Here is a 64,982-nt window from a genome sequence, read left to right as displayed (position 1 = left end):
TCAACAATGATTGACAGCTCCGCAGGTCACCCAGGGGGCAAGGACTGGGTGAGCCTTGGAAATTTCCACTCACAGCTTCAAACTGCGCATGTCAGTTTAACCTCTTCTGTACTGGCAGCACATACTCAAAAAATTTCCATGACAGTTCCAAATGACACTTTAAAGGCCCCAGATATGGATTGAATGTTATTAAACTACTGGTAAAACATAAATGCAATGTGGAGTAAAGGAAAGTTCTTTTTAGCCATGCATATCAACTATTACAATTCATGTCAGTTTAAATGCAAAGAAGAATAAGCTTAAAAAATTTCAAAAGGCAAGATAGCAGCCTCAATCCCATTTACAGAATTGACTTAGGACCAAATTTTGGAAGTACTTTGCTGCTTAATGCGTGCATCTACACAAGGCATTTACTGTGGAGCTGCCTAATTAAATGTACAGTAAAGTCTCTGCATCTATACATGTGGCCCTACTAGGCCACAGTAAACTAATGAACACTGCTGTAGGGTAGTACTTTTAAATACAAATACTAATGCTGTGGAGGCATTATTTACTGTGCAGCACCACATATATAGATGCTGATGGGGCTGGATGGGGCATGAGAGTGCTTCAGTGCAGAGGCTGCCTTCAGGCTAGCCCTGCACTGAAGTACCTTCATATCCCAGCTAGCCCCTCCACAGTACGTTGAGCTGGGTTGGAGCAGCCCAGGACTGGCAGGCAGATCCTCCAGCCCCCTGCCAGCCAGGGCTGCTCCAACTCACCTCAATGTGCTGTAGTTCCAGGCATACATGTAAACATGGGTCCTGGGAGCAATAAACTATGGTGAGGAATGTGCCAGAACTTATTGCTTCACATTAATTACATGTGTAGATGCACCCAATGTCCACAGAATTCAGTGGAAGCTAGATGCCCAAAAGCCTTTGAAAATTTTATCTTTAGGCACTTAGGAATGCAATTTTCTTTTAAAAGCAATGGGACTTAAGAACTCAAGAAACTGATGCATTCTTGAAAATGCATTTTAGGACTCTAAGGCTTTCCTGCGCTCCTCTGTGCTGTGCCCAGGATTGCCCTTGTGAAGTATGTGCAGGCTGCTTTGTGTGCACCAAACCCCAGGAATGAGGTAGAATAGTTGATTAAATACAACCTTGAATGCAATCCCTAGTGCTCTCTCTCTTGGGCATGCTTCTTGGCACACTTGCAACATTCCTCTAAATTGGCTACCCTGCCTAATTTCTGGGATTTGGCATACACTGAGTGGGAGTCAATATGCAAGGTATGTTCTTCAGCAGCAGTGCTGGGCACAGCACACCAGGGCTGTATAATAAATCACTGAGGTACTTCTTAAAATTTCACTCCAAACCCTAGTTTTTCCTCTGATAAAACACTAAAGCCAGTAGGAGCTTTGCTATAATAAATATAATTTGTCCAATTTTCTTTATACATTTTCCATATAATAGGATTCAGTATAACAATAGCTTCAGTTGTGCCTTGCAAAAGAAAGCAGGAACTTAATGTAGCTTGGGGAAAGACAACTAGACTACATATATTCCAAGATATTCAGACAGCAGAAAAATCACTTACATTTCATGGAGTCATTACTTATGTATAAACTTGCATCATGCTTTAAATTTAATGTTGAATTAACTATACCTTTACCTTGCAGAATTGTATACTCGACATTCACGATACGTTTCAAGTTACATTATCCAGACTAGTTGTGTTACTGTGGTTTGTTCTGTCCAGTGCACAAGAAACACTTTATTTCCATGTTAGCTGTACATTTTTTAAACTGAGATTTTAAAGGAGGCAGACCAATCTGTGCTGCCCTTTGAGAATTTCAAAACGTGACCATCTCTTCTTTACTCATATAAAAACCACTTACTAACTCACAGCTGGGCTCTGTGCAGTTATTCTGTACCAGCAGTCACTGTTTCTCTTTGAATTCCCCTTCCACATAAAAAGATGTGAAACATCTTGTCCCAGCAGCAGAACAGCAATGTAGGAGTTCTTTGTTGTCACCACTGTCCAACATCTGCATATGTGGTTTGGTTCAATTCTTTTTTTCTTCAAAAATAAACCTAAGTTAATTTCTATAAAAATGTGCCTGGATCATTCAAACAAGAGGAATAAAAATAAGGAAATGATATGAGTCTAGTAGGAGCACAACATCTCTCAGGATCACACTTGATATCTCTCAGTGATGCAAAAATTGGCAGTTTATACTACACTGCAACAAGTTGTGTTTCTTTAGGTACACAGATTCACAGAGGGCATGCATGGTCCATGTGATGCACAGAGGTTGCTAGAGTAATATTAATGACTGCTTGTTAAAGAATAGCAAGAAATTCTAATGCCCACAGCCTTTCAGATCACATCTCCTTTTTCTTTGTTTAAAAAAAATAGAATATAGTAATTTTGTTTTCCTGAATTTAAATAGGGTTTACCTCTTTTCTTATTCAGCTCCCTCTCATTTGTTTATTCTTTTTTTGTTCACTCTTTAGGTACACACCAGAGCATAACTCATGCAAACAGTGAGATGCCCTTTGTCAACAGAATTATTCAGAATAAATGTCTCTGCTTTAAATTGATCTGTGCACCCTGGATAGTAATTTCTACATCTAAACTCAAAGCCCCTCTAGAATTAATTTAGTTTAAGACTAATGTTGCTATATAATACATGTATACTTTTATAAGATAAACATCATATAAAAATACATAGAGTGCCTTATAGTAAGAATCAGTCAGAGAGCTAGAGGGAGAGGAGAGGGGAAACAAGATTTAAAGAAAAGAAATGATTCAGTGGTTTGAAGGAAAGTTGGAAAGGGGAAGAGAGCTTCTGAAACATTGCATAAAAGACAGGGCCATTTGGGCCTATGATTTTTATATGCAAAAAATAGCCAGTAGATGTTAAATGTAATGCTGATCCTTGATTTATTCCTCTTTGTTTCATATGAAGGATATTGTAATTTACTAGGTAAGTTCAGAGCATAAAATCACGTATTTTCATATCACCACTCTGGGGGCACTAAATTTCATTTGGGTATTTCCACCTCCCAAAATTAATTGGTAGTTTATGAGAGTAAACTGATGACCAGGCCATGGGATGGCTTTTTTCTTCAACTCATCAGGGATCTATCTAGGATTGTTAATCAAATTGGTGGCCAGCACACACACTCCTTCTCAATTTTTGCTTTAAGTTGCAAGCATCAGAAGATAGAGAATTTATGTCTAGTCTCAGATTTCCTATGGATTCTTAGCTACTGAACTCAGAATATGTGGACTGAAATTATTTGCCTATAGAAAATCATAAATGTATCACAGGAATGTTGCAAAAAAGGGTCATTTTAACAAGATAAGTCTTTGGCTATTGAATAATTAATGCAAATAACACATGCGGAGATGTCTGAAACTTGGAATTTTCATTTCACAGGAAAGTTGACTGGACCATCTCCCAGTTCCCAAGTGCCACCATATCTGGCAAATAAGGGAGTGCCTCCAAACTAAAACTTCTATCACTACATCTTTCCTCTTAACAATAAGTATAAAAATAAATTAACATCCAGTATACTTGAATGAAAAGAAATAAAAAGCATATTTGAATTGTGAAGCAGTTGGCAAGGCTCTGCAGTCCTTTAGTCCCTTTGACCTGAGGGACCATCTCCCAGCTCCAACCTCTGTTGTCTTCCAAGTAAAGGATTGACTCCAAATTACAGCTTCTATCACTACAAGCCAAACTGGGAAATTATTTCTCATCACAAATAGAAGACCTATGGATCTAGAGCATAATAGCCATCCAGGTTTTTAAAGAAATATAATAAGTATAGAAATAAAATAAACAGAAGATTTTGAGTATTATATGATATCATAATACATAATCTTATGACATGACAACATTTGAAAAGTCACCTTATGTACTACTACAACTATTACTTTGCTAATATTAATCGGAGGAGAAGGAACAGAGATGGCCAATCCATATACAGAAAGATCACTTTGGTCTCACTGTGAAAGATTTAGGTCTCACCATATCAAAACAATGGCAAGAACAATTACCATATGGAGAATTGATTTTCTTGTCTTGGAAACAGGTAGTTTGGTGTTTCCAGAACATCTGTGTGGAGAAATTAGCTTCTTTCAGTTTGATGGGCTCTTATTCTTAATTAGAAAGCTCAGCCTTGGAGGGCTGAATAATATAAATGGAAAACAGGATCTGCCCAACAAGACACTGTTGTTAAAATATGTGACACTTCAAGGTCCACAAATCTCATTTCCATGTACTCTTGGTTGTGGTCCAAATGCTCACAAATAATTGAAGGTATGTATTTGCTCCCAAATGTTTAAAAATAGAAATATCAAACTGTCTCTCTTAGACTGCAGGCACACATCTGCACTGCACTTCTGTGAAGGCTGCTCTTACAATTGCCCTGCCCACCTGGCCTAAACCTGGAAACGTATGAATAGCCTCCACTCACCTGCTGCCAAGTTTCCCAACCTGTCAGAAGCCCTGCAGGCTGGATACCATAGCTCTGTGGGCCGCATTTATCCCACAGGCCAAAGGTTGAGCACCGCTCATCTATACTGAATGAGAATCAGTGAGTGGGGCAGTACACTGTGGGAGCACTGGGATGCCAGATGCACTGTAAGAGAAATAGCTTGATTAGTTTATAATTTTAAAAGATTACACATGCAGGTCACATGAGACCCTATTGAGAGAAACCTGCATCAAAAGATGAGCAAAACAAACTCAATTTGGGGCCTGGCTTCACTGAAGCGAACCATTTTTTTTTGTACAGTAGGAATGACTTTTTAAAGTTTTCAATCCACAAGAAAGAGGACAAACGAATGAGGACATTTTTGTAAAAATATATGAACATAATCATTTCTGTTTGTGATATGTGGCCTTTCAAGGGGATGTTGGTTTACGACTCAATATTGTTATTCCTGAACACTGAATCAAGATCATTTAAAGGGAAAATTCCACCTTCTGTCGAAATCTATTTAGAGTAGTCAGTCATGACTCAGCCACATCACAGCCTAGTAGGTCCATCAGGCTAGCACAGTTAAATAATGCCTGCTTCTGCAGTCAACAGCACAGAAGGAAGAGATGTGCCTAAGTCTCCTGCTACACATTACATATATTATGCAATTAACTGGTTAATCACACAATAAATTTAAACTGGCCACATGTGCAAAGTAAGAAGGGCCACAAGTGCCAAGTAATTGTCACACAATTAACTGGTTAATTGCACATTAAAGTTAGACCAGTCACACATGCAAAGTAATTATCACATGATAAAAAAGACTAATCAATTATAAAAAGGGCTAACCAGCTATAAAGTTAGTGCTTGAAAATGTGTAACAACTCTATAGCTGGTATCTATCCAGCTTTAATCTGAAAGTGTAGCAGGGCCCTAACATTCCTGCTTGGTCACTTCTGATTCCCCTGCCTGACCAAACAGGCACCCCCATTTATGGCTGCATTGACTGGGGGCCAGTGGTGTAACTAGAGTGGTGTGACTGGGGCAGACATTCCAGGTGCCAGCATCTGGGCGGAAAAAAAATGTCGCAGTTGCACAATCACACTGGTGATGGGGCCGTAACCAGAAGCTCCTCCTCCCCTTGCATGTGGCAGCTGCCCAGGCACCCAGCCATATCTTTACACCTCTGCTGTGGGCATCTGGTAGCAAGAGCTGTGGCAAAATCCCTCAACTGTTCTGCCAGTCTAACTCTTCACTTTGGGGAGTATGTAAATTTATTTATTTTACAAAGCAGCTGTTTGAATGCAGCTCAAAGGTTCAATATCCTGGACTTAGTCCCTGTAGAGTTGAATGGATGGAATGCAGGTGGAAAGGTCAGTTGGACAAAACAGATTGTTTAATGACAGCTTCACAGTTTTACCACACTCACCGAGTAGAGGGAAAAATAACACAGAGACATCACTGTGTACTTTGTGCATCATAAATGTACAGTATCTTTACACAGTCATTAGAGAGAGGCATTTTATGTCCTCTAACTGCAGTATGTAGCCTTCTTTGCTGCAATGAAAATACCAAAATGAACAATTCCCCACACCAGCACCCCGCCGACCCTTAAGTCTCCCTATGTTTTGGTTCTGAACACATCAACAAAGATTTAAATAATTTACTGAAGGTCAGTAGAGTTTGTTCACTGTCAGGCTGACTTAGGAGAAAAACACCAACAACAATATAATTCATCCTATTTTAAATGACTTTGTATGCCTTGTGTATGTTTGAGTATCTGCTTCCAAAACCAATGTGCCGTAGAAAAGAATATAGAGCAGAAAAGAATCATAATACTGCCTTACTTTTTTTTGCACTTCAGATAGTATATTACAATAAAAGTTGTGTTCAATTTTTTTTTAGGTGGGTAGGTGATACGCAGCCTTAAATATCAGCAGCATGATTTGTGAACACTGCAGGGATGCAACTTCACACGTATATTTGCAGGCCTTCTTTGAAGACACAATTACCATGAGTTCCTGCACAGTTACCATGCACGCATACACAACAAACATGCAAATCACCAACTGGTGTTTGTATGCATGGTTGCAACAGTGTGTATGCAAATGATCTAAGCAATAGAGGCTGCTTACAGACATGAAAAAACCCCAAACCAGAGCTTTACTTTCAGCTTGGTGTGCTCCCATGCCAAGTGCAGTGCATGGCCAGAAGAGGCATTGCGTTAGTTTGACCGGGCTCACACAACGTCTGTATAGACCTCACGCTTCAGCAGGGCTTTTTGGTGTTTTTATGTAATAGCTGATTGAATCAACTTTAGATAAAAGCGCCCAAAAGTCCTGCTGAAGCACTCAACTTATACAAGCCCTGGGGAGCTGGATCCACGCTTCATTTTCCAGTAAAGCACTCTTTTGTTTTGTTTTTTTCACATCTGTCAGCACCCAGAGTGCTTAAAATGTCAGAATATTGAGTCCTTTATCACAGTGGAAGCTGACAGAATCTGGGAGTGAATTGGCATTTCTGGCAATTTTCAATGGGCATAATCATCTGGGAATCTGTCTAGGAGCATTACTTGAAATGTTACTGCATTTTGTCTGTGTTTATACAGCTTTAAACCACATTTGCCTGTGCTTTACTCGGACTATGGCAAGGCTATACAGTATGCTGTTGCCATCTAGAGTTGGCTCATCAAACCACAGATCCTGCAAAGCCTACTTACTTTGCTATTAAATGAAAACAACCACTTTAACTCTTCAACATTTCCTCTCTCAAATATAACCTTGCTAAAAGTCAAGGCCTGTTCTGCAGATCTTAATCAGAAAGATGCCTTTGGCTTCTATTTTGCCTGAGTGTGAATTGTAAGGATTAGGTGATAATGGAATTTAGAGTAGTTTAGGAAAACTGGGAAGCATATATTACTTTGCACCAGGTGCAATTCTCACTACGGCCCACTCTTTGTTAGGAAAGAAAAAGACATTTTGAGATTAATTAACTAATTTGAGGTGAAAATCCTAGTGACCACAAGAAAATTTGCATGTTTTGCAAGAGATAAGGAATAGGTTATGGCTACACTATCAAAGAGATGTTTTTATAATGAAATACCTACCACATTAGAGCTAAAATGCCCCAAACATACAGCTGACAGTGGGAGTCTGCAGACTATATTTAAGGGGTCCACAAAAGATCACTATGATCAAAAGTATGTGAATACCCACATTTACAATTCAAAGTGGTTTGCACCTTCATTTGATATTTTTTAGGGGCCTGCAAATGAAAAAAGGTAAACAACTATAGAGCCTTGTTTCCACTATGTAGAAACACACATTAGTTATCTGGCTATAAAAAACACACCTCTTTTCTGGCTGTGAAGACATATAGCATGGATTATAACATCAGTTATCATGGACCGAATAACACAGATTATAATATCCAAGGCTCTTTCACTTGCAACTCCACCAATCATTGCCAACCTTAGGGAAAATGGTGCCTTGGACGAGCTTGTATTGTGGGTCCCCTATCCCCCACCCCTACACCCACTCTGGCACCCACCCTTACAAGCCAATGGAGCTGCTGCAGGTAAAGGCAGGCAGGCAGGGATGTGGGGTGCAGTCCGGGAGGGAGGTGGAGTGGTGTGGTGCCCCTTTACTGTCTATATTGGACTATTCCTATATTATGCAATGAACGAACACCACTCTGACATTAGCTGCAAAAAGACACACAAGCTTGTGGCAGAACACTTTAACTTCCCTGAACATTCCTCCATTGCCAACCTGAGAGTTGCTGTTCTCAGACAGCAAAATTTTTTAAACAGATTTGAGCAGGAAACAGCAGAACAAGAAATCTTGCAGACTGGTCTGTGTTAAGTATGGCTTAAATAGAGACTGTGGATTCTTGTCCCATTACCTGGGTTAGCTTTGGTGATGCCTTTACTTCTATGGGTATAATGTTTGCTTGTTTGTCTCTCCCAGTTCTGTTCCCACTCCCCTCAACTTGTCTATTCTATTCTAATTTCTCCCTCCTTCTACTTACCTTTTTCCTTTGGTTAGTCTATAAGGTACAAATCTACCCTGCCTTATATATGAAGACATTAGGTTCCTCCATAGTCTGTGACTGGACCTGCCAACTCCTATGAAAACTAAAAACTGTCTCATCTTCACTACCCTTTTACCTTGTGTAACCCAGGTGGTATGTGGCTAGTACCCCATCCTGAATTGAAGAGATGTCAGTGAGTGCATGTATGCTGAGGAAGTGTGATGGCCTAGCTGCAGGCCAGCTCACCTTCTTTCCCTGCAGAGCAGACCAGAGACCAGGACACTGAGTGATACTTAACTATTTACAGGTTTAATTATACAACATTATATAAAACTTATAAACATATACTTATACACACCCACACACACACACACACATATTACTATACTATTTACAAATATAGGTTTACAAAGCCAATAACTTTTGTCAACCCTGAACTCAGGCACAGGTCTCGATCCTCTGTGGCCTTCTGGCTAGTATACATGCTTTGCCCTCAACAGGGCCCTCCAGGCAGCAAGCATGGGAACACTCAGTGATAAAACATAGGTTATACAACAAATCAACAAAGGAAAATCTGTCAGTGATGGAACAATAACAGAACATGGACAATGATATTACATCAAATGGGATACCAATACATAATGATAAGCAATACAATGAATTCAGGTATAGAGTCAGGGTTGCTGCTAGGAAGCTAAATAATCCAACATTAAAGACGCAAGTTTACAATGAAAATGAAAATCCCAACATGAGGAACCAGAACACAACAATCACACAGCGGCTGTGCCCAAAGAAGAAATGGGAGCAGAGGGAAGGAACCTGCTACCTTAAAGGAACAACACCATCACCTTCCTGAGGCTACGGCCAGGAGGGGCCCTGTAACCCCTTCCCGGGTAACTCATGACTCTCAGCAGCTTTGAAGAATTAGGCTTGTCTCTATCTGTGGGTTGGATGTGGGGGGTGCCGGGATGGTTGTCACTTGGTGCAAGAAGGCCCAAGTTGCCTCTTGCAGCTGCTGAGGCCTAGCAGCCCTCTCTCAGGCCCCCGTGCACTGCCCTGTGCACTAAAGGGGTGCCTGCCTCATGCAGGGATGGGGACGTGTCTGCTCCCAGGCCCTCTCCAGCCCTGTGCACTGGTCCATGCGCTGAGGGCTCCTGCCTTGTGCAGGGTTGGGGACCCACACTGCCTCATGCAGCCACCAAGCTCCAATCCACTGTGCACTGGACCATCTGTGCACTGATTGGTATAGCAACACCACAGTTCCCTCCACGATGGGGCTGGGATGCAGCCGCTTGCTGCTTCCCACTTGGCGGAGGCATCTTCTGAGAGCTTCTAGGGCAACTGCTCCGCCTCACTGGTCAGCTCCACCAGCTCTTCTGCAGCCCTCTTCATCATCCCTCATCAAAGCCACGCGTGTGCTGGGCATGCAGGCTTGTATCTCCTCTGGGGTCTCTGCCCCCAGATTGTGGAAACAGACCAGTGAGAAAGCCTGAGGGGTTGCAGAGGGAAGGAACCTCTGGCCCTATTAGATTAATAGATTTTAAGGGTCTGGAAGGGACCTTTCAAGGGCATCATGTCCATCCCCCCTGCACTAGGCAAGAAAGACAACTGGGGTCAGGTGACCCCAGCAAGGTGACCATCCAGTCTTCTCTTGAAGGTTTCCAGGGTAGTCTTCAAGAGGAGACTGGACAGTTAGCTTGCTGGGATCACATCTTCTTTACCTCGCCCCTAGGTTAGGGCAGGGCAAGCCTTCCTCCTGCCTTCTTCTGATTGGTGGGGAAGGGAAATGGTCCCATGAATTGGCCTGAGTCATTCAGCTCAAGTTATCAAGCCAGGCTGCCACACTTGCGTTAGCTAATAGGCATTAGAAAAAACTTTTTTCCCCTGGTGAAGATTCCAGCCTAACAGAAAACAAATGCATTAAACGCTCTTTAGACTAAATCTAATGTACTCTCACAGCTCTCTTTCACAGTTTGTGAAAAATATAAGGGTATACCTATACTGTTCAACAATGGCACCTGGCATGCTGCGTTTGTTCCACATGTATTGCTTCCTGAACTGGAATTAGTATAGCTGAGCCAGCAGAGTGCTGTGCATGTGCCAATAAACCCCGCTTCTTGGCTTTATATAAGGCTAGGTACAGAAATAAGACATGAATCGGTATAAGTGATCGGAAACCAGTCTAAACCTGTAACAGAACAGAAGTTCAGTGCACATAGACTCATCTAAAAATGGCAGAACCCAGTCTAAGATAGACTTGGATGGATGTAGTATTGGATTTAATCAGTTTATGTTAAACCAGTCTATCAAACTTCTGTTCTAGATCCCCTCCTGACTTAAGTTACTGAACTCTGGCATCCTAGGATTCTTTGCAGGTCCCCGCTAATCTCTACTCACAGGGTGAGCGGGCTAGCCTCCATCCATGCTCATCTCTTCTGACTGAGTGGCAGGCCAGCCCTGGCCCTGGGCTGTCACATGGCTGAGGGAGCAAACACTCTGCTTCCCCAGCCTTGCACGTACACACTGCGTTAGTTTATAAAGTGCAAATCTACCCTGCCTTGTACTTGATGTCAGATGAACACAGCTAACTATATCTTGTCCAACATCTAAGGCAGCTACACTGTTTCTAGTAGTATGCATGGTGCAGACACAATGGACATCTTTACATGTGCTCCAGAGTTGGGGGTAGGGGGGCAGTTTAATTAGAGCGGCTCTCCGAAGCATCATGTATTCAGCATCCTGCACTTCAGAATGGTGGCGGGGCCACTTTAACTAAAGCTCGTTCTTTAATTAAGATGCCCCTACTGCCATTTTGAAATGCGCGGATGCGCGTGTTGGAGCAGACATTGGGCACATGTATAGGGACCCATTAGGTCTCAGCCTGGCACTGACTGGTGCTGCAATTGAGTAGTATGGACATTTAGAACAACAGTGTCTGCTGTAGGATTCTGGGATAGATACTCTTGCTAAAATCCTGAGGAAAATCATCCCCACAGATTTTGAAGTTCAGTCATTCCCAAGGCACAGAGATGACAGGTCATGTCTACAGCGAACTTACTATGGCAGGGGGTGGTGCCTTTGCACATGCTGCACTGGTCTGTGCTGCCTGCTGAATCTGAAATGGTGGAGCTGTCTTTGAGCAGTGCGGCAGGTGAGCTAATTATTGTTGCTAATTACCGCAACTGCAGTGCCACGTTAATGCAGTTACACACCTACCACTTTGATGTGCTTGAGGGGGCTTTTGTCTGGTACAGTAATTTTATCATGCCAGAAATACTTACGTATAAATCTCCATAAGTTAAAGGTTCCTTTTAATCACTGTCTTGTTCTCCCCTTGTTGCCCTACTGGACTGAGAGCTTGACTCAAGCATTTTTAGAGATGGACTTTCTATACAGGTGGCATCTTTCACTTGAAACTTCAGTTAAAATATAAAGTATTTGTGTGGCTGTATAACCAAAGTAATGCAGTAGCTGAAGTGGGCAGAAAAATAATATGAATAGAAAACTGGGTCAGCCACTAAGGCCCTACTAAGCCTCCAGCCCCAGAAACTGGCACAAGAAGCAAAGGGGAGTTCCCACTTCTTACAGAAAATCATAGGCGTTAGGGTCACAAGCCAATGGGCTAAAGACGGGGAACAGGTAAAAGGTAAAGAAACGTCAGCACTGTGGTAACATACACTCAGCACCTTAACTCCCCCCGCCCCCACACACATCTCTGGAGCCTTTAAACCAACAAGCTTTTAGTCCCTAGGTTTCAGGTAGGACTGTGCGAAGCTTTAGGTGGTGATTCAATTTGGACGAGGTTCAGCCCGATTCAGTGGCCGAATCTCCAAATCCGAATTGAATCAGGGAACCAATTAAAAGGTCTGAATCGATTCAAAGCTCTCTGAATCATTTGGAAAAGATTCAGAGAGCTTCAATGATTCAGGAAGTCCCCGTTTGCCACCGCCGGGAGCTGCAGCTGGACTCAGAACTGGAAAGCAGGGGGAAGGAGAGGGGACCATGGGGGGACCCTTGCCAGCCCCCATCCCCTGCCTGCTCCCCCAGGCCCCCCAACTCCCTCCACTCCCCTAGCTTCCCCATGGCTGCCCTGCCTGCCCCAGCTCCCTGTGCTTTAAAAAAAGCCCCACTGCTCACGGGTGCTGCTGGGTGTGGCAGGGGGTGATCCCCGCTGCCCCCCACTGCCTGCCTCATGGGGGGCTGTTCATGAGCCCCTCAGCTGCCCCAAACGCTGTCCCAGCCCCTCCCCATGGCTGCCCTGCCCACTGCAGCTCTGGCCCACAGTAAATATTGGACCCATGGTAAATATTTTTTAAGAAAAAAAAAAAAAACGGAGAAAAGCCCCAGGACTCACCAGCTTCTGCAGTGGCCTTGGGGTTTCAGGGGGCTTGTGCTGAGCTCCCCGCATGGTGTGGGGCAGTGGGGGGCAGTGGGGAATCCCCCCCACCACAGGAACTGTGAGTTTGGGGTTTTTCTAACTTTTTTTTCTTAAAGAGCCGGAGCTGTGGTGGGTAGTGCAGCCATGGGGGAACTGGGAGGGATGGGCCTGTGTGATTCAGAGATTTGGCAGCAGCTGAATCAATTCAGGACAGTGATTTGAATCACCAAATCCAATCACTGTCCTACAAATAGGCCAAATCCGAATTCGAAGCAAACAGTAGCTGCTTTGCACAGACCTAGTTTCACGGGTGTAGGTTGTAGCTGTGTTGGTCTAAGGACATAGGCTGACAAGGTTCTTTGGGTAAATCTGATATTTTATTAGACCAACTCAAATTGCCTTTAGTCCCTAGGGACATTTCTTCATGTGCTCCAGGAGCATGTCTGTGTGCGTTGGGGGGCGGGGGGAAGCACTTTAAGCAGCACCAAGGGGAACGCTTTATAGCAGCACCAAGAGCTCCTTTAATCTGCATCTCCATGCTTGAAAATTGAATGAGCTTCAGTTAAAGCACCCTGCCACCATTTTTAAGTGCAGGGGCACAGATACAAGAGACACTGGAGCCAGCTAGAGTGCAGTATTACCACACTCCAATAGACTTGATTAATCAATTAATTGAGTCTGCTCCTATGCATTGTACTTATGCATCGGAGCAGCCCTGCTGCTCATGTATAGGTGCCCTAGAGTGCTCAAACACCAGCCTGCAGCTACCCGCAAGGCTGAGTCCATCTCCTTCAGTTCACAGTCCTGTCTGATCAAGCCAGTGAGCTCTCCGGCTCCACTGTGCACTCCTCTGAGTACGGCTGAGCAGGTTCCACATGCACCCTGCTCTCTCTTCGCTCTACTTCAACCCCAGCTTCCTCTCCCTTTTCCCTTGCCCCACAGCTCATGGGGGTTTCTGGGACTTGCAGTCCAAATTAACAAACATCACAGCTCTGCAGACTGCCCCCTAGTTCTACTTGCTGTTACATACAGTACATTCACATTACAATATGCATGGCATTTGTAACTATGTGCTAAAAATATTATGCTTTTGTTCTCTGCCATTTGTAGAGATAAATGCCACCTTGTGAAGCAGAGCTGATAAAGCATGCTACAGACGTCCCCTTGATTTTGGTTCTTTTTTGATTTGTTTCCCTTCAGATTGACAGCCTCGGGTTGTTCTTTGTAGGGGGAAACACCACCACAGTGAACGTGGCATTCAGGGAAAAAAGCTTACTTTTCTTCTTTCAACCTTCAACAACATATCTTAGCCTTTTTCTTATGGTGACCAAAAACAGAGTTTTAAACTCTGAGCTAGAGCTGGCTCCTTGGGGGATCCATAGAATAATCTATATATATACAGTACTGCCTTAAAGCATTCTAAACAAATGACAACCTCTGGGTATTTTGACATTTTAACACCATCACTCTACATCTCATGTGATACTGGTTTCTCTTCTGCTTTGGGTTCACGTGGGCTAAACTACATGGCAGCATGCATAGGGATTTCTACAGGGGATTTCTAATTCAACAAAACCACTGTGGCTCCTACTCCCTAACCACAAATCAGAAGGAAAGGTCACAGCCTTTTTTTGGCCCTCCGTGATCTTTCTTCCTGGAGTCATCCTGGCTGATTTGAGGCAGGCTAGGGAAATAATACAGCTGAAACTCAACTGACTCAAAAATGTGCACTTCAGGTCACATAGCCTCCTATTGAAGAATGGAATAATTGTGTTGTATGCCATCCATGACACTGCCACTTATGAAAGTGGGCACACTACAGTACATCCTATAGTGGCCCTGATATGTATATGCAACAATTGCAGAATTTAATTTGAAAGATGAAAGTCTAAATCACACATGAAATACAATTTTCAGAAAGGCAGAACTGCTACTGGTGATGGGGAACCACTCAGATAGTAATTCTATGGTAAAGGCTACCCAAAGGGTTTATTGGAAAGACTAGGGAATTTTCCAAATTAATTTTAAACGCTACTGTATATAGGAATCCAGCTGTTATCCTTTGCATGCCATTGAAGCAAATCATTTCAAAATGACCATTTAAATATTTTGTAAAAGTTTAAATACAAAAATCAGAAACTATTTCTCAATAATCTAGCTCATAGACCTTCATTACAAAGTTAAGAGAGTTAGAAAAGCCACAAAGCAATTTATAGCTAGCTGATTTGCCCAGAGAGAGTGACCTCTGGATCAAGTATGCTCTCCAGAGTATACTTATTCCATCTCATATGAAATGTGCAAGCAGCATCTGTTCTTTTTCAAATATACACGAACAACTAAACCAAGTCCAAAATCAATATCAAATGCAGATCTTGTTGTATTTTAAATACAACTGAAGAGAGACTCATGAGGAATCCATTATAAGTCACAAAAGTTTCTATCCAATATTTACTGTGGGTCAAATATCTTCAAAAAGTAATAAAATAGAGCAAAATGCAGCCAGTCAAATGGCCAGATTTAGTAACAAAGCACCAACTCACAGGAACTCTGGCCCCTTCCACTCAAACTAGCAATGCAAGAAGCATGCTAGCAGGGTAGAGGTGAAAGCTGAGTTTGGAAAGGGACAGTCAGCAGGTTTTACTGGTACTTTATAGAATGGGGGCAGTAGCTATGGTTTGGAGAGAGATAAAACAAACCCAGCAAAGAAAGGTCTTCAACTGTGTAAGGTATTTATATGGCACTTGTATAAGATTTCTCCAGCTGCTTCCACTACCTGGAGCTTCCCCCTCTTAAGAAAAGTATTAAGGAGTTATGTGTAAAACTGTTCCATGAATATTGGCCATTACTATCCTGGCTTGTTTAGTTATGGAGCCATTAGAATGGTCAGGGTTGCCCAGGACAAATCTATGCTGAAGATGAGTAATAAAATCTTCTTTTTACACCTCCAGCCACACAGCTGTTACTTTGATTATCTCTTGCTGCACTATCACAGCTGGCTTTACTGAAAGGGCATTAACAAAGGTGAGCTTTGCAACCTAAAATCCAAGAATCAAAGGAGACAGGGCCAAAAGAAACTTTTGGGGTTTGTTTACACAGGGGTAATAGTGGGTACCAGTGAGGACAGGCTGAACAACAGGCCCTTACTTACATAGTTTATACTTGTTGACGTGCTTCAAGCCTGGAAGTACATTAGTGAGCTCAAAGCTCATCCACAGCAACCTCTTTCAGGCCTGCTGGAGACTAGGGATTTGAGAGTGGAAACAGAGGAACAAGTCCAGAGTGCTGCAGATATGGGTACCCAGGGTATAGATGGGGCCCCATCCTCTACAAGACCTGCCACTACTATATTGTTGATAGTCCCTTAAAGCAACATTTTTCAACCCATGTTGAATTCCAGACTGCAAGGGGCTGCTTGGCGCTGTGGGGAGCATGAGGAGGGTGATCAGGCAAGGGACACTACGTGCATGGGCATGCACACACATGCATGTGGCAGCCAGGTAGCATGGACAGCAGCTCCTGCAACTCCCTGCAGGTAAATCTATGGGATGGGGGGGCACAGACAACATGTGGGAGGGCACAGGTGATATGACAGGGGGACATGGGGGGCACATGCCCCCCCAGATTTGTGTGCCCACAGTGGGCATGGGGCTGCAGCCTGGCTGGACTGGCATGAGCAGGAGCTGCCTCCACAGCCTGGCAGGTAGGACCCAGCATGGGAGGACAGAGCAGGGCAGAGAGATTCATTGCGAGACTCATTGCTGCTGCCACCACTGTGACCCCTGCACTAGCTGTGCCACCAGCAACAAGAGAAGTAATGGATGGGGTGGGGGCCACACTGCCCTCACCTCTTCCCACCATCAGCTGCTCACTCTGTACCCCGGTGCCATGGCCCAGCTGCTGCCACGGCTCCCCTCAGGCTGCAGCTCTAGCCCAGAGGGGATGTGCAGGTGGCTTGAGGGGAGCAGCGGTCATGGCTGGGCCATGGTGGTGGGGTAGAAGGTGAGTGGCTGGCAGTGGGAGGAGGTAATAGCAGTGCGGCCCCCACTGTGCTTTACTCCTTGTGCTGCTGGTGGGGCAGCTGGTGCTGGAGTCCCAAGAGGTGGTGGCAACGAGTCTTGTTGCCCCGCTCTGTCCTCCCATTCTGGGTTCTGCCAGCTGGGCAGCGGAAATGGCTCCTGCCCATGCTGGTCCAACCAGGCTGTAGCCCCATGGTCACTGTGGGTGAACAAATATGGGGGAGCTCATGCCCCCCCGCCACACCTCCCCCTACACACACCCACTCCTGCCCCCACACACTGGGAGGTTGGGGACAGTGGGTAAGGAGTGAGGGGCACCAGCAGAGCTGGAGGGGTGGGGAACTGTGGGTTGAGAGTGAGGGGCACTGGCAGGGCCAGGGGACTGTTTTCTACTTAAACTATTTAATGGGCTGGGACGACCATCAATGTTTACAGATAGCTCCTGGTACAAAAAAGGGTTGAGAACTACTACCTTAGGGGTCATCTAAGCATACTTTTTGTCCCAAGATAGGATGAATTGAAACCATTTCTGATAGAGGTGCATTTCATCTGTTCTTATTAACCTCCAAGATTATCTATTCCTGTGGTCAACAATCCTCATGGTTGGAAAGTTGTTTTCCTAAAGTCTAACGTACATCTCCCTTGTTGCAATTTAGTGAACATGGAAATCAATGTATTACCTTCCTCTTCACAGCAATCTTTTACATATTTGGACACTGTTATTACAAGCCCCCTTCATCCTATCTTCCCTAAACCAATACAGTTCTTTTAATCTTTCCTCATATGCCATTTTTCTAAACCTCTGGTCATTTGTGTTGCTGTCCTCTAGTCTTTCTCAAGGTGTGATGCCCAAAACTGGACACAGTACTTCAACTGAGACCTTCCCAGCACTGGGTGGAATAGAAGTCTTACAATAATACTCCTGTTTATGCACCCCAGCACAAAGTTTATTTTTTCTGCAACACATTGACATTGTTAGCTCACATGTGGTTTGTGACATTTGAATCATTATAAATGTCAGTGCTTCCTTTTTTAGTTAGAAACTCTACTGTTCCAGTATCTGCTTGAATAGCTATTATATGGGTAGCACACAGTTGATATGAGACTGGTACATGCAGTCTGACATTAGCACCAATATCTGCCTTGAATTGGTTGAATGCCTGTTGAAGGTTATCTGAGGATGCAACTAAGGTCATGATAATGAATTGAGATAACAGTGGCTTCAACCAAGGCATACCATCTGCTTGTTGGCTGGAGAAGATTTTTCCATGATGCATCTGTAAAACCAAGTAGGCAATCAAAAGTACCAATGTTGGTCTTCGGTATGCAACAAAATAAACTGTGCTTCACCAAAATATGGCACAGGTACATTAAGTTCTCTCTATAGTACTGGATTCATGATTTAAACATTCTATGGCTGTTTCCTCCACGGGGCTAAAGACTACACAACCAAAAGAATATAAATACATGGGGCAATACAGTCCCCTCCTGAAAGTGCTTGTAATCTGAAGGGGCAAAAAACAGCTGCAAGATAAAGAAAAAAATGGTCCACTGTATAAGCAAACTGGCTAAAAAGATATCAAGGCACAGGTTTAGTATCATAACTTATTATTTTTATTTTATTTTTTATTTTTAAAATAATGTGATATTGTATCTGCACATGGTATAATGCAGCCCCATCATACTTAGATTACTATATTTCTCAGTAACCCTAGCAAAAGTTGTCCATTTCTCATTTCTCCATTTCTCATGTCTGATCCGCCTACCATGCATCGGCTATTTCCTCAACCTCCCACTCAAAAGCAGTGCTTCCTCTTTTCAGCTTTCATTTGCATCAGCACAGATGAGCATTTTTTTTGTCTGGACACTACAAAAGGACAAAAGCATCTCATTCTGTGATCCAAGGGTGTGAGGGGAGACTGGGGAGATGAAGTCTGGTGAAGGCCATAGATTTGGGGCTGGGGATCTAAAGGGATCTTGGGGCCCAGGTGGGGGCTTTCTTGCCCTGCCCTCTCCTCTCTTTCTAGAAAAATTGGGCCTCATCAGAGGATACTCAAATTGAGGTGGGGGCTTCAGCCTTCATAGAGGCTGGGAAGGCCAGTTATGGGGGCCTTGTTCCTCATAACCCTTGTGGGTTCTTGTTGCTTCTTGGGATGCATTTACCTCCTTGGGGTAGGTACTGCCTTGTGACATGCCCTGTTTGGAGTAAGGGGTTTGCATCCCATTTTTATATAGCATTAAAGCGTTGTAGAAAGGTCATCATTATATTTAAATAGTGAAAAAAAATATAAACCTCAACAGCCCTTTGAGAGAAGAGATTTCTGAGTTTTAACTTCCATAGAAGTTGTGTGCTTAGTGTACCAGAAAGACAACTTTTCATAAAATATTCTTGTGCACTGAAAAGAATAATCCAAAACAAACACAGGGAGGAAATAGAGCTTCCTCACTCTTGCAGGGCAGAATATGGGCTGCAAATTATCATTTCTTTCAGCATTACTTCTGCTGTCTTTTTTCCCCACTTCAGAAAGTGAATAGGCACCTTAATAGGGAATAAAAAAGATAAACAAAAGAATAGGCTCACAGCAGAAGGTTTCAATAGGAAACAGCAGAAATGGACCCTGCACTTACACCTAGAATCACAGAATCATAGAAAGTGAGGTTTGGTAGGGACCTCGAGAGGTCATATAATTCAGCCCCCTGCTCAAAGCATGTTCCCATTCAAGCTAAGGAGTAGGCTCTTGGGCTAATATTTTAAAAAACTGGCCTGTAATTTTGGGGTAGCACCTTATTTCAGGTATTTTAGAGGTTCTGATTACAAATAAGGCCAACCACAATTGAACAGCATTATAAAAATCAGCCTGATATGTCACAAAACAGGCACCCCAAAATCTGGGCAGCTCAAACCAGTAGGTCATTTTTTTTAATGTGGGGTTATTGACTGAAATAGGAATAGAAGCCAAAACTCACAGCAAAGTCCTCTTATCCACACATTAAATCTGAATTCCAGTCATTTGTTCCCACAAGCTGAGAGTATTCCTAACCTTATGGTGGCTGGCAGCTGGGAGGATAAAGCAGGGGCTGGGCTGGATCACTCTACACATGCCCCGTTTCTTAGAATCATCCTAAGATTTCCTTCCTTTCCTGTGAAAGACAGGATACTGGCTAGATTTTGTCTGACCCAGTATAGCAGTTCTTAGGTTTAACATGTAAAATTCCCACTGATTTGACAGATCTATCCAGATGGTAAAAGCAGAACACAAACGAACATCTGCAATGCACGATGGAAGAGGGGAAGTTGTACGTAAAAACTTGTACCAACCTCAGGTTCCAAGTAATCTACATACATGAGAGTAGTTACAGCCCTTGACTCATGGATTGCTGGTGTGGTGAGCCTCAAGGCTGATCTTTCTGTTCTGGTAAGCCCCAGAAAATACAGACAAAAAGTTTAGCTGATACAGATTTCCCTAGTGGTTTGAAAAAATAATTCTAAGAAGCACTGATATTTTACAATGTAAGACAAAACCTTCCTGCTTTTATTAGTAACAACAACTCTGCTTGTCCTTTTATCAGCTGAAAGCTTTTCATTCCTGCTTAAGGGTTTTAAGATTATCCAGAATTAGGTACAGCTGATACAGACACTACGGACAAACCTACTTTTTATCTAGTCTTTGCCCCCAATAGATCAAAGAGTAAGCATGACTTCTCTTCCAACAGCTTGATGTGCAAACCCTAACCTTCCCACTGACTACAAATAAAAACTGGAGTTTCTTTATTAGCCCTAATGCATGACTGTAAAGCACTGAGATGCTACGGCAACATAGGAACCTATTAATTCTAAATTATTCATCAATTCTGTCCTACATACACACACACTCTCTCTCTGTCTCTCTCTCTCTCTTTTCAACTGGCTATGTTATACCATTTCTCTGATGTTTCTTTGTAGTGAACTCTGCTTTTTAAACCCATGAAAGTCAAGAATCTGTAACTTTGAGAAAGCATGTGTTGTGCTATCCTTTTATACAAATGTTGGGACACAGTCAAATTTATGTACTATGTGAAAAGATGCACTAAGTATATTTATATGCTGGCAACTAATATCTGGTTAGGAGAAAGAAGACTGATGTTACTATTTATTGAAAACTAACAGTGTGCTGAGGTCTGTATAAACATTGAAAATGGCACAATTCTGAAGTTTCCAGCTTTCTCTAAGATACCTAGCATTCTCACATGCTTTTAATTTTTAATGGCAAACTACATCCTTGGCTGAAACCATGAAGCTCCTGAAATTACTTATAGCTCTGCAAAAATGTGGATGCATCCCTTCTGAAAACTAATAAAAGTTATATTCTTTTCCCTCTTACTACTCACTCTCACATTTTTGAAAGCTTCTTATGCACATACATGAATGAAAACCCAAAAATGAAACCCAAAAGCTGCCATAATTGCAGAGATAAGGACAGGTTTGTGTTACAAAGGCAGTAGATAGGTATATATGAGGGGACACTGAAAGCCCAGACTGGAAAGTACAGTCAAAGTTTCCCCAAAGGAAAATCCCAGCCAGGGAAAGTTTAGAAACCAAATGATCTCACCCACCAGAAGCAAATGAAGTTTCAGTTTCCTTTTCCATATTTTGCTTTGTTGCTTTTTGTTTGTTTTGTTTTGAGAAAGCAAGCTTACATAAGTCCATGGGCCAGATTGGTCTGCTTGCTCCCATCAGTGCCAGATCCAGTGCCCATTCTGGGGTTCATACTGTGTGCGGTGCACATCCCAGAAAGGCTGGGGCAGACATCATGTGCATTCTGGATCCTGGAGTGGCCAGGGTGGGCACCACGTATGGTATGGATCGGGGAGAGACTGGAATGGGCGCCACACTACATACTGGTCTGAGACTATACCACATGTGGAAACTACTTCAATCAGTTTGGATGGGGTGCCTTTGGACGTGTGTCCTGGGCCCTGCCCATGAGGTCGTTCCAGGTCAATTCAGAACCAGGGGCAGCACCAGGGGCTGGTATCTGGGCTCCACAGGCTAGATCTGGTCCATGGGCCTTATGTTTGATACTCCCATTTTAAGTCATGCTGGCTAATATTTTTCGTAACTATTTTGTTGGTCAAAATGTGTTAGTTAACACAGTTTATAAAAGTTTTTTTTCCCTTATGTAGCCATGGGCTGAGTGGGAAGATTCTTCTCCCCAGGAATAAGCAACAGGAAAGGATCTCAGACTAGATTCTAGCTCTTCTCCTTTTAATAACTACATACTATGATTGACAACAAAAAGCCTTTTGAGAAGAGACACAAAAATCATTAGGCATTATGATCCTCTAGGTTACCCTGTAGGTCACCTTCTCCTACATGTTCTTCATCTAGGAAGGTAATTAAGGTGGGACATAATAGTTAGCAGTCTTCAAATATCAGAAAGCCTGCCATAATGAAGACAGAGACTGATTTCTCCCTCACTGCAGCAGGCAGGACATGTAACAAAATGGTTTGGGTGAAAAATGGCTGCCTGATTGTACTCAATGATTCCTTACTTGATTTCTTCTCCTGAAAATTAATTGCAGAACAGTACAGATGTTCCTGAGATCTGATCTACAACCATGCAGTGTGATTGCAGATCAAGTACCAGTTTTACAAACCTTCGCCTGTGCTAGGAGTCTGATGTAAATAATTAGGGGTAGCGGGGAAAGGTTGGGAGGAGCTAGCAGGTCCACAGGGGTTGGGGCTGGCTGGATCAAAGAGGCTTGTGGGTTGGCGGGGGGGGGAAGGTCCAAGAGGCATTTGACAGGAACCTTGGTACAGTTTGGCACTTAGATTGACCTAACTAGGGATCTATCTGTAAGGTTCACATGTTGGTGAAGTAAGTTAGGTCAGGTGGCCATTTTTTGCATGACCTAACCTTCTAAATTTCTATGTGTAATTATTGCACATACCCAAAGTAGGTTTAGGTTGGATGTCAGGAAAAACTTTTTTATGGTTAGAACAGTAAGGCAGTGAAACAGAAATTCCCAGGGAAGTTGTAGCATCTCCTTCATTGGAGTTTTTTAAGAAGAGTTTGGGTAAGTATTGGTCAGGAAGGATTTAGGAACAGCAATGCTTGTAGTATGCTGTGAAGAGCAACAGCTGGAAACCAGGAGGTTTACCATAACTCATTCCTCAGAGACCATGAGAAGAGCTCTGTAGCTCAGAGCAGGTGAAAATTGAAGAGGAACCAGGCTCGGCAGCAAGAGGATGAAGCAGAACTCCACAACCAGTCTGGTTATAAAAGAAGATTAAAGGCACCAGGATAAGTTTATGGAAAGGACAGGATGATAGAAAAGGGATTTTTAGTTCTCTAGTAATGGTGTGTGATGCATGGAGTTGTTTTCCAGTACCCAGACTACAGTGCAGAGTGAGGGTTGTTTGGTTTTTCTCATGTTTTGGGGCATTGCTAGTTGTCACACAGGGCCAGGGAAGCATAGTCTCCCCCTTCCTGTTGCTAAAGCTTTTCAGGGGAGTTTTGGGTTGCTGGTTTTTTGTGTGGGGGGGGTTCCTTCCTCAGAAGCATTATGTGATGGCCATAGCCCAAGCTGGGGATTTTGATAGGGATGTACTTCTGTTCCTGCTGTGACCTAAAAGTCCCAGAGGTTTCTGGCTAAACAGCCTAGCTCCTCTGGTCAGGGTAAGACTGATCACCTGGGATCAGGAAGGAATTTTACCCCACAGTCAGATTGGCAAGGACTGTGAGTGCTTTTGACTTCTTTGTAGCAAGGGACATGATCTTCTTCCTTGGATTTTTTTACTGTATTTAACAAGCTACTTTTTGTCCTGGCAGTGGCAGGATACTGACAGTTCCCTCATTCTCCTGCTTTACCTGTGACAAATTATTATTTTAACGTTTCAGACCTTATGCCTGGTAGTTGTGTGTGATGGTTGCTCCTGAAGTTATAGAATATATTAGACATACACTTTTCTAGGATGCCTTAGGGAAGAATGATCCTGACATAAGCAGGGGGTTGAACTAGATGATCTCTTGAAGTCCCTTCTGATCCTACTTTTCTATGACTCTGATTCTACAATCCACCATGTAGAGCAGACTCACAAAACTACATTATCTAGTCTCCCTTTCTGGACTAGAAACCGCATTGTACTACATGTTCACCTTGATATGGTTTGACCAGGCACAGTCCATAAATCACTAATCATTCCTGATAATCTTGTCTGCAGCAGCATAGATTAAGTTAGAACAAGTTATTTGATTTAGTAAGTGGACAGAAATAGCCCAAACCATTTACAAAAAGTAAGAAGTCAGCATCTTACAAAGTTCCATGATTCATAAAATGTTTATTTGAACTTCCTCAAAAAACTTCCATGGGGAGGGCTTGCACAGCTTGTAAGCAATGACATTTTTTGTCTGAAAGTTAGAGAGCATGTCAAAATGAATCTGATGCCAGAAACTTTAACTTGTCTCTGCAGGGAAATTTTACCAATCTAATTATAAATCTATTAAACCAATTAATATACCAATTTTTATATTTATACCGCTATAGTTGTATAACTTCTCCTGAGCTTTGAATACAATATGAACAAAACCATACAAAGGTACCCTTTCTGTGGCATATGAATGTGCACAGGCAAAATTGTACTAGCATAATAACAGCAGTGTACTTGACGCCAGTTAAGCTGGTAAAATTTTGTGTAGACAAGCCCTTAAAGACAGAGCATAGAGTCATAAAAGTTACAGAAGATTAAAGGAGCCAGAATAAGTTTATGGAAAGGATAGGATGATAGAAAAAGGATTGTTAACTCTCCAGTTACAGTGTGTGATGCACGGAGTTGTTTGTCTGGTGTCAAAACCTGGGGGCTTACTAATGGGTTCTGAAATGCCATTGAACATGGTTTATTCTTGGCTGCACTTGCATTCAATTCCATCTGCTGCCTGCTCAGCAGCAACTGTGGCTGACACACATTGTCAGCAATGGCCAGTTTTGTTGTCTGTTGAGCTCAGCGGCAGAGAGAAGCAGGGGAGGAAGCCCTGTCTGCTAAAGGAAAAGTGGGAGAGCCCTAACAAGCTGAAGAGGTGGAGCCTGCATAATCTACCCAGGGGTTTTCTCTGTGAGGAGTGGATTTCAGGGGGATTCCCCAGCTGTCCCTTTCCTGGGGTGTTTGCTCAGTGGTAGAAGTAGCAGCTGCCTCCTTCTGCTCACACAAGTCCTCCTACAAAGAGCAAACTTTGCGCTCCTCTTCGATTCAAGCCAGCAGCCAGCCATGCCTTCAGTATACTACACCCAGCTTGTCATCCTAAGCAATGGTAAATGGAAAGCTTTTCATTTTTGATTCTTACTTTTCTCAGCAATTTTTATAGGGCGCTCTTTGGGAAACCAAGAATGTTTAGATTAATCTTTTACAATGTGTGTACTTGTGTCTTACAGTTTGGTGTTTGATTCATGGGGCTCCCCAGGCACTTTCAGAGATTGTGGTGACATGTGGTGAAGAAGCACTGCTGCCCTGTCAAGCTCCTCAGGATCTCCAAGTCACCTACACAGCTGTGTCCTGGCAAAAAGTAAGTCGATGCTACTGGGACTTGTGTAGACTTGGAGAAGTAGCTCTGCTTTTTCTCCTGTCATATGTGGTTTTCTTTATGCCAGAACAGTGGAGAAATGGAGTTAGCAGGTATTACCTACAATAGTTTGACTCAGATAAGTTGGATCCTCATTCATTGCTTTTCTGAAGCTCTCTGCTTACCTGCTTTCAGATGTCCTCAGTTCCCACTGCATCAAAATTCAGAGGGTGCCCACCTTCTTATCCTATAGCAGTGATTCTCAACCCTGGGTGGGGGGTAGGGGTGGGTCTTCAGATCTTTTCAAGGGTGCCACAGTGTGCCACATAATGTTAACCCTGATAGGTTTACAAACTTGATTCACAAGATAAACCCAGAGATTTCAAATGGAAATCCATAGTTGTGGTCTTTCTGAGTTCTTTGCAACTGAAAAAAATGCTCTATTATATTTTTGCAAGCAGAAAAACAGAGTGAAAACTTAGAGCTAGCATTATCCAAAATGTGCCGTGAGTCTATCCAGGGGTGCCATGAGTGTAAAAAGATTGAGAACCACTGTCCTACATCCTACTGCTTCACCTCCTGCTCATCAGTCTTTAAGACTGCTCCCTTTGCTATACTCTTGTACTGACGTTTTAACTTCAGAACCCAGTGACATTGCTGTAAAACGGGGATTGACTTTTACTTAAACAATAACGCCTAAGTTAGTATTTGCTGTTCTTTAGAAGGGGTATGTTTTGGGAGAGATTGAGTAAAGGTCTGAGTTATCACTCTGTTTAGTTAAGAAAAAGTTTCCCTTAGACTCCCTGCTTCAGTGTTGCTCTTTTTAAAATATAAGGATTCTGCTTTTAAGTGTGGGTTAAAAAAATATTATTTCAGGATGGTTTAGACAGGAATTCCTATAAACCTTCTGTGAACAGGGGCTTGAACTAGATATCCTCCTTCCAACCCTATTTTTCATATGATTCTTACCAACCTACTTGGAGGGCTACTAAGAACAAATAGATCAATTAATTGATTAATAATATACTTTGAAGATGAAATTGTTACAGAAACAAAGGCAGCATTGTCCAATGGTTAGAGGGGCAACTTACTTTCTGTGTGACATTATTTGGCCTCAGTTTCCTTATTGGTTAATTGGGAGAAAGTCCTAATAATTCACTGTGGTAAACTTTTTTGCTATGTAAATGCTTTTGATTCACGTGCATGTCCTACATTTAGTCTGAGGTTCTGTGGTTGGAACAGCTCTATTTTAAGGTGGTTACCATAATAAACATCTATATACATACATAACTTGGCCAGAATTACTCACTTCTTCTTTGCTATCCCATCACTATCCTAATATTGTTTCCCTTAGAGGGTGGGTTGAATAGGAATGATTGCTGGAAAAAGAGGACCTTGGCAGGGGGTTGGACTTGATGATCTGCTTAGGTCCCTACCAACTATGAAACTATGAATTTTGTGGGTTTGGACAGTTTTCCAGTGAACACAAGATAAGCCTGTTTCTTTTTTGCCATCTGATTTCAAAGACTGGATAAACTTGCATTTTACAGATAAATATTGACTAATTAACTAACACCCCATGCCTCCTCCTGTGCCTGTGCATGTCATGGAGGCTCTAAAAGGCAAAAGTACAATTTTTCAGGAGTCTTTTTGTAGGCAATCCATTTGAAACAGGTCACATGGACCTTGAGAAAGTGAACAAGGGCAGGCTGTTAGTGGGTGAGAACAGGTAGTGGCGTAGGCCAGGCTTCTGCAAATTCTTCACCCAACTGGCATAGGAAAGCAGCAGAAGTTAAAAAAAGCTCCAGATAAGACATTCAGGGGTGGACACAAGGGGGAGTTGGGGCAGCGTGTCCCTCTTCCACTGTGTAGCACAGTGAGCTTTCCTACCTGCATCAGCCAGCAAGCGAAACTGTGGGGGGTGGACAGGGAACAAGTACAGGAAGTGGGGTGGCACCCACTGCCACACTGCTGTCCATGGCTGAGCCTGGCTTTCCACACAGCCACTCCCTACAGCCCCTTGCTGGAGCAGGGCAGGAGTTGTCCTGGGGCTCCCACAAGCCCCAGGTCAGCCAGGGATGTGTGGGTCTGCCTTCCTGTACCTGCTGTCTGCCTGGCCCCTCCCCCAGTTTGTCCCATCTGCTTGGGGGTTCCACTCCCCCCCCCCATGGTCTGAGCTGCAGTGCTGGTTGTATCTGTCATACCCCTCCATGTCTAAATATTAGATATGCCTATGAAGATGCTGTACCACTTCCCTGTCTTTAGGCAAAAACCTTAGGGTTTAGGACAGGTTTAGGGGATCAGTCATGATCAGTGAAGTACCTGGAAGCAGGGTCCTGCAGGAAGCATATTCTCCAGAGTCCAGAGGGAGTTGGTGGGGCCAGACATCAGAGTCAAGAACAATCATGGTGGCGGAAGAATTCTTGGGAAACATTTTAGGTCTGATTTGCTTTTGTCCTATGGCTCTTTACACTTCTATGGGGGTGCAGTGAGGCTGTAAACCCAGAAGCCCAGGTACTTGATGAACTGTTTGTGTACAAGCGTTCCTGGATGGCAACATTGCAACCTTTCTTTGCAATGTCGTGATAGGGAGGTGTGTTGGAGGCAGAGCCTTGGGGCCAGAGCTTCTCCCCTGCCCTGTCCTTCTCATCCTTTCCCTTTACTGTTCCCTCTCCCTTTACTTTTCTTTTTAGTTTATCCCCTCCTCACTGAACCCACCTTAAAAAAAACCCAAAGCCATTCCCCTCTCCTTCCCCAACTGTGGTAATAACATATCTCTTCACACTACTTGTATGTCCTGCTCTGATCCACCTCTCTTTATCAGCTTGGTCTATTCAGACTACATCTTTTATAATGGCTGTGAATGTCTGGTACTCTGTTTGTACAGTGCCTGCACCATTCTTGGATAGGCATTACCATAGTAAACGTGATTAATAATAATAAAAGCTCATGCCATGGTTTTCAGGAAACAACACAGCCAAGTGAATGTTATAGCTAACTTACATGCCTATTTTTACTTCAGAGTCTAATCATAGGGGTATGGGCTTACTCTGCTACTGTGCATGAGTTATGCATGCAGAAGAGAATGGGTTCTTTAGTCACTTAGGTTCAGGTAAGAATGCGGCAAAATACTTACAGCTCTTAGGATGTCTCTGTCCTTTCTTCCACTTGGTTAACTGAGTGTCACTCTCACCATTCATGATAAGGGGGAATCAAACAAACAAACAAACAAACCAACCAGAAAGAGGCAACCAAATATAGAATTAATCCGTTATAAAAAAAAAAGAAGCTTCCAAAGGATTAATCAATAAACACCACATACAGCTCCCAAAGGGCTAATTAAAAAGTAATTCCAACAAATGGCATGAAATTTCAGCCTGTAAAGTTCAAACAGCTGCTACGCTTAATCTTTTGTATGAGGTCACCTTGAAGTGTGCAGTAAATGTGAGCAATTAACCTGTGGCTTCTGCTGCTTTTTTTTTTTTAATGATGATGATGTGACAGTGCAGTGCATTCAACTGTTTGTGCAGAAATAATGCTTGGATAATACATCCCTAGGATATAATTGCCATTTCCTGACAATGTCAGGGCCTGTTTTAAAAGATGGCAGCTTAAAATATTAGGGTCTTATCTGAAAAAAAATAAACAACTGTCCCTCCCCAGTCTTTAAAAGCATCATGTGTCAATCTAGCATTACTATTTTAATGTAAAAATCAAGCGAGGATAATATGGCAGCACTTAAGGGGTCAAAGTACAGCTTCAGGGCTGGGTCCATACACTGACGCCGCCAGAGGTGTGATCTTGAACCCTCCTTTGGACTTGTGCTGCAGGCTGCCCCCTGGTTAAATAGTGGTCTGCTCACTCAGGCTAGGGACTCAAAAGCAGTCAAATGTGATGCAAGCCACAACTCACCTTTGTGGCTAGGGACAGACATTCAAAAAGCCTGAACCTGAATTGATTCCATCTTTGCAGGTTAGTCCAACCTGGCTAGGTTAAATCAGTTTTGTAACCAGACAGACATCCCAGAAATGCAGGCACATGCGTACAGTGGCTCAGGCTAGAAGCCGGGGGGTTCTAGAGCAGCTCTCCCTTCCCTTCCACAGAGCTGAGCTCTGGTGGCCAGGCCCTGGTAGGACACTATGATCCAATCAGGTTTATCTCAAACCAGTTTCAGCCATTTTCAAACTGGTTCATGTGCACTGACCATCTGTTCTGTTACAGGTTTAAACCAGTTTCTGATCACTGCATGTAATTTCTGTCCCTATCCTGTGTGTCCTCAGTAGTAGATACCAGCATGGCGTAATCATGCTAGCCGGATGGACTGTTAGGCTTGGGAAAACCTTGACTTTGACTAAGCACTACAACTTTCTCAGGCTGCAAACAACTATACTTGTGGATAATTCAGCACACAGGTGATCACACTGAAGCCACAAAGTTATACAGGTGCACGAGCAAAAGGTGCATCAGCGCCTGTGTCAATTATCTCAAGTAGAACTGTTTTTATTCAGATATTTGAGAAAGTGGAGCCTACTGGGCTGAACACAAGTTTGAATGGCAATAGTGGTTATGCTCTGTTCCTGGCTGTGTTACCAAGCATTGTGAAGTCTTCAGCAAGGTACTGAGAGCAAACTTTTCATAACAGAAGTGTCCAAAGTTGAGTAATTACAGAAGTGTTATTTAGTCTTTCTGGGATGCTAAGCACCCCTACGTCCTGTAAAGTCACTGGGAAATTATCATGTTCGCTATCTGAACGTTATGTCACAGTACCTGAGTGCCTTACTTGAACTGAGTGCAGAAATGAAGTTCCTTGTTTCTGTGTTCCATCTCTTAAACAGAACTGTGAATAATAAAACTTAACTAACTTGCCTTGTTGGGCTGTTGAGGACTTGGTAGCTGCTATTTATACAGTAAGTTGAAAATATAAAATATGTTGTAACAATTAAGACCTGTTACCTATTAAATTAATTTTAAACAGGATTTCAATACATGCAAATTTGAATCTAGTGGGTGTTTGGATATCTCCTTTATTAGTGCTTCACCTGTGAAAAGCCTGATCTAAAAACCACTTTTGGTGAGGAGGAGAAAAGCTCATTTTTCAGTGGAAAAAGAATCCAAATCTGTAGCACTCCCACAGAAATGAAGCAAAAGAAAAGCAAGATCTGTGCATTTCAGTATGCTTAGATTCTTTCAGAAGCAAAACGCTTGGATAAAAATGAGCAAAACAGGCATCTGATAACAAATCTGATTTGGTATTCTCTGATCTGTGTACCTAAAACACACAGGGCAAATGCTATCTCCATTTATGACCAGCTAGATCTGGTCAAAAAATCTTTGTCAGGTTTTAAAAGAACAAACAAAAAATGGGAAATACCTATTTGACCAATTTGTGTGTGTGCTTAAAATCACGTTTTTGGTAGAAAAATACATTCTCATATTATCCTTTCTTTTTCTTCTGGAAGAGGGAGGGAAAGAAATGAGCAACCAGGGTCCATCCCTCCTCCCCAACCACCAATAAAAATGTTTCAGTCTCTAAAAATGAAAGATTTAATGGGAAAAAATGAAGGGAATCACACCTTGTCACCATCACCATAATCAACAGCAACAACGATCCTTTTTCAAAATGTACTTTCTTTTACTCACCACCTTCTCACTTCATACTCAACAGCTGATTGTGCCAATTTGGGCATGGCCCTAGGATTGCAGAGGAGACACTGAGCTTTCTCAGCCTTTGGGACCACCAGGATACATTATGTATCTTTGAAAAGGCACTGGAGTACAGAGAGGTTATGTTCTCAACATCCTACTTGCTCCATGTTGCTTAGTGTTTGATTGTGGGAAGAGCAGTGGCCTCACCTCCTATCTGCCCCCCTGCCTGATCACAGGGAGTAGGAATAGAGGGTGCCTGTAGATGTGCAGGGAGGCTACAATTACAGTGCATCAGAGTAGACTGGACTGAGTCTCCTGGAGCGTGCTAATTAGTGTACTTCAGCAGCCTCTACATCTCATGTATCAGTGTCACCATGCTTCAAAATGGCAGCAGGGGTGCTTTAACTAAAGCTAGTTCAACAAGCTATAGTTAAAGTGCCCATGCTGCCATTTTGAAGTGTGGGGACACTGATACATGAGATGCTGTAATTAAAGCACAGGGATGCTGATACATAAGATGCTCTAATTAAAGCAACCTCCCCACCACCCTTGGAACATATGTAAAAATTCCCAGAGATACTCCTGACCTGAAATGCTGTACGGGATAATCCTAGTTTATCTTCCTCACCCTCCCTCCCTATACACATGATGCCATTCTGAGGCCCAGTCATATAGATTCTGCACAAGTACAATAGGGAGCAGAAAACCTTGTAACACTTAGACCTCACAAAATAAATTTACTGTGGGGTTAGTGACAGGTGTAAATTCAGGTCCGTCTAAGCCTTCTCTTCATTAAAGATTTGATCCTACAATAGGCAGAGCTCTTAAGAATCCTAGCATGTACTTATGTGCTTTGCTGGTTGAGGATCACTGAGCCAAATTCTATGAGTCTTTCTTACACCAGGTAGCAATTTGAAAGTAATGGGGGTACTCATAGGGTAAGGGACACTAACCAAGAGTAAGTTGTAGGGAAAGAGATAGATCCTGGTTCAAATTAGATAAACCCTAGCAACACTACTACTACTCTCCTGCTAATGCATCTCAGGCCTGAATCAGAAAGGCCTTTTCCCTTTGCACTCGGTCCTTGGCCTCTTCACTGCAGCAGTCCTTAAGAAAACTAGTTAGTGCCAAGGGTCTAGGAAGGCACGAAAAGCTTGTCTCTCGGGTAGTCTCAGTCCAGTTTCAGCTCATTCTACACTGGCCACCAGACACTTAAAATTCTACCAACTTGGTATATGAAAATCAATGCCTCATGGTAATATACATGTTTTACATCAAGAAAAACAATCTGAAAGTCATACATTCAATAAACTTGTCTTATTGCTGGCAATTTTTTAAATTAAATCATTTTTATAATTATCCTACCCTCAGAAAAAACAATGTTAATGTTAATACATTCCACCTTCATTCTGACATCAGCCTTGGAGCTGTACCATTTTGCATGTAATAAAAGGTTGTTTTTATGATGGATGGGGATTATATCGGCAGTTTAATGTAGCTAGGAGCCACAGTAGTCGTAGCTGAAGGGAAGTGCTATGAAAAAAGCCATTTGATGAGACTGGAGAGAGTATGTTAATTGAATAGCCATTTTTTTCATACACATTTAATAAAATTAAGTTTTAATTGATTATTTCTGCCAAAGCACAGTGAGTTGTATGCACAGCCGCTACATTGGGGTGAATTTCATTTATGGCGGGTGTCTGATCATTTATGTAAAACAACTTATTTGCTAACCCCCACCTCAATTTTCCACCTGTGATCTAGAAAGCAATTCTTGTTTTGGTTGGCTAAAGGAGACATACTTGTAGAAAATGAATTTAAAAAATGTGGAACCACGGTTACTTTCCCTTTACTTGAAAGGGATATTTGTCCAGTCAAAGAGCAACAACACATGCAACCCAGAAAGTCAGTGAAAACCACATAACTTTTCATTGTAAACTGTTTACAGAACACCTTGCAAACAAAACTAGAGCTATCTGTAGATATTATTCTGCATATAACTTTGAATTGTGGATGATTTGGGAATATCAATTTTAAAAGCAAAAAAAGAGAGGCAACATTAATCTAGTAAATTATGGTATTATAAATTACTAACCCAACCTATTAGCCACAAAGTACTCTAAGAAACTCATTAAGTTGGAGCAGAGTTTTTCTAGTATAGTTTCCTTTCTCCCTTATATCCAGAAGGGTAAAAAGCCCTGGCTTTTACTTTCTGTTAAACTAGTCTGAACTGATAATTTCAGGAAAATAATGGAGCCAGTTGGGGCTTGCATCAGTGGAAGGAAATAAAAATTTGCTTTTGTGTATTATTTTAAAAAGGTAAGACACTTTTCAGAACTTAGGACTCCATAGCCTTGTTTCAAAACAGTTTAAAATACAGCTCTGGCTAAGCAGTGCTTCACATGGTAGGATACAGCCAATTCTGTTAAAAAAGAAATGAATGAAAAAACTTCCCCTGCCCCATTTAGTCTACAATAGTGGTTTTCAAACTTTTTTTTATTTGCAGACCCCTAAAACATTTTGAATGGAGGTGTTGGACCCCTTTGGAAATTTTAAATGGAGGTGTGGACCCCTTTGAATTGTCAGCATGGGCATTCACACTTTTGATTGTTCATAGTCATCTTTCACATACCCCTGAGACAGTCTGTGAGATCCATGGACCACAGGATGAAAACCACTGGTCTAGAACATGATAAGGTGATTTTAGGAGAATAGCTATTGACCAATGTAGACAGAGACTAAAAGGCCCTGGTCTACAATGATTTTCAAAAGAGAAATTATAGTCAATCAGTTTTGTATGTGTGTTTTGGAGAGGAACAACCTTCCATTTTTTAAAATCCATTAACAATGAAGTGGGCTGATTCAACAGTTTTTACCTTCTATCTGTTTTCCCATACTGGAAAAAAATAGAAACTGGCCATTCAATTATATTTTCTTAAGGTCTGCATTTGGAAAAAAAAAAGGCTCATTTGCTTCATTGGTGAAGGCCCATATGTTGATTGCCTCTTGCTTCTCTATTTTAGCAGCATTTTCTCCCCTCATTGCCGTCAAGGTGATGGAAAACAACAGAGTAAGCCCTCTGGCTGGTTTCTGAAAAGTTGGAAGCCTGTCAAAAATGTCGCCACAGGCCAATGTAAATGTGACAATAAAAATAAACTCAAATTTCTTTTGTTGTTTAATTTTTTTTAATGGATTATTTTATGCAGACAGGAGAATGCTGCCTGCAGGTGCCTGTTTCCCAGAAAAAAAAATTGCTTCAGTAATTTTCAGCAGCCAGAATGATAATAAGTCCATTTTTATGTAAATAGGCTTCAAATGATGTATTTCTACAGGTTCCAACATGATTCATGATCTGTCTTTTGAATTTGGTAGAGGGTTTACAAGAAAAATAGTTATAAAGCCCATGTCCCTTTCATGCATCCAATTTATTATCAGGAGGATGCATGGCATCTTTGTCAACATGCCCCCTCTATCCTGGGACAGAAATGAAACAAATCAAGGCAGAAAACATTTGGAGGCTGATTAAAGAAGAACAGGATGGTCCAGAAATGTGTGGACTGTAGACACATACAGTGTTCTGAATGGACACCCACTGAGCTTGGGTAGAATTAATTAGGTTAAACTCATTGCATCCACTTTGTGCTCTGCAGTGTGGCATCACCTGGAGAAGCCTTGGCATGAATTAGCACTGGATTGTCAAGGGAACTTGAGCTGCTAAATGATCTGTCTAGCAAGAGTCTGCCAAGTATTCACAGGAGACAGCAAACTAAGTGGCATTTTGGTGATTTTAATTAGATTTGGGAGAATAAGAAGTTGGTGCTAACATAGACATGTGTTGAAGAGCCAGCATGACTACTGCCGTGATTCCAAATATTTCTCTATCTTTAATGACTGTGGACTATGTAGCGAGACCACTATGCAAACCTTTAAATGCCTTCAGATATTTCCTGGTAAGGATACAATTTAGGAAGGAAGATTCAATGACATAATATGTGTATAATTATATTGTACCAATATTATATAATAATCACAACTAATGTTATTACTAGAATAATACTCACTATAATGATCATAAATGTGATTATAATAATTTAGACACATGCATATACATATATAAAGAGTGCAGTGAAAATGAATTTCAGCACCCAATAAGAGAATTGCTTGTGAAAGATGTGTCCAAACATGATATATTTTACGTGGTAGCTATATTGTAGCCGTATTGGTGTAGAGGGCCATATATTTTATGTAAAATTTCTAAAACTACCACCAGAGGTCTCTCTAACCTAAAAAATTCAGTGGGATTGCTCCACTGCTAAGGAGATCTCAGAGAAAATCAGACAGTATGAAACAAGTGTGATGGGCCCACACAAGAACCATTCATATGAAATGTTTTTCTCCCCAGCTGTAAAGGCTTGTATACAACAGGACCTTGGTTGTGGAAGAAAATTTAGAGTCGTTTTTTAAAATGTGTGTTATATATGAACCTCATGTTTTTCTTTGGTAAAAATAGACATGAAACAGGAGTTTGGTTTATCTCTTATGGCTGCTAATGTTACTACTTTGGAATTTCAGAGTCACATCTGACAACTGAGTATCTCAAAGAACTTTGGACCCAATAATTATTTCCACCACACAAACTCCCTAAGAGGTTATTGGCCCTCTTTTAGCAGCCATATAGCTGGGGGTGTATGCATGGGGCACCAGCCCTGGGCACTGATTTAGAGGGCGCTCCAGAATGTCATCCCCAAGGGATCCCATATGGTGTACTCCTCCTTCCTCAACTCTCTAGCCTGTCTGCCCAGGACACCAAAACTGCTAGTTAATGCCTCTGTCCTTAAAAGAGACACGGGAGGATTAAATCATTTACCCAAGTCTACATAGGAAGTTGGTGTCAGATCCAGAATGGAGTCTATGGATATTGTTTATTTCTCAGTTGTATCAGAGTTGTTAACATAATTTCACCCACCTCAGTGGAAGTGCTCCTAACATTACAGTGTGAGAGAGTGTTAAGGCATCTTGGATCTCGATTACAGTACTGTGCCTTAATCATAATCTGCTGTCAGTGAATCCAAAAATTGCACAACATGACAGACAAGAACTCAAATTATCTGGGCATTAAGCATAGTTTTTAAAAGCATTGTTATGACCCAATAACTCAGACCCTAGAGCAGTGATTCTCAACAAGCGTGCCATTAGCACTGTTAGGTGTGTAAATGCCTACACATGATTCACAGCATAAACCCAGAGATTTCCAATAGGGATCCAAAGTGTCAAAGTATCTGACCTATTGTAGTCTGAGTTCACTGCAACACAAGAATTGCTCTATTATTTTTCTGTATTCAACAAACAAGTGAAAGCTAAGAGGTGGTACTTCCTGAGGGGTGCTTCAAGTCTAATGAAGTTGAGAACCACTGCCTTAGAATTTGTAATCTATGGGTATGATGTCCAGGATGGTCCAATTAATTGCATTATGGACAATTTTGCATTTAAATAGAGAGGCACGGCCAAACCATTTATGTGGTAGAAATCAACTCTTCATTCCTTAGATCAGAGTGGACCTGAGTTGGGTCCCTCTCCTGAAAGTGGACAGCCCCTGATTACCCTATATACCACTATGTGAGAAGGTAAAGGCCTTAAACCCTGCGAGGGGGAGCAGATCCTGTCAGCTATGCAGGAGAAAAGAACAGTAAGGGGAAGCTGAGTTAATCAGGGGAAGGATGTGCCTTCTCCTCTCCTCTTGCTGATTAAAACAGAAAAACATCTAGCGGCTGTTTCCCTCTACTCTGCTTTGTGTTTTGCAAATAAATTAAAGAAACCCAGGGTATCCAAAGAAAAATACCCTGGAGCTTAATATTCGTTTCCTGTCTAGTGAAACTGCCCATGCTAGCGCCTCACCCATTGTTATAACTGGTATGAAGGGGCCAGAGCAACAGGGAGTATCAGGCCCATGTTGTTTTTTGAACATCTGTGCATGTTCCATGTGCACACCCTTCTAAAGGAGCCCAGACCCCGTCAGCCTAAATATCAGTGTATTAGTTTAATTATAATTACTTGTTCTCTGATGCAGGAATCGTAAATATAAAAATAAACGTCAAGGTACAGCCCAAAAAAATGTCAGCAAGCAAAGATATAGGTTAGATTAGTTATAAGCTTGACTGAAAAACCAAGGCTGGTGCTGAAAGGTAACAGACTCTGGCACTGATAGTTCCCAGAGGAACTGAATTCATCAGTTAGAGACCATGCACCAAGAGTGACCTGCCTTAGTCCCCAGGAGTGAACTTCAAGGGATCTATCTATCTATCTAGCTAACTTTTTAGCAATTCCAAATTAATTGTCATTTCCAGGGTATCCTGCAGAGCCATGTTAGAAACTGTTTCTGGAAATACATTCACTCAGAACTCTGGCAGTCTCTCAGTAGAGCCAGGAACGATGCATCTCTCAGCTGTAACTCACAATGATGTCTGTAAATTGTTCTGAGTTATGTTACCCCAGAACAGACAGAAGTCCACTATTGGTTCCAGGGGGAAAGGGAATCTAGCTGGGGCTGGGAACCTACAGCCAGGTTCCCATAGCAATTACCAGGCTGTCTGCCAGTGCTCCTGGTTTTCAGAATGGGAGCGGGGAAAGACAGTGGAGCGAGCTTCTTCTTGGACCCCCCCAGCCGGTGCTGAAGGGTGGAGTGCATAAATTGGACCTCCTCCTCACCTTGGCAGGGGTGGAGGGGGGACTTTAATACACCCAGCCCACCCCACCCTCCGTGGAGGCTTAAAAACCCCCCAGATTGAACTCCCTTCCTCCCCTCCCTTTCTGAAAACATCTACAGGTTGAGAGCTCCGCAGACACAAGTTTCAGAAGATGCTACATTTTGAAATGACTTTATCTGATATCTCCTTATGCAATGAGGAGTAAGATTTTCACCCAACTGGCCATTTTTGAAGCTGTTTGTAGCCCTACACTTGTGTTTAGTCACAGCTATAAACTGTTTTATGTGGCCTGATCAGGCAAAAATGGTCACTTCTGTTTGCGTCCTGAGTGTTCTGGTTACAGTTACTAAATACATAGGAAATAAGTAGTAAACATGTAAATTAAATGTAAGTAGACATGAAGAAATGCAGAAGTGAATATTGCTTCTAAAGTGCAGCAAAACTCGCTCACATCCTTTATGCAACATAGAATCATGGTATAATGGAAAAATATGGCTGGTAGGTACCTCAGGAAGTCATCTAGTCCAACTCCCCCTCAACTCAAGGCAGGATCATTTCAGTCTAAACCATCTCATCCAAATTTTAGTTTTACCGGCTCTTAAAAACTTCCAGTGATGGAGATTCCACATTCTCCCTTGGCAATCTGGAAAATAAAGTCCAAAGAAGAAACATCTGTACATCTGTTACAATAATGAGTCAAGGACAAAAATAAATACACTTTCCCTTAGAGACAAGTTGTGTTTTAAAAGGTCATTTTCATTAATACTGGCATAGGAAAAATTCCTGTACCATGTGGGATGTCTGGCATGGAAGGTGATTTTACTGCAAAGAAGGTTAATCTCCATTGCTGCCCCCCACTCAGGTTCCTCACAGGTTCTGTAGGAGGGAGCAGATTTAATTCCCATCAGAGCTTCACTGATGTTCTGCCATCAGGAGGCAGCTGGAGGAGGTGATGTGTCAGTGCAATGGCAACACCTCTCTCTTGGTCAATACTACAACCTTGTTATAGAGTTCTGCTCTCCTACAGCTGCACAACACAAGAAAGGTTCACTTGCACCTCTTCTACTGGCTTCCTTGAAGAAGAATTCAGCCCACAGCCTTTTATTGCACTGTAGCTCCAATCACTACACATTCAGATTACATAGGTTAAAAAACCATATAGAATAGTTGCATGCACAAACATATTCTTAACCATTGGAAATGCTAATACATTGAATGAGGTTAACTTCATTATTTGGGGGCATAAAAATATTAGGATGTTTTGGCGCTATCTTTTTCTTCCACCATATTGTGCATTTTTTAAAACAAGTCTGCATTTGTATCAAATGTTTTTGACCTAAAGGTGAAGAGGACCAGACTGCTCACAGTAGACTTATGCTGGTGTTTTCCAGGTTGCTGAAAATTGTAAGGAGCTGACAGAAATGGTCCAGGACAATTGCATGCATGAAGTGAAATATTATGATCTCGTGCATCTTAATGAATCCTTGGAGATCTCCAATTATTCCTTGAGGATCAAAAACACTACCAGTCACAATAGTGGAATATATAAGTGTACTTTGCGGGAATCGACTGAAAAGCACAATGAAAGTGGCACAGTCTCACTCAAAATAACAGGTATGGTTGGGTCATTTGGCTACTGATTGGTTCCTATGACCTCTCAGTGGTTACAGGTGAACAGAAATACTGATTCATCTTTCACACACTTCATTTTATTTTGCTTTTCAGATTGCCCAGAAGATGAAAAATTTAAGAAATACAAAACAGAACTTTTATTGCTGACCTGCCTTGGGATTTTTTACTTACTGCTCATAATTTTTACCTGCGTAAGTCATTTTTGGCATCACCCTAACAAAATAACTCAGTTAGAAATGGGTTCCTATACCCAATTTCTGGCTAGTTTGCAATGCTTGATGTCCATGCCCTCCCCCACCTCCCCCAACCCCAAACCCTGATTGAACCCGAGGGGGGGGTGGGGGTGGAGGTCATGGGGCACAAAAGAATGCAAGCCTGACAAGAGATAAAGCACTTATTCACTTCATTCAGCCATCTGGCTCACAGCATGCTGCCCATGTTCTGCACCCAGACACTCATTTCTGCTCGAAGTTACATCAAATATAAATTCAGGGGAAGGCCATTAACATCAGTGGGTTATGTCAGGAAACAGTCACGTCTTTAGAAACAGAATTTGTCCAAGGCTGAGCAAGAGACCTCTGAGATCCCTTTTTCCTTATACTACATACCTTCTGCCTGATGCATTGTACGTTACTTAATGTACACACCCAGGACTTGATACTTTCTCACTAAAATCCACAAGATATTTCCTTTGTTCCGTATCTGTAAAACATGGGTGATCTCCTTTTAGAGGGAGGCCAAACAGATTAATATTTATCATTACATATCTATAAAGCATTTTGAAATATTGGCATGGTAAACAGTGAAGTGGAAAGGAGTGTTATAAACAAAGGTACTGAAAATAGTAGCTTTGGACTGGAATATGTGTTACAGCCCCTTCAAAGAACAATATAAAATCCACTTATTTGGCCTACTGAGATTTGCACAGTTCTTCCATGTATGAGTCTTCTTATAGAATGAAGGGAAAAAACCCACGCACAACACAAAAATACTATGTAATGTAAATTCCAGCTCCAAAGTCTGGCAGGAAGAGTAAGAGTCAGAGAACAATAGCTTTATCTGCACACTTAAACTCTAAACCCACAATATGTTTACACTGCTGTAAAAAAGGAGCAACGATACTATATATAATCCTGTAGTGGTGAAATTTATTTGAACCTGGAGAATTATTTTAGGAAAAATCAGGAGCAAAACTATACCAGGGTCAGTTACATCAGCGTACATGACAGCAATAGACACGGCTTATCTCAAGGTGGCTATTTACAGAAAGCAGCCAACTGTGTGTTCCCAGCCAGCTAGTGGCAAGGGATTGTAATAGCACTAACTGTACCTCAGGGAGCACTGTTCATCTCTCTCCCCTAGATCTTGGAATAGTTTACATTAGCATACAGAAGTGATGTCAAATACAGGAATCTGAGTGTATTGTGTGTCCAGGCACTTCATTTTGAAAGGTAATTGTGTGAAAGGTGGAAAGAAGAGACATTTTTAAGAAGCTAAATAGACAGGAATTTTGTTTGCCTTGTTAGTGCTGTCACCTCCTCTGGCATAAAAATAAGAGGTCTGTAGTCTATAACCTTGAGACAGAAAGTGCCTCAGGTTTTAGTACAGGACAGTGCGAGTTATATTTTTAAACAATGATTCTATTCCCTCCTATAAGAGATTTGGTTTTTTTACAAAGAACCTCTCAAGCCTCCACAGATTGTGTTTAAGTTTTCCTGACTACATTACTTTGGCTTTATTGTCTTCCTCATTGACAGATAAATCGTAAATGCTATCTGATTGGAGAATATCCAATTAGGTGTAGCTAAATGTAGATTCTGATATATCTTCAGGGAGCAATTAAACTTCGGTCTGTCTCTTTTTTAGATTGACAGTCTCTTCCAGTAATTTGTGCTGTTCAGAATAAAGTTTGACATGATAAATCTTGTAGGAATTTGTTAAAATGAAATTATGAAAGCAAGTATATCACTCATGAAAAAGTTGTCCCTGTTCTGCTCTGTGTCCTGGAAGTGCTCCATTCTACTAATAAGGACCCTTCATTTCCATATATAAAAGCTGTGCATCCCATTTGCTACACTGGAAGTTGTATGGCTAAAAAAAATCCAAGCCTTATCCTGGAGGTGATCATCCTTATGAAAAACTACATGAGATACTCCACAAGTATGGGAGTCCAATCTCAGAGACAATGAGTCATCTTTCATCAATGTTTAATACTGCCTTAATCTATGAAAAGAACTTTACTGTTTAATATGTCTGACAAGTTTTTATAAAAGTCTCATCATTCCTTTGTGTGTGCAACTCCCACTAAACACACTGGCAATTATGAGTGTGCACTGAAAGCAGGATAGGGGCTTTATTAAGATTTAAGGTTGATAATTTGATGAAAATATCTCAGACAGGACCTGGTATACAAGCCAGATGGAAGCAAGTCTGTTGAAACCTGATCGGATATGAAGCTCTTAGAGAGCTGGTCGGGTTCACACTGTCACTCTTCAGAAAGATCACCAATGTGAGACCCATTTAATCAACATTAAATTAAAAATAAGTTTCCCCCCTGGTATCCAGGTCTTCTTACCATATGAAATCTTTGGATTAGTGGGCAAGCAAGAGAAGGTGAATAATAATAAAAAAAACCCCTTTCCTTTGATTTGAGCCACTGTTTCATGGGAAATGAATGAAAAACACATTCTCATTAACTGGTTAGTGCTGTGAATTTCAAGTTTCTTAACACCTACTGTAATGTATAATTCCTGCTTTCAAATGAATTCAGAAAGGAAAAAAATTCTAATTATGCTTTTCTTTTTTTGGTTTTAGAAATGTCTAAGAAAAGAAAGCTTGTTTTCAGATTATCAGAAAGGAAGAAGAGGAAAGAAACACACACTTACCCTTGTCAGTGCACAAGAAATGATGACTTTCCAGCATTTAGACAGCAGCAACACTGGCAAAAATGGACTTAATTGGAGTTCTGTCTAAGTTGATGTTGTTAAGACACCGTGGGTTCATCAATAAACATGACATGAAGATGGATGGTTGGGCAATGTGGAGAGAACAAAAGCTAACACATTGCCTCTTCAGGAAAGCCTTGTCTGGGTGATCTGTCAGCTATCTGCTTGCGCTGGACAAGTCTTCGAAGAGCATTTTCATACACTACAATAATTCTTGAATTTAACATGACTAACAAATACCACTGCAGCTATACAACTATCTTGAAAGGCAACTATGTTAGCACATACTATTTCTTCAATCCATCAAAAGCTGTCTTGTTTGGAGTGAGGTGGCTATTCTTACCACATGAAGACTATACTATAGCAAGAATGTGGCAGCTTATATTTGGGGGATAGAGTTATTTACTGAACTAATACCTCTGCTCTTTCAAAATCGCACACAGCAGTTGCTGCTCTGTTTTCAGAGAATGAAACAGGTAGGACTTTTTCTACTCTGGACACCCAGTTACGATTCTTGATGTAAATAACTCTGTATAACATCGTCCTACATTTTCACCAGATCAGACCAGGTGTTTCTTAAATCTCCAAGGGACCCCTGAAAAACGTCAGAAAACAACCTGAAAATTTTTGCTTAGTGTGCAGACTGTCCTGCTACTGCAAGAGTAGCAGGAGTTCTATGCTAAAAATGGGACTAAAAAGTACCTTTAATTCAGAAACTGTTCATTTAAACACTGATACATAGTAATTGTTCTTTTTTCTCCCCCCAAAAAACCCGACCAGTGAAGCATCATGTGAAAGTCAAAGACGCTTAAAAATGGATGGTTTCATAAAATAAATGAAACCAAAATTTATCCTTGGTTTAAATCAATGGAATGATGCCAACGGTGCATAGAGCCTATGGCATGCAAAATCAGCCATCTGGTTCCTTAGAACATACTGAGTTGGCAAAGAGATCTTAGATGAGCTGGAACAATTGGGCTTCATGAGTATTCATGGTATAAGCTGTGTACAAGAAATAAGGATACTAGAAAAGCTAACTGTAGGTACCTGTCCCAAGGGAAGGAAGACTTGTCATGTTTAACCACAGACAACAAGAGACATTGCAAGCCTCAGCTGAAACAATCTGAGAGGGCAGACCCTTCCTCATTAGATACAAGTTAAAGGAGGAGGGTTTTAGAAGGACTTGAGCTGTTTGTACATGAGGAGAAGGTCTGTGGGATGAGTGACACATCATGGAAGATGTGCAATCACAACTGAAATAATTAAAAACATTTCGTAAGAAGCCAAATGGACTCATTGATGCAGCATGCTTTTTTTTGTTTGGGATTTTTTTCCCCGGAGGGTTGGTTTTGTTTTGTTTTGTAATTCTAGACTGTTTAAAGACAGAGATGTTTTATCTGTATATGAAGGGTTACTAGGAGGAAAACATAGTAGGCGCTCATCAGTGCCCCCTTTCAGCCTATTAAAGATTTGAGCTGAGTTAATTGGAAGAGATTCCTGTTCAGTTGGTGGTTGAAAGGACGGTCAGGGTGAATATAGTATTTATTTAGTATATTTGTTTTTTTATAATTGTTTTTTACCTATAAATGCTTGTACCGTATGTCAAATAAAAAATCAGAGTTAATTACCATGTGTATTCCTGTGTGTTATGTATGAAAAATAAAAATACCATATTAAATGCATATTATTTTAGAATGAACAGCATTACTTAATTGATTTAGATGCTTCACCCAGTCTGTTCTGTATGAGTTAAAGCAGGTATCTATAAAACAGATTGTCATCATTTATTTTTTGCATTTCCAAGTTGTTGCTATTAACAATAATAATCATTTAATTGTGTCTCAAAGTTCTACTTCAGTTAAAATACACATTTCCAGTTGTTGATAGATAACTTGTGTACTGCCTCATTTAGACCACCAAAACCAAGGACACCAATAACTGTAACATGAACATTTGGCAGGTAGTAGCAAGAACAGTACATGAATGTATACTGCTCCAATACCCTCCCTGGGCTCAGAACAAGTCTGGATGTAGTCAAGAATAGATACATAGATTTCTAGAGTCAGAAGAGAGCTGGTAGATCATCAGGTCTGACCCCTTGCTCCAGGCAGGAGAGAGCACTGGCGGGTTAGGTAACCCCAGCCAGATGCCTGTCTAATCTCCTCTCGAACATCTCCAGGGTAGGGGAGAGCACCACCTCCCTTGGAAGCCCATTCCATATTTTGGCAACCCTTACTATAAAGAATTTCTTCCTTATGTCCAATCTAAATCTGTTCTCCTTCACTTTGTGGCCATTATTTCAGGTAACCCCGGGGGGGTGCCCTGGTAAACAGAGTGTCCCCTGTTCCCTGCTGGTTCCCCTTTGATGAGTTTGTAGGCAGACACAAGATCATCTCTCAGCCTTCTCTTGCGGAGGCTGAAGAGATTCAGATCCCTCAGTCTGTCTTCATAGGGTCTTACCTGCAGGCCCTCAACCATATGAGTAGCCCTCCTCTGAACCCTCTCATGGTTATCCACATCCCTCCTGAAGTGAGGCACCCAAAACTGGATGCAGTACTCCATCTACAGCTTCACGAATGCCACAGAAAGGGGAATCATCACTTCCCTAGACCTGCTCGTGATGTTCCTGCTGATGCAAGAAGGCATGCAGTTAGTCTTGTTTATTACCTCGTCACACTGGTGACTCATGTTCATTTTTGCATCAACCAGGACTCTGAGATCTCTTTCCACTGTTGTGGTACTCAGAATGGTACCCCCCAGTCTATAGGTGTATTGGAGATTCTTTCTCCCCAGGTGCAGCACCTTGCATTTATCCTTGTTGAATCGCATCCTATTCTGATCTGCCCACTTCCCTGGTCTGTCCAAATCTGCCTGAATTTGCTCCCTGCCCTCTAGTGTGTTTAGTATGCCCCATCATTTAGTGTCATCTGTGAATCTGGACAAGGTGTTTTCAACACCTTCATCCAAATTGCTGATGAAGATATTAAACAGTACTGGTCCAAGGACAGAGCCTTGGGGGACACCAGTACCCACATCCCTCCAGGGAGAAACCACCCCAACCACCATCACTCTCTGGGTGCGTCCCATAAACCCGTTTTTCACCCATCTTACTGTGAAAAAAATCCACATCACAGCTACTCAGTTTGCTCATAAGAATTAGGTGCAACACTGGGTCTAAAGCCTTTTTAAAATTAGGTAAATAATATCTACTTCCTCCCCTGCATCTAACCACTTTGTGACCTGGTCATAAAAGGAGACCAGGTTAGTCAGGCAGGATCTGCCTGCTATAAACCCATGCTGGTTGCCCCTTACCATTTTGCTACCCACTGGCACCCTGCAAATGTGATCCTTTATGATTTTTTCTAAGGTCTTGCCAAGAATAGAGGTGAGGCTCTGGCCTATAATTACCCGGGTCCTCCTTCCTCCCCTTCTTGAAAATAGGGACCATGTTCACCCTTTTCCAGTCCTCTGGGACCTGTCCCAAGTGCCACAAGTGCTCAAACAGCTGTGCCAGTGGTTCTGCTATGTCATCAACCAATTCCTTAGTACTTTTGTGTGAAGATTGCTGGGGCCTGCCATCTTAAATATGTGCAACCCTTCCAAGTGCCCCTTCACTAGGTCAGTGCTAACCATTGGTGGTTTGGTACTATTCTCACTCCAGACTAAAGACTCATTGGGAGGTGCATTTGTATCCGTATCCAGGAAAACAGAAGCAAAGAAATAATTTAAGAGCTCCGCTTTTTCCATCCTATCAGTTACGAGTTGCCCTAGTCCATTCTGTAGCGGCCCTATGTTACCCTGCACCTTCTTCCTGCTCCCTACAGACTTAAAGGACTTCTTGATCCTTGATCTTTGTTTCCAACTTGAGTTCTGTATCTGCTTTGGCCTTTCTCACTGCTTCCCTGCAAGTGCGAGCCAAGTAGGTATACTCCTCCTTGGTGGCTGCCCCCTGCTTCCACAGCCTGTAACCCTCTTTTATCCTCATCCTCTGAAGGCTCTCCTGGATTTCCCTGCTCAGCCAATAAGATTGTTTGACTCTTTTGCCTCCCTTTGCATGTACTGGGATTGTGTTCCTCTCCTCTGTGCCTGTAGGATCAGTCCCTTGAGGAACTCCCACCCTTCTTGGACCCCCATCTCACAGATGCACTTACCCATCAGTCCCACCCTAACCAATCTCCTGAGCTCGTTGAAGTTGGCCTTCTGGAAGTCTAGCACTAATGCCCTACTATTTGTCTTTCCCACCTTATGCCGGATAGTGAATCTTATCAACTGGTGGTCACTATACCCTAGGTTACCTTGTACCTGTAGCTCCCCCACCAAGTCCTCCTCTGAGTCCAGTACGAAGTCAAGTAAGGCATCTCCCCTAGTGGGACTGCATACCTCCTGTGTTAGATGCAAGTCCTGTATGCAGCTTAAGAACCTACATGAATGGGCAGACCTGGCCTACTGCTCCTCCTTTTGAATAGTCACAAGTATTCAAGGTATTAGCTGATATGGCTCATAGTCACTATCACAACAACTTTTTCCTCCTTAACAAGGAGCATGGAAAAAGATTGATAATTAGCATGTCAAGGGAGAATTTTTTTTAAAAGGAAGCCTCAGAAGTGCTGTTATAATTATATTCTCAGATTTATAATGCAGAGATCACACTGAGGCCTGTGCCAGCCTGACTCTGAGGAAGCAACTATGTTCATTATTTCTGGTTTCTGGAATAGCTTGTTTTGAATAGAGAAGATTGGGTCTACGACAAAACTATTTCCCTTCACAGGCATATTGCAGAGGTGTTGCAAGGCAGCGCTATGCTGGGGGCAGATGCAATGCATAGGGCAGTGCTGGCTGCTATCAAGCTGATTGTGGTGGTGTGGTCAGCCACCCTACCATCAACAGCTGTTTGTGCGCTTCCCCACAAAGGAGATACCCATTTGCCTCCCCTTGGTTACCCTGCTGCTATACTGAAATGGATAATTCTAGCATTTTGATTTAGACCCAGCTCTGACTTACTTTTCAACACACACTAGTAGGCTGCAAAGCTTGGAAGAAGTAGATATTGGGGAAGTCTTATGGCTTATGCTAAGATGCTCAATTGTCTTATTGTAAGATGGATCTGAAAACATATCAGTGACAATTTCAAAGTGAAGGAATGTCCCTGCACCTCAGAGAGGTTTGCACACTTGTAAAGAGAGTATTGTCACCCTATCAACAAAGCAGAAAAAACAAGGGATAAGAGCTTACAACTAGCTGAAGATCAAAGGTTAGCTACAGCAACAATCAAATGGCAAGGCCAATGGCTGTCAGAAACACTCTGAAAAGGAAGTTTTAAGGTTGCATCTAAAAATCCTTCACACAGTAAGCTGCATAGCATTCAAATAATTCATAATCAATAATTTGGGGGCTGGACTTGATGATCCTTCGAGGTCCCTTCCAGCCCGAATGTCTATGAAATTTCAAAAAGCTAATGGACCAAGAGCATTCTGTTGTAGTGTAGACCTCTATTGGTTATCTATTCAGGCAAGTTATTTCATACCTGTTGACTATATAACTAAACCAAACCTTCTAGCAGGTGAATTTGTGTACGACTGTAGGAGGCATATGACACTGGCAATGTTGAGAGAGGTATATTTATGTGTTGCTTAGTATGGAGGATGTAAAAGTTTGAATGGAATAATGACACTATTAGGCATACTTTTGTTTCCTCTTTCACCAGGCTTCCTGTAAATGACATTTTTTTTGTTTTGAGAAATGACACCATAGAAATGTCTGTATGTAAACACTGCTGCACCATTGTAATATGGTACATTCCACTAAAAAATTCCAAGGTGATTCAAAAACATGAATGCATTTATCTTTAGAAATCTCTATGCTATAGCAACATTTTATAATCTATGCTTCACAGCTAGTTTCCCTGTATCTCAGTTTTTAAAAGAAGTTTTCCATGGCCATTTAGGAGGTCTGTGTCAGGTCCAGGAAGAAACCTAGATTCCTCGTTCTCTGACATACATCTTTTGATTATTTTTATTAATATTTTTTCTTGTAGACTGTAGTCTTTATTTTTCCACTAGGTTTTCTGGGGGTGGGAGTGGAACTGAGTGCATTTAGAGAAAATTGCTTACTTATTTTTCCACTTCACATACAAATTCAATGTGCAGATAGAGTGCATTCATCTTTGATTAGCTACTACATAGGGAACACTACACCAGACAGAAAAATTACTCCACAAGGAAGTTGCAACAGCTATACACTAAAACTAAAGGAATATCCAAAATAGCAACTAGAGAAAGCAAAGAGACATTCCAGAACTGCTGAATGTATGAATTATAGTTCAGGGGTATAACTTGTAGCCATGTTGGTCTAAGGACATAGTTTTTTGGGTAAATCTGATATCTTTTAGACCAACTCAAATGGTTGAAAAATCTCTTCTTTGCAAGCTTTTGTGTACAAACACCCTTCATCAAGCTGAGGAAGCACCTGCAGTTGGTATGTGCCCTTCCTGGATGGAATAGTAAAGAAACCAGAAGTAAAGAATTATAGTAAAGAATTATAGTTCTTAGCTAAACCTGATTTGTGTGACTAGCACTTACACAGCAGATAACCCAGGCTGACAGTGACCTTGGCAGAGTTGCAACAGTAATATTTTCTGTAAAGGCTGAATGGTTCTTGACCAATTTTTCCTGAGTAATAGCCACAAGCATGCTTTTGTTCAACCTCATAGACCAAATTCATTCCTGGTATAATTCTGTGCATGACCCTGGGGAAAAAAAAGTGGCTTTCACTATATACATAGGCTGTTCTCCTCCCTTTTTTCTCTTTTCACTATCTAACAGTATTGTGTACAGTGTTTTGAACATCATTCCATCATTCTTGTGTACCAGTTCTTATTTCCCCTCTTACAGCAGAGCAGTGATGCAGTGCAGACAGTACCTTGTTCCAAGTCCACTGAGCAACTACTAGTGTTTAGTGACCTTCTCAACCAATAAGTCTGTCCTTTGAGGATTGAAATTGATTTTCCTCATTTCTGTGTGTGAAAGCAAGAACTCTACATTATGGTACAGATGCTACTAGCAGCTACCTATTTAAAGGTAAGTTGAAGTACATTTTTTTTCCTTTTAGGTAAATACCACAAATTGTATGATTCCCCATGTCATTCGCTGACTATATATACAGATTTAAATGACTACAAATGAATAGAAAAAAGAAAACAAAGTATCTGATAATTCCAATTTAATTTAGCTGCCAAGGCAAGATCAATATTCACAGTTCTCTGTGTCTTGTTGACTGTAGTTGATACCACTTGCCAGTGAAGCAGGGTTGGAAAGACAGCTCATTCTCTAGGGTTATATGTAAATACTGCAAAATCTGCAACAGAACTAGGTGAGGGAGAGAGCTTGGATGGATGCAAGCAGTGGCTGCATGCAAGTAATGGCAAATACTTTTAGGACTTTACATGTGTAACGGCATGTCTACCCATGCTATTAATGTGTTGTAAGCTTACTGCACAGGAGAATATTGTGCAGTAAACTTTCCTGGGCAGGGCATCTAAAAGTGCACCCATCAGGAGCAAATTTTCTCCAGACAGGCGCGTCCAGATGAGTGCACATGTGCGTTTCACCGGGGACAAATAGCAGCAGCACATAGTTCCCCGGGTGGGGTAAAGGAGGCTGGGGCCAGCTGCACCTAATAGGACTGGGTGTTTCACTAACCTTGGGGATCCTGGCAGCTGTTATCCCCAGGGGTTGGGGGTCTCAGGCTGAGCATAGTGCACCCTTGTGCCTGGGAGCCTTGTCAAGTGACAGTCAGGGTGGCTAGGATCTGGAACCAACTTCCAAGAGAAGTGGTACTGGCTCCTACCCTGGGGGTCTTTAAGAGGAGGCTAGACAACCACCTTGCTGGGGTCATTTGACCCCAGTACTCTTTCCTGCCATGGCAGGGGGCTGGACTAGATGATCTACTCAACTATGAAACTAAGCTGTATAGAATGACCAGAAGGCTTAGGAGATAAAGAATACAGAAAACCAAGAAAGGAAGCACTCGACAAAGACCCATCATAGAGAATGCCCTGCTTGTAACTGCAATCCAGGTACCTCTGTTGATTATGGCAGTTGCATTCTGGTGCTGGGAGAAAGGCAGCCTTTCACATAAGCCATTTTTAGTGCTTTGTAAGTTAAATCAGCATTTGGAGCTCTCCCAAGAGACCAACTGGGAGGCAGTGCAGCTTTTGGGGTATGAATGCTATATGCTTCCTGTAGATCAGGCCACTCAACAATGTGCACTATTTTGAGTTTCCAAGTGCTCAGGGCATTTTCACTGTTCAGCCCTACAAACAGTAGCCCAGTTCTGAGGGGACAGAAGCATGGAGGACAGCAGCAAAGTCCACACTGGCTAGAGGCAAAGGCTGCACTCCGGTTGCCAGACATAAATGCCCAATTCACCCTCCCTTCCTCTTGCGGTTGCTTCTACCTATTTATCTTTGCTACTTTAGTCTTACCCAGATGACGACAGTTGCAGTTCAGTCTCATCCATCATCCAACTTCATAATGACATTGGATTGCTTACATTCACTCCCATGGTCTAGGTGAATCTCCTGCACTGTGTACGTAAGCTCCATATATATGACCAGCGTGCTGCCTATACTGCCACTCTCTAACTCTCCTCACCAATTCCGACACCTATCAAATATAAGGGATGGTGAAATTGAGTGTTTTAGTATCCTATATGCCCAAATATTGCTTAACGCCACATTTGAGACCTCCCACAAAGGAATGAATAGAGCCACTTCAGAGCCATCTGGGCTCTGCTGAAAATGGCTTAGGGTGTCTCAACAAAACAGTGCAGTCAGCAGTATGAAAGGCAGCTGACAGAACTAATAAAAATTAGCAAGTACTCTTAATCCTCAGCCATTGCCAAGATAAGATTATTAACCAGCTCACTAAATGCCATCAAGTTTACTGCAACCCTGACTGTTCCCTATAGCACAGTGGTACCGTCACTACCTCTCTGAATTTCAACTTTTCTTCAAATTAAATGTTTTTGTAATTTGCCAAGTCTGGCTTTAAAACTATAGGAGCCTACAGCTTTCAGGATTCCAGTCTCCAAGTTTTTAAAATGCTTTTATCACCTGATTTGTATAGCGCTGGTGCTTCGTATGTTTTGTAGCACCTTCTATCCATAGACATAGTCTATGGCATTTCAGACTGATGTATTTAGGGGTGAAGTAACTTGCTAAAGTCACACAAGGACAGCACACTGCTGTTGTTGTGTGTAGCCATGCTGTATTCTGGGTAAAAACAAACAAACCTGTATTTACTGGAATCTAAGATGGCCCTGTGATAATTAGATCCTACATGTGAAAAAATGTATATATTTGTTATAATTTTCCATGTATAGAATCTAATTATTGGAGGAATGTCTTTAATTCAACCCCCAACTGTTGCAGGGGGACAGACAGTGGGAAAGGTCAAGCAGTTTGCCCTCTGCTTGTGCCTGCTCCCCTGCCACTTCAGGTCCTCCTCCCCCAGCTTCTGCTCTCCCGCTTCCCCCTTCCCCCTTCCCCTCGCTCCATGCTGGAAGGCTCCATTTCCATTCTGGCCTGGGGCACTGAGCACTGCTGGGGCCATGCTTAGTGCCCCAGGCTGCGGCATGGACAGAGTTTGCCAGCATGGAGCTAGAATACAGTGGGAGGAGAGAGAGGGGCAGGTGGGCTAGCAGGAGCTATAGGGGCATGGGGTGGTGGGGAGCAGTGGCTGCAGGGGGGAAATGGTGGGGTGATGAAGTGGTGCAGGGGCAGGTGGCAGCTATGGCCCTGACCCCAGGTTCAGGATGGACCCTGAGACACAGCAGCTGCCTGCACCTTGCCACCCTGCTGCCCTTCTACTCATTTCTAAGACAGGCTTTTCTTAGAATTGGTAAATATAGTGCTGTATTTCATGGTGTATAAGTCAAGTTTGGAAGTCCAATTTTTGAGTCTTAAAAATCAGACTCAATATACACCATACCACCGTCCCCTGTGAGTGGCACTGGGCTTGGCTGGTGTGCCCAGGCAGTGCCACTCACAGGGGATGGGGCCACGCCAGCCAAGCACTGAGCTTTGTGTCACTCACAGGGAATGAGGCTGCATCAGCTGAGCACCAAACCCACCCCTGTCCCCCACAAGCAGTGCCAGGTTGATGCTCAGCTGGTATGGTCCCAACCCCTGTAAGCAGTGTTGGTGCGAACCAGGCAGCACTGCTCACAGAGGATGGGGCCACACCAGCTTAGCACCGAGTGCTCAGCTGGCACAGCCTCATCCCCTACGAGTGGTGCTGGGCTCAGCGCTTGGCAGCACCACTCGCAGCTGACAGAGCCAGGCTTGGCAGTCAGCTGGTGCAGTCCCATCCCCTGCGAGCATGGCACTGGGAAGATAAGTACTTTGATACCTCGGTGACACTGGGCACATCTACACATGCCCTTGCATAGTCCCGGTGGCACACAGTTTTTTTAGATGCTACATTGCCATAGCAATGAACTATGGCAGTGTAGCTCCTCACTACAGCAATGTAGCATTGGGGTCATGATTTGTGCCTGCTGATGCTACATCACTGTAGCAATGAGCTAGATTGCCATAGCTCATCACAACAGCAATGTAGCATCTTGTGTAGATGTGCCCACTGTGAGGATAAGCAAGTTAAAGATGAGGTGCTGAGATGCAATGGGAATGGAAGCCATTCGCTACCTTGCATATCTCTGTGGCTCTCTCTCAAGGCAGCAGCATGGTGCCAAGCTAGAACTGGAAGTTTTTGAATGCTACATTATTAATAAACTTGCAGCAGCCCTACATTGGATTACATTGTGCTATGTGCTATGCAAACACATAGAATGCAATGAAGTCCAGGGAAATTTACTACTGGATTGCAACAGATGTTGGCACAGCTACTACAGAGGCCATCTAAGGGTGAGGCTCTTCTTGATTTATATCATACAACTTGGGAAGAATTGGTTGCAAGTCTAAAGCTGGAAGGCAACTTGGATGACAGTGATCACAAAACACTAGAGACCATGATCCTGTGGAAAGGGGGAAAAAAGTACAAGTGCAGAATGAACACATCAGACCTCAAAAAAAGCAAAATTTAATTTGGAGTATTGGTGGGCAGGACCCAATGTGTGGGAAGTCTAAGGAAAAAATGATGTAGGATAGTTGGCTCTTCCTTAAAGAGGCAATATAAACGGCATATGGACATGCTATCCTGATGTGAAGGAGAAAAAGGAAGCACAGCAAGACTGCCACCTCATGGCTAAAACATAAGCTCTTGACTGACTTGGAATTTAAGAAGGTATCATGCAAAACATGAACACTTGAACCATATTACTAAGGATGAAGACAGGAGAATAGAACAAATATGCAGGGATAACAATCAGAAAGGCCAAGGCATGAAATGGGCTTGGATACAGAAGGTTATAAGAAAGCACCCTACAAATATGCAGGAAGTACTAGGAAGGCCAAAGAAAATGTTAAGAAAGTGTAGGTTCCTTAATGAATGGAGAAGAGAAGCTAATAGTGGATGATTTGGAAAAGGTTGAATTGCTTAATGCCTTTTCTAATTCCATCTTCACAAAAAAAAGGTCAACTGTCAAATGACACACACAATTAGCAGCAAGGACAGGGGGAATAAGACTTTTCAAACCCTACAGTCCTTAAGGAACTTGCTGAAGTAATTGTAGAGCCATTTGTGCTATTTTTTATTTATTTATAGAACTCATGTGAGTTCCCAGAAGACTGGAAAAGGCCATGTAAGGTCACCTTCAAAGAAAGGGAGGAGCACTTAAGGAATTACAGATGCAAGGAATTCTAAGTCTAACTTTGAAACCCAGAAAGATACTGGAGCATATCATCAAACAGTCACTTTTGTACTATGGTAGTGGACTTGGTCAGGCTTCTGGCCTGCTTGACTAGGAAAACAGACAGAGACCAGAAGTGCTGATACTGCTTATTTCAGTTACATGTTCTGAGATAAGGAATGCCTTGTTTTGTCTTGATATATTACCCTGTGCATGGATGTTTTCGCTATGTAAACTGTCGTATGTCTGTGTGTGATTTACTATTGTTCTGTTTCTCCAAGGTCGTATTTTTTCTCTTTCTCTGTTTTAAGTATAAATATGCTTGTAAACTTATAGAGTTCAAGAAATCCTTTGAAACAGACAAATGGGTGATTCCCCTTGCTGTATGGAATTCTCCCTGTGATCACAGTATAGCCCTATATAAAGGAAAGCTGGCTCTGTCAGTTCTGATTCAACTACAACGTGAAGTTTGATTTCCTCCACAGTACCTACAGGATATCAAAGTTAAAAGTAACAGCCAACATGGGCTTTTCAAGAGCAACTAATGCCTTACCAACATGATTTCCATCTATGACACCACATGGCTGGGGAATGCAGTAGTGGAGATGATTAGGCCTCGATTTGCATAAGCTTATAACTCTGTGTCCCACAACACTGTCACAAGCTAAGGAAATAATATCAGAAGGTGGGTACACAACTGTATGGATTGTTGTGAACAGAGAGTAATTATGCACATCTCCACGTCAAGCTAGAAGGAGGTATCCAGTGTGGTTCCTCAGGGATCCATCCTGACCGGGTACTGTTTAATACCTTCGTTATGGACTTGGAGGGTGAATTGGCAGCCTGCTTATTAAATATGCGATGAAAACAGGCAGGGTTTGGTAGCAGATGCTTTAGAGAAGTGTATTAGGATTCCAACTGACCTTGATAAATTGGAAAAAATGGTCTGAAATAAACTGCCTGAAATTCAATAAGAACAAATGCGAAGTACCGCATTTATGGAGGGACAGCCAAATGCATAAGTAAAGTGACCAGCTGGGCTGCAGCATTGCTGAAAAGGATTTGGGGGTTGTAAGTATAGTGGATCACAAACTGAATGAGTAAACAGTGTAAAATGGTTATGAAAAATACTGGAATGTATATAACAGTAGTCAGAAGTAATTCTTCTGCTCTGTTCAGCATTGTTCAAGATTAATCAGGAGTGCTGTGTCCAGTTTTTAAAACTGCACTTTAAGAGCAATATGGACAAACTGGTGAGTTCAGACATGGGCATGATTAGGGATTTAAAAATATCAGCTACAAGGAAATTTTGGGAGTACTGAAATAATTCAGTCTAGAGAACAGAAGACTCAGGGAAGATGTGACAACTATCTTTAAATAGAAAAGACTGTTGTTATGAAGAGGATGGTGATGAATTGTTCTCTTTTTCCACAGGGGACAGGATAAGAAGTAATGGGCTTATTTTGCAACCAGGAAGCTTTTGATTAGGAAGAAGTTTTTGACTATGAGAGTGATTAAGCAGTGGAAGAGATTGCCAACGGAGGCTGTGGAATCTGTCATGGAAGTTTTTAAGTAGAAGCAAGACAAACATTTGTCTGAGATGGTTTAGCCAGGAATGATTCTGCCTTGCATAGGGGGTTTAAACTAAATGACTTTTTAAGATTGCTTTCCGTCTTATTTTTCTGTAATTTTGGCTGTTCACTTGAAGAAAGGAACAGTTAAAAATCTGCTTCACTAAAATCTTCTTACAGCATTTGTTATAGCTTCTAAGCAAAAGCAATTGGTAAAATGTATAATCGCTCTAGAATAAGAAAGTCAATGCTTAAAAACATTTTCTGTCACCTAAACAGGTGTCAAACCTCCTAGGTTCGTCTTCTCACAAGTTTATTTCAATTTCACTACATCTTAATACCTGTAAACGGCTTCAGTAAATTGTATACTTCCATTAACATTAGCAAAAATTATGTCAACTGCACTAACAATACCTGTCAGGATAAAAGGACCCCAATTTTTTTTAAATGTAAAGACGACAAGGCAGTACTATAGCTTCAGTGCATATTGTACTATCGTATTTGCATATCTTCTCTGTTCTCAGCAATCAGCTTAATGCAAAATAACTGTTCCAATGTTAGCATGTTCTATATCATTCTCTCTTCCTTTACAATTTGCATGGCATTCAGCAAAACCATTTATTTTTTTAGTGAACAAATACAGTTTGCTTTGGTGCAGTATTTTCCCCTGGAATCTTAGGAAACACAGAATATAGCTTGTTCTTTTTGCAGAAATATTACTCTCATTCCTAGATCTGCTTGCCTGGAAAGTATTACAGCTTCACCCATATTAAATGCTGACATACATCTGAGTATACAAAATATCTACCCTACTTTCCCTGCGCTTAAAGATGGGTGTTTATGCCTGAAAGCTTGCAAAGAACAGTTTTTCCAACTATTTAGTCAGTCACATCTACCCAAAGAACACTGTCTACCCAGCATGCTTTTCTGAATGTCTAATGGCACAGCAAGTGTTAAAGCTTCATGTGCATTAACTTAGAGACCTTAAAACCATTTCAGTTGGGAGCAATTTTTGTAAAATTTGTAAAATACATTATATATATAACAAACCCTAGTAAAGCAGTCTTTCAGTATCAGTCACTTTGAAAACAAAAGTGCATCAACACTTGACATAAATCACTCCATCCATGAATGTAAACATGCTTGCTCTGTGGTTGGATTTTTCTTTTCCTAAAGAGCATATGGAAGCAATTACCTGAATGTAAATGTGATAAAGAATGGATGAAATGCAACCCAAATGATGTCTTATTACTTAACTTAAAGAGACTGGTCTATGAGATCAAAGTTCTTTAACACAGAGTGTAATGGACTTAGCTAGGGAGAAATGCTTCCTAGCTTTTGCATTAAAATATAGCTACATGTTGATGAAATAGCATGTAGATAAAACTGGACATTAAGAATTAGCCAGAAACAAACCCTTGCACTAACAGCTTCACTTGCAAACAATTCCCAGGTGCTATGGTGTTTGTAGAGAGAAGCTTCTCTATACAGCAGAGATCTAGACATGATGGCGACAGGACAGAAAAAGCACTTTTTATGCCCCCTTTTTGGAGAAATCCCACCCTGAACACAGGAACACAGTGGTCACTGGGAGGAGCAAGGGTATAAGCATTTGGTCAGCACACATTGCAGTAGTATCTCCACCTCTGAAATCAATCCCCTTGTAATCCTATCCCTAGAAAATGCTATATTCTTGGAACGGAAAATACAGTGTCAGCCTTCTCAAAGCAAAATATGTTGAAAAGAACACAATGCAAAAAAGAAACCAAGACCCAGTGCTATAGCAGGGTTATATATAGACTTGGGAACCTCCCCACAGATTTGGAAAAACAAACATGCAGCACTTAACCCCTTGAGAACCAGTAACTGAGTATATGCTCCCAAATGCTCTATTTAGAACCGCGTAGCAGCACTTACCTCTTAGTACTTCATGCATTTTGTAACAAACAGGCTTCTTTTCAACAGGGGGTCAGAAACGTTTTCCTAACTTGGACCATTTAATGCCAGTTTCCTCCCAAACAGCCAATCCTGTGTTAGTAGTGCTATTTTTCATTGACAAATGATCCATCCAATTGATTAAATAAATGATGTGCTCTAAGTTCTGTTATGTGCAAAACAAGAATTCCTTTATTGTTAACTTTTTGTCTCAATTCACCTGCACCACATTAACTGATTTTGTCCAACTGTTGTTTTTGATTGCTTAGGAAGTAAGGGGTATGGGCTGCTGTCTGGTGTCTATGAAGCATCCAGAATTTGGTAGACGTTCTCACAAATTAAAAACAAGCAAACAATAATGATAGGTATGCAAATCCCCCTGAAAGGAAGTGACTCAATACTGGGATTGTAAGCACTAATTAAAAAAGAAATATATTGGGAGAAGAAAATTGGATCTTCAGTTGTTGAAAGGATTTTAAATGGTTTGATTTTAAAAGACTGCATGTGGAATTAAGGCTGCCTACCTGTCACAGCATTCTCTCTTTAATGGAAATTTAAAGATGCTAAACTCTTTAAAAAAAACCCCCTCACTTCAGTTCTTGTTTTTTCAGAGTCTTTTGTTTTCAATTACATGCAATAATGGGAAACGTTTTGTAAAATAGCCCGATGCATGTGTCTCCAGTAAAACTTGTACATGATTAAGGTACAGCATCTGATTTTACATACTTGTAATAACACGAAAAGATTATTAAGAAAAACAGCAATTAAACCAGACACAATACCCTCTTCATCACTGACAAATGCTTAAGCACTGTTTATTGAAATGACATTTTATTTATTATTTATGCAGTGCCCAAAATGTTTTGGGCTCTTTATGTAGCAAATATAAAACATACTCCCTGCCTCGAAAAAACAACAGTATATAACATTTGCAGGATCAGATCTGTCAACTACTTTGTTTCAGAAAGGTTATTCACATACACAAGTGTTCATAGGATGTCAGGTGTTTGCACCAACAGACAGTAAGTGTGGCAAGTTACAAGATGCAAAATGGGGGAAGAGAAAGGAAGATCAGGATAAATAAATAACTCCATGCAGCTTGCCTAGGTGAGCTAGTATGGACTTATTGTGATTCACATCTCATTTCCTTCCATCTCTCATGCTTGGCTTTTGATTTTAAAGACGAGGGGACAAAAAATAGAAGTGGGAAGGCCAGGGTCACAGCTCAATTAGCATTACACATGGAACAATCGATAGTAATGGCAATGGAGGTAGAACAGCCCTGAGCAGCAGTGCCCCCTTTAACAGAAGTAATTCACATTTTAAATCTGACCTTTCCATTTCTATAAGATCATCAATGTTCCATATCAAATTCAGCTCCAAATGAGAACAGACGGAGGGTACAATCCTGCTCTCGTGGTAGTGACTAAGCTGCCTGCCACTCATTTGAAGCATAACAAGCTCAGGCCCTCAGCTTGCAATGCTTTTTATCATCTCCTTTGCTCACATCCCATGGCTAATGGGCAGGTCAAAATAATTAGATCGTATGTAGGTCATATGAACTGGATCTCGTTTTGTGCTCTCCTGTGGATTGCCAGTCTAACACTTCAGGAAGTGCAATCTTTTTAAAGAGAAAAGGACTACTAAGCAGCCATTGCCACATTCAAGCAAATAGCAAAAAGAGATACTGCATTCAAAGCATAATTAGGGACCAACTTAAATCATGGTTTTGTGATTTTTGCAGAAACTAACAAAAACCGTGATCACTGTGAAAAATGACATTGACTGTGATTTCCTAGGAAATTAACCAAAAAAAAAAAGCCCTTAATAAAAATAAAACGTTAGCTCCACAGTAGGAGCCAGCAGTCCTTGCTGCTGCTGTGACCTGGTTTCGCAGCCTGATTGAGAGAGGAAGGCATTGCTTGGTAGGGTGGCATGAAGGGCAGCTGCCAAGATGGCGGCTGCCACCCTTGTCCCTCTCTACCAATCAACACGGAGAGGCAGGGCCACACTAAGGGCAGCCAGCAACCAAGCAACCGCTCCCTTGTCCCTCCTCCCCATGGTGTCTCTCCACCAATCTGTGCCAAGAGGCGGGGCTGCCATGAAATGACCATGAAGTCAGCTCTTTGGGCCATGACCAAGCTGTAAAAATTGCTTTCTCTTGCCATGAGTTAGGTAGGTCCCTACACATCATGGGATCAGTCCCATATTATCAGGGAACAAATATGTTTCTATACCATGCATTCATTTAGAGACTGGGTGATTTTGGGGAGATTTCTTTTTACTTTGAGCTTGCTTTTGGTGTCTGTCTGTCAGAGCCTGAATTCATTAAGTGAGTTTTAAATTACACAGTTCATGTATTCCTGGATATGTCTAGGCAGCGCTTAGAAAGGAGGTACTGGTAGGTTGGAGGGTGGGAGGGACAACTGGGAAGCTAGCTTGGGGCAGAAGGATTTTAATTTTGAACCTTGGCCTATTTGCGCACACAATTAATTTTTACTAAATTTATGTTCTACCCATACCGTGAGTAAACCCAAATAAATGATGCCAAACTTGTACTGACTTAACAACTTTACTAACTTCTCTTTACAGCTTTAATTCACAACTTTAAACTCACCAGGCAAGATTCTGTTCATCACATAAGCAATTCAGACTGAACCTGGGTGTAATTAAGAGTGAGTCTTACAGGTAGGCCTGATTTGCAGAATATACTGATTGATTGATGAACTAAATGATTTAGACCTAGACCTTTCCAAAATTTGTAGTCATTCTGGGTGCCTCACTTTGTTTTCTTAGTTTTGGTTTTCCAAAATTTGTAGTTTTCTTAAATTTGAAATTTCTTTTTAAAATTCTTTAAAAAAATTCTTTAAAATTTTTCTTAAAGTGGAATTTCTTAAATTTTCTCAGGGGTGTAGGTTGTAGCAAATTTTCTACAACTTTTCTCCACAATTTTCTCCAAATTTGTTTCCTTAGATTTTGTTTTCCAAAATTTGTAGTAATTTTGGGTGCCTCAATTTGTTTTCTAAGTTTTCTTAGAGCACCTGATTTTCAGAAGGGAGGTGTGTGGGGGTGAAGTTCAGCCTCTTCTGAACACCTGGGTCCTTGTCTGATGCTCTGTCTGAGTTTCAGTATGCTTAGATGTCTCTCTCAGGAACCAGCATGCTTGATGAGCTACCCATTGTAGCCATACAATGAAAAGACTTTTCCTTATTTGAAAGAACCCAGGATCAAGTAAAGTTTAAAAGGTGTTACTCAAGGTACTAAGAGCTACAGGCATCCAAAACTGCTAAACACTATTACAATTAAATAGGAATTAAAGAGCAGCTGTACAATGAAAGATGTGTTGGTGAAAATGGCATGGGGGCTGGGGGAGGACCCCACACCCAGAGCATCCTCTGGGTTCCTGCTGAGATGCTGGGAGTGCGCTTTGATGCACTGTTGTTACAGCACATTGGAGCAGACTCAATTAACTGAATGTAGTAATCACTGCACTTCAGCAGCCTCCTGCATCTTGTGTATTGGCGTTCCTCCGCTTCAAAATGGGGGTGGGGTGGGGCGCTTGAACTAAAGCTCATCAAACAAGCGTTCAAGTACCACTGCTGCCATTATGAAGCATGGAGATGCTGATACATGAGACACTGCGACACTTTAATTAGAGTCGCTCCCCAGAGCATGTGCAAAATTGCCATCTGTGACTAGCTTTCCAGTGGTGTTCCAGTGCTGCTCCTTACCCTGGTACAGTTCTCTTTCCTTCCTCTCCTCCATCTTCCACATAGCAACAGATCCCAAGCTGAGTGGAAAGCTCCTCATGGAAAACTGAAAAAAAGGGGTGAAGGGGAAGTAGGTAACAGAGCTGCTGTTACCTTGCCAGACTGTCAAAACCCCTGTGGGGGTGGGGGTCTGCTTCCTGCTAGAAATGACAGGGAAACAATTTGTCACCATAGTGCTACTTAGCAATTCTGTTGATAAGCTCAGAGCCAAAACATATTCCATCTCCCCTGTGTTGGTACTGCACAGCAAGTAAGAAGGAAAAGCAGTAAACACTTTGGCCAGTAAAGTGAGCCGCTAGCACTCTGAATACACAGGGTGAAGTGCTGAGTTAGAAGATAGTTAGATATACAGGCTCATTTTTTAGAGCTGATATGCACTTTTGAATTGCTAAGCACATTACACATGGGTTAATTAGAACACCAGGTGCCAATGGTGTTCCTATTGGCTAGAAGATCCTGGGAACAGCCAAAAGAGGATACTAATAGTCTAGCCAGCACCTGTGTTTAATTAGTTAGTCTGGAACAGGAAGGGTGCTGACAGGAATGCGCGCTGGCTTTTAAACTGGGTAGATTGCTGAATTGCTCCGTAAAAAGTTTTTGGACTTTTCCTTCTTTCTGTTTTGCATTAAATAGAAGTAAAGCAGCATTTTCTTTAAGGTTCCTTGTGACACTGATTTTCAGTCACTTTTACTTGCATCACAAAAGGACTCACCTATCAGGTGAGGTCAAACTCATTAAATATTGGGGCCAATCCTGCAGACTTCACGCATTGTGGCATGGGCCAAAGGGATGGGGATATTATTCTTTAGTAGTGGAAATGGCCAAAGAAAACAAAATCACTGCAAGAATTGCTTTACAGGGCATTAACCCTTACTTGTTTGGAAATTAGCCATTTCATCTCTTTTAAAATATTTGTAGTGTTTGGGGTGGGATTTTTTAAAATAATAAAATTAATCTGCAACTTCTTCAGCAAGGAGAGTTTGAAATGGTTTGGACAGAAAAAGTAATAAGCAAAAGAGGTGTTTGCTGTCTGTACAGACACGGGGCAGTGAGCCAGGAATTCATGTGCTCTAAAAACCTGCAGCATCCTTATAGGCTCGGCAGTGCTATGCTGGTTAGCATTACAGATGAAAGGGACTTTGCGGGTTGTGATTGACCACAAGATGAACATGAGCCTTCAGTGTGATGCTGCAGCTAGTAAAGCGAGCAAAATGCTGGCTTGCATCCATAGATGCTTCTCAAGCAAATCCCAGGACGTCTTTCTCCCATTGTACTCGCCCTTGATGAGGCCACAGCTGGAGTACTGTGTCCAGTTTTGGGCTCCACAATTGAAAAAGGATGTGGAGAAGCTTGAGAGAGTCCAGAGAAGAGCTATGCGCATGATGAGGGGTCAGGATAACAGACCTTATGATGAGAGGCTGAGAGCCTTGGGACTCTTCAGCCTGGAAAAGCGCAGGCTCAGGGGCAATCTGTTGACTACCTATAAGTTTATCAGGGTGCTCACCAGGATCTGGGGGAACGTCTGTTCACCAGAGCGCCCCAAGGGATGACAAGATCGAATGGTCACAAACTCCTCTGCGACAGTTTCAGACCGGACATAAGGAATAACTTCTTTACTGTCCGAACGCCCAAGGTTTGGAATAGACTGCCACCGTGGTGGTTCAAGCACCCACTTTGAACGCCGTCAAGACACTTTTGGATGTTTATCTTGCTGGGATCCTATGATCCCTGCTGACTTCCTGCCCATGGGGCGGGGGCTGGACTCGATGATCCTCGGGGTCCCTTCCAGCCCAAATGTCTATGAAATCTATGAAATCTATGAACTCCAGCTCTGATACTGACTGCTACTATTGCCTAAATGAAAAAGAAAAGAGCATAAAAAATGGTCATTATATTTTCCATATGTTCTTGATTCTTTACCAACAGAAATGTATACATGAATATTTTTCATCCCGCAGGATCCCACAGGGCTTGGCAAACAATATATACATAGAAAGCAGATAATATATGCAGGCAAGGTTCTTGGGTAGATGTGATATTTTTTATTAGACCAACTGAGTAGTTGGAAAAAAGTTCTTTGCAAGCTTCTGGGCACAAACCCAGCAACATGGAAAATAATATATGCATGCATTGTAAACACATGCATATCAGTTACACATGGTATATGCAATGCAGCTTGCTAACTACTGAATTGCTCCAAGTGTCCTTTTGGATTGGTTCACTTCTCTTGCATACTTTTATGACCACATTATTTGTGTGTAAATAAAGACTTCCCTTTTCCCATCTACCTAATTTATTCCATGATGATAAAACCTAGCATTTGTGACATCATGATGGTCACTTCCATGATGAATTGGACTCGTCAGACACTGGACTATGCTCTTATAATGTGCCGTATTATTAAGTTTGTTTGCATTAAGTTGCCAGTTAATTGAATAACTCCCTTGTCTTTTATTGGAAAGAGTCCACAGTTTTATTAAGTTACATAATTTACAACCAATAGTGAAATCAATAAAACATTAACAAACATGTAACCTAGGACAAGCCTCAAATATTGATTTATTTAAATAGCCTGATAGGTCTACTGCTAGCTTGCGGTGCATATATAAAACCCACAACAGCATCCAGTGTTGCTAACTTTAAAAGACATACTTGAAAGGGGAGACAGACATGACCTACTTGGGGTTTCCTACCCTGTCTCTAAATTCTATGGGTCAACCCTAGAATAGTGAGGCATATTCCCAAGACTCACACTTCCACAGGTTATTCCAGCTACCTTTTTTCCGGAAACCTATTTTTACATATAAGTCTACTGTCCTATTATGAAAAAGAGAAGGGTATGCAGGGCTTGGTGTACAAACTAAGGGTTAAGAAACACTGAAAGTCCATCAGCACTAGCACTGGTTCACCAGCACTGGAGCGTATTTAAAATAAATATTTTAAATAAACAGTATTATTAATAATACACATATATATAAATAATAATATTAAAATGAAATATTATTTTAAAAAATTCCACCGCACAAATTGCAGAGGCTGGGTTTTACTTTCTTTGGCTGCAAAGGTAGTAAAACCTCAAATCTGGGAGCCCAAGCCCACTGAATTTGATTCTCCTTTTTACATTCTGATGTAAAGGCCTCTGCTTTTGAAGAAGATGTACAATTTCCCTGGTCAGTACCCCTGGATGAAGCACATGATAGCAGCAAATTAATTAATTAACATGAGTCAATTTTTTAAAAAAGTACCGTATTTTTCGGACCATAAGACGCACCTGACCATAAGACGCACCCAGTTTTTAGAGCAGGAAAACAAGGAAAAAAATATTCTGAACCAAATAGTACCGGTATACTAAAATATTTATTAAAATAAAGAAAAATACGGTAATATTTAACAGCGTAAACTCAACAGTGGTGTTAAGAACCATCATCACTTCCATTAACAAATGAGGAAAGACTTAGAGGCTCAAGCACTTTTCTAGTTTTCTGGAAACCCTAAAAACTCATCATCACTAGTGTCAGAATTTATGAAGC

General features: G+C 41.8%; 1 protein-coding gene and 1 long non-coding RNA gene across 2 annotated transcripts; one reads left to right on the top strand and one right to left on the bottom strand.

The window, feature by feature from the left end:
- The first annotated feature begins 25,107 nt into the window (after window positions 1-25,107).
- Window positions 25,108-44,417, top strand: CD83 (CD83 molecule). Its single transcript, XM_019543683.1, has 5 exons — window positions 25,108-25,192; window positions 25,314-25,444; window positions 39,183-39,405; window positions 39,517-39,614; window positions 42,238-44,417. The coding sequence occupies exons 1-5, from the start codon at window positions 25,150-25,152 to the stop codon at window positions 42,394-42,396; spliced, it is 654 nt and encodes a 217-aa protein (XP_019399228.1). The 5' UTR covers window positions 25,108-25,149; the 3' UTR covers window positions 42,397-44,417.
- LOC109315796 lies at window positions 25,353-31,300 on the bottom strand. Its single transcript, XR_002102620.1, has 5 exons — window positions 31,082-31,300; window positions 30,222-30,278; window positions 28,578-28,627; window positions 27,764-27,935; window positions 25,353-25,434 (listed from the first exon to the last, which is right to left on the bottom strand). It is a non-coding gene; the product is annotated as an uncharacterized LOC109315796 (long non-coding RNA).
- Window positions 44,418-64,982: the final 20,565 nt, after the last annotated feature.

The sequence above is a fragment of the Crocodylus porosus genome, unplaced genomic scaffold, assembly GCF_001723895.1.
Source record: "Crocodylus porosus isolate Cpor-Errol unplaced genomic scaffold, CroPor_comp1, whole genome shotgun sequence".
NCBI classification, from domain to species: Eukaryota; Metazoa; Chordata; order Crocodylia; family Crocodylidae; genus Crocodylus; species Crocodylus porosus.
The sequence above is the reverse complement of the archived record's forward strand: the minus strand, read 5'-3'. Positions and strand labels throughout refer to the sequence as shown.

Excerpts from the sequence above, each read along its gene's own strand:
- CD83 (XM_019543683.1), top strand. The coding sequence starts at position 25,150 with ATGCCTTCAGTATACTACACCCAGCTTGTCATCCTAAGCAATG. Across the intron at positions 39,406-39,516 it reads AGTCTCACTCAAAATAACAG|ATTGCCCAGAAGATGAAAAA; the intron begins GTATGGTTGGGT and ends TTTGCTTTTCAG. Across the intron at positions 39,615-42,237 it reads TGCTCATAATTTTTACCTGC|AAATGTCTAAGAAAAGAAAG; the intron begins GTAAGTCATTTT and ends TTTTGGTTTTAG.